The sequence below is a fragment of the Peromyscus eremicus genome, chromosome 1 (assembly GCF_949786415.1).
Source record: "Peromyscus eremicus chromosome 1, PerEre_H2_v1, whole genome shotgun sequence".
Taxonomy (NCBI): Eukaryota; Metazoa; Chordata; class Mammalia; order Rodentia; family Cricetidae; genus Peromyscus; species Peromyscus eremicus.
In genome coordinates this window covers 147,776,956-147,849,044 of record NC_081416.1, presented here as the reverse complement: position 1 = coordinate 147,849,044, position 72,089 = coordinate 147,776,956, and the positions used below count along the sequence as shown (strand labels likewise).

Sequence of the window (72,089 nt, the reverse complement as noted above, 5' to 3'; positions counted from 1 at the left end):
AGGGGCATAGTGGCCAGGTGGCAGTCCCTGGCAAACAGCCATAGAGTCTGCTTGTCTTGAATACAGTTCAGTGGATTTTGACACAAGAGAACAACATTCACTTGTCTTTATAATCTCTTACAAAATAGTGTTGATGCTCTGAAGAGCTTATATTCTCTCATTTTCTGTCATTGCTCCTGGTAATCACTACCTTATGTCACTGTTGAGTTATGTCTTCCAGTACTTTGTTTTATTGCTTTGATAAGACTCTATTAGACTAACTTCATTCTGTTTTACTTAGACTTCTTCTGTGTCTTCTCATAGTCAGCCATTTATTATTAATGATGATTTAATGTATCACTTTATATGGATGGTCCACCCTTTCCTCATTCACTTACTGTAAAGAACATTTTGTACACCTTTAGATGTGGCAAAGAGAGTCAGTATTGCAAACTTTTGTTTATATTACTTCTGAGGTGCTAGTGATTGATCCTGGAGCCTTCCACATGCTGAGTAAGTGCTCTGTCACAAGTTTCAGCTCAGATGATCTTTAAAGTTGTATGTTGGGTGGATTTTTTGTTAATTTGATGAATTCTAAATTATTTGGCTCTGGTATTTTATGATAAGCCTCTTTTTTGTAATTTTAGAAAATTTTACCTGGCTTCATATGTTCCTGAGTACTTTTTTATTTCACCCACTGCATATGAGCATTCCTGCTCCTCTTTGTCAGCAGATGTTAGTGACATTGCTGTCTTTTATATTCTAGTGGATCAGTGTTTTTATATTCTATACTATATTCTAATATATATCCTATAGTCTGGCATCTCTTTGTGTTCCTTTCTAATTTTCCCTTTTACTGGATATCATAAATACTTTCCTATACATATTTTACATCTGTATATCTTTGTTTTAAAAAGATTAATTAAAATTTGGGGGGTTGTGTAAGTGAGTGAATGTACCTGCAGAGGAGAGAAGAGGCATTAGATTAGATTACCCTCAAGCTGGAGTTTACAGGTTGTTGTGAATTGCTTTACACACTTGGAAATGATCCAAGGTCCTATGCAAGAGCAGTATACACTTTCAACACTGAACCATCTCTCCAACTGGACATCTGAGACCATATCCTCAATACACTTAGGACCATCCTCTAAGCTTTACCTGTTATAACTCAAACAAAATTTTCCACGGCCACCACCCTGAGGAGGAAGCATCAGTCACATGAACCCTGGGGGAAGAGAGAGTTCATCCACATCCAAATCATGGCATTCTACCTATAATCCCCTAATGCCTTTGTCAATAATTGAAAGAATTCACATTTTAAAAAAATTGTAAGTAGCATAAAATAATAGTAACTTTAAGAACAAAGAGGAAAATAATAGAAAATGTGACTGAATATGTGATGTCAAAATTTATAATATAAGAACATAAAAAGCAGATTTCATGAAAGAAAGTGAGGAACAAGAATGTGTTTCATGTGTGGAATTCTGCCTTTCCTCAGGAAAGTCTTAAGTTCCATTTCATATGAACAAGTTAACAAAATATTGAGTTTGTATTTACAGATATTAATCATAAAATAATTAGATAGTGAGGTTAGGGGTGGTGGTATCTAGAGATGCAATTCAGAGAGTCTAATTCTGTGGTGGTATTGTGTTCCCCAAAATATTGTGTATCCTAATAAACTTATCTGTGGTCAAAGAACAAAAAAGCCACTAGATACAGAGGATAGGCAGTGGTAGCACACGCCTTTAATCTTAGCATTCCGGAGCAGAAATCCATGTGTTCAAGGATATAGCCAAGCATGGTTACTCACGCCTTTAATCCCAGAAAGTGAGCCTTTAATCCCAGAGAGTGATGGTAGAAAGCAGAAAGATATATAAGGCATGAGGACCAGGAACTAGAAGCATTTGGCCTGGTGAAGCATTTTGGCTGGTTAAGCTTTTAGGTTTTGAGCAGCACAGTTCAGCTGAGAGCCATTTGGATATGAGGACACAGAGGCTTCCAGTCTGAGGAAACAAGATCAGCTGAGAAGTTGGCCAAGTGAGGTTAGCTGTGGCTTGTTCTGCTTCTCTGACCTTCCAGTGTTCACCCCAATACTTGGCTCCAGGTTTGTTTTATTAATAAAGACTCTTTAAGATTCATGCTACATATTTCTTTTATTGTTAATGTTTAAATGAAAAGTATGTATTGCAGAAACTATTTCACTCGCTTCAGCTTAAAAAAATTAAATGGAAAATATTTATTCAACACAGACATAAATTAATGCCACCTCAAAATTATAGGTGGTACTATAAGTAGTTAATGTTACCGTGATAGTTGAAGTAATTACTTAGGAGAGTTGAAAATGTTCATATATAGCTTTATATACTATCATATATATACAGTCATGGCTGAGAAGGGGAAGATTGTTATCAACAGGAAGGCTGTCACCTTCTTCCAGAAGCAAGATCCTGCCAATATCAAAAGGGATGATGTTGGTGCCAAGTATGTTGTGAAGTCTACTGGTGTCTTCACCAGTACAGTAGCCTGGAGCCCATTTGAAAGATGGTGTCCAAAGGATCATCATCTCTGCCTTTTCTACTGATACCCTCATGGTTGTGGTGGGTGTGGACCATGAGAAGTATGAAAATTCACTCAAGATTATCAGAAACTCTTCCTATACCACCAACTGCTTAACCCCTTTGGCCAAGGTCATCCATGACAACTTTGGCATTGTGGAAGAACTCATGACAATAGTCAATGCCATGACTGTCATCCAGAAAATTGTGGATGGCCCTTCTAGGTATCTGTGGTGTGATGGCTAGAACATCATCCCTGCATCCACTGGTGCTGCCAAGGCTGTGTCAAGGTCATGCCAGAGCTGAACAAGATGGCATGGCCTTCCATGTTCCTATCTAAAAGATATTTGACATGGATCTGACATGTCACCTGGAGAAAGTTTCCAAGTATGATATGATGACATCAAGAAGATGGTGAAGCAGGCAACCAAGGGCCCACTAAAGGACATCCCAGGCTACACTGAGGATCAGGTTATCATATGCAAATTTAACAGAGATACTGACTCTTCCATCTTAAATACTGAGGCTGGCAGTGCTCTCAATGTCAACTTTGTAAAGATCATTTCTTGGTATGATAATGAATACAACTACAGCAGCAGGGCAGTGGACATCATGGCCTACACGGCCTCTAAGGCATAAGCACTGGACCACCCGCCCCAGCAAGAATCAAAGAGCAAGAGATGTCCTGACCTGTGAAGGAGTCCCTGACCCAACTCAGTCCCCAACACTGAACATCTCCCTCACATTTTCCATCCCATAACCCCAGAAGAAAGAGAGGGGCTTAGGCATTCCTTCTCCCTTTAATAAAATCAATAAAGCTCACTACACCTACACCAAATGTAGTTCTTGCTACTATAATGTAAATAATTATGAAAAGTTGAATATGCCTAATTATTCAGGAATAAGAAAATAGATACATAAGTTTGAGGATATTCATTCAATAACACACATAAAGCAATTAAAGCAATACTATATAAACTTGTTACTTCTTTCTTAATTTTTTTATTTAAAACAATTCTTAAATTTAGATACAGTTGATCATTCTTTCCCTCCCCTGAAGTCCTTGCAGATCCTCTCCTGATCCCTATTCACCCTTAAGTTCTTTATCAAATAACAAACAAAAACACAAAACAACAAAGCCCTCTGAAATCAAGAAAACAAAAGATTAACTTCAGTGTGGCCATGAAGGTTGTTGAATTGACCAATGATAAATTTATTGTTTAGTCAGAAAGCCTTAGGACACAAGTTCATAATGCTTGGTGTTCCTACCTATGATGAGAGTGCAATCAGAGAGAAGCACTTACTTGGAGGGATAATGACCATTTTCCTCTACTGAGCAATGATCTCAGATGAACATCCCATTGTCGTGCTGTGCACCTAAGTGCTTCCTGCTGCTCAGTGAAGCTGTCTTCAGTCTTTACTTCAATGTCTTGCCAACAAACATCCGTTATTGTTAGTTGAATATACTCAAGGCTGTCCAACAAACACATTTAGGAATATTGAGAATTTCTCAATATCACTTGGTCTGTGCCTTTCCTAGTGTTTCCTGTTGCATTTGCATTTTTATTTTCTATATCACCCAAATCATCTAACACTATAAGTCTTCATACATACATTCAATCCTAAAAAACAGAATATCAAGACCTAACACAAACTAAACATGAGGTTGCAAAATTGTTCCTATCTTGAATTTCTGATACTCTTTAAGATGTTTCTATATTTTTAAAATACTTAATTTTATTATATTAAAAAAGAAAAACTGTGCATGGTTCTTTTTCTTTCTCTTCATTTATTACTTTTACTAAGATTTCATGAACAATGATGAATAAAAGAGTTATGAGGGTATGTGCTTGTATTATTCAAAATTTTAAGAGCTGATGACATTCAGAAAGCTGCTGGCTGTATATATCACCTTTACCATCTTAGGGTATTATGTTCCTATTCCAAGTTTCTTCAGAGTTTTTATCCTAAGGAGACATTCAATTTGCCAATGTCATTTTTTGCATCTTTTTAAATCATGAATTTGGTTTCTTTCTTCATTTTGTTTACATGTTTTGTTATAGTAACTATTTTTTATGTTGAAGGATCATTGCATTCTTGAAAAAACAGCTTACTTATTGTGTATACTATTATCTGTTTTTAAATTCTTGTCATAGCTGTTGTTACTTTATTTTTAGTTGCATATACATAAACAATTCTTTGTGATCACATTCACCCTCTATTATTCTCTGTCATCCCCCCCTGCTTCTGCTGATCTCTTTCTTCACTCAGTCTCTTTCCTAATTTGGTGTCCTATTTTTATAATTAATTGATCATACAATATTTATGTCTTTGCATGTTTTCTGTTGTTTCTTTTGTTTTTCATTTCTAAATGTATTTGATGTTATAAGACAGGAAGCATTTCAATTTGTTGGCCTTTATGTAGACTGTCTTCTGAGCTAAAATATTTTAGAGGAAACTTTGTGTATTGTTGAGAAGGATATGTACTCCAGAGTTGTTGGATGAAGTGCTAGACACTTGTATATAAAGTCTCTTTTAGCTAAAGTGGTTTTTCTCTGAAGGTTTCTTGTCAATTTATGTTCCAAATGATGCAATAATAAGAGTTGGAATCAGGTGTTATAGCACTTGCCTGTAATCCCAGCAGTCTAGAAGCAAAACAGGTAGATCTTCCTGAGCTCCAGGCCAGCATGGCCTACAAACTGCACGTCAAGCCAACCAGGGCTGCACAGTGAGACCTTATTTCAATTAAACAGAACAAAACAAAGAAAGAAGCAAAAAGAAGTTCTATGTTAAGCCACTGTTGTATACTTGAGTTTACTGGCATTTGTATACACACACACACACACACACACACACACACACACAAACACACATACAAATATATATAAAGATATTACTTCTTGATGAATTATCCTTTTAGTAGTATACATCATTATTATTTCTATTTTTGGAAGTTTATTGTGTCAAATAGAAGTACAGAAACCCTCATTCTTTCATATTCCATTCATTTTGTCCTGCAGGAGGGAGACCTGCAGAGGCAGAGCTACCCACGATTACTCTGTGTCTTTGAATATTGGAAGTCTATAGCTTGTTACTTTATTGTTGTTCTTGGTTGGTTTTGATTTTATAAGAGCTCATAGTTGAGACCTGACCTGCATCTCCCTAGGGATTCTGCACTTAGTTCTGCACTTTGTTTTTATTCTGTACATGTTTTTGTCAGTAGAAATGTGTTGCTTGCAGACTGTGAACTGCTGGAGGATGCTTTGTCATCCAACCAAGCAGAGTTAAAACAATTTACATTGATGGTTACTATTGAGAGATATGTGCTAATCCTATAATTTGGAGGGCTTCCTAGTAGATTTGAATACCAACTCTGAGCCCCCCAATTAAATGTTTTCTTTATAAGAATTTGCCAAGATTATGGCAAACCCTAAGTCAGACAGAGATTGGTACCAGGGACTTGGGTACTGCTATGATAGATGTGAAGATGTTTTTGTTTAAAGGATTTGGCTTTGAGTTAGAAAAAGAGTGGAATGCATTAAACAATGCTTAATGGGCCATATTAGTAGGAGCATGCAACACAGTGGTGCTAAGAGTTATTTGAACTACTGGGACTCAATCAAGAGGTTTCAGAGGAGAAGAATTTTTAGTATGTTGCCTAGAGATCATTCTTGTGATGTTCTGTAAAGAAAGTGGCTGTCTTTTGGCCTTGTTCAAAGAGGCTGCCTGAGGCTAAAGTAGAGAGGTGTGGATTAATTTCATTGTCAGGGGAAATCTCAAAACAGCGTAGCATAGACTCTGTAGTGTGGTTATTAGTGCTAACTCTAGTAAATATTTATAATGAAAAAGAGCATGCCTAGCAGGATAAATTACAAAATGTAAAATGTAAGGGGGAAAGGAACACCAAAAAGTGAAATGGAACTAAGTTCTGTGTTCAAGGATATAAACAGATTAGAATTGGAACAAAGGGAGTGGTAACCTTAAGGCAAGATCCACCCAGCTAAATTTCCGATTTGTGAATTAAAGAAAAATTTAGAGCCAGGTATGTTGGCACATGCCTTTAATGACATCACTGGAAAGCAGAGGCTGGCAGATCTCTGAATTCAAGGCAGAGCAAGTTTCAGGACAGCCAAGCTCAGGCAGTGAAGGGAAGAAAGCTGGTGAAGATGCAATTGAACAAGGGGGGCATGTTCCAGCCCCAGCTCGTGGTAGAACATGTCAGCTTTGGATACATGGTTCTAGCTTTAGAGTTAAGGTTAAAAGAAACAGGTTATGGAGTTTGCCTCCATTCCTAAGGAAAGCCACTGAAGCTAGGCATGTGTTGGAGGTGTTCCTGAATGGAGGCCTAATAAGGAGGCCATTTTGTGAAGCTGTGAAGTTGAATCCTGAATAGCCATGAGAATCCCAAGATTTTAGAGATGCCAGAGTTGTGGAATGCCTGCCAAGGAGAACTGAAAACAGAGAGTACAACCAGCCCAAGAATAGAAGTGTGTTGCACACAACAAAGATGGATGCAGTTGGAGATCTGAAGAGTGTTTTGGTATCAGACATGGAGGTGCAGAGTTTGCCTTGCTGGTGTTCAGTCTTGCTTTTGTCCAGTTATTTCCTCACTATGCTGTCTTCTACACATTTTGAAATGATAATGTACATCTTGTCCCAGTATATGTTGGAATTAGGTGATCTGCATTTTAATTTTGATTTTTAAAGGTGGTTACAATTAAGACATTACATGAATCTCAGAAGAGACTTTGAACTTTGGACTTTAAAACATTGTTGACACTGTGATAGACTATGGGGACTTTTGAAGTTGGACTAAATGAATTTTTCATTATGATATTGTTATAAGCTTATGGGGTCAGGGAGTGGAAAGTCGTAGTTTGACAGTAACTGGCCCCCATAATCTCATAGGAAATGGCACTATTAGGAGGTGTGACTTTGTTTGTATGGGTATGGCCCTGTTGGAGGAAGTGTGTCACTGTGGGGCAGACTTTGAGGTTTCCTATGCTCAAGATACTATCCAGTTTCTCAATCATTTCCTGTTGCCTACAAGATGTATGATTCAGAGCTCCAGCACTATGTATGCCTGCATTCTGCCATTCTCATCTCCATGATGATAATGGACTGAACTTCCAAAACTGTAAGTGAGCAACCCTAATTAAATGTATTCTTTATAGGAGTTGCTGTGGTCATGGTGTCTTTTCACAGCAATAGAAACCCTAACTAAGACACTGACTTTGACCCCAAAAGATCATGCACATTTTATAATGTAAAATTCATGCACCCCATCTTTAAGAGTCCCCAATTCTTAATGGTTGCAACATTGATCAAAAGTCCACGTTCAAAATCTTCTCTGAGATCAATGTCTGTGATCCTCCATAAATAATAAAATACAACAGACTTCATCTGAGCTACTGTGAATAGAATGCACTACCATTCTTTAAGGGGAGAACAAGAAAATATCACACCAAAGCAAAACTAAACCACAGGAAAAAACATTAAATTCTGTAGATCTCTGTCTGGCACGCATATCATATGATATCGTGACATTAACTCCAATAAGCTCAGACATTGCTGCCTCTAGTAGGCAATATCTTGGCTCCTGTAGCCACATGGCTTCTCTCTGTGACTGATTCCATTAATGCCCTGCATCTCTCCTCTTCAGACATTCCACTCTCCTGTCCTCATCAACATCCTTGGGTCTCCACTTCAGCTTTAAATATTACCTGTTGGGGATTCCTGCAGGAATTCAACCATGTTGCTCATTGCCAAGAATCCCAGGTCTCCTTTAAAAATCTATGACTCCACCTCTTGTCAACTTAACATCCAAACAAATCATTTCTAGTACAAACCCTTCCAACTCTCAAATCCACAGGCTAATGATGATCTGGAAACACAAGAAGCATTCAGTACTTCATTCTCAAACCAGGAATTAACAGGCACAACACAACTCACAGTCTAACATTTCCTAATTATGAACTCCAAAACTGATAAGATCAAAGAACAAACAAAACCCAGCAGGATAAACACTGTGTCCTTCAGTTCAAAGTGCAGCTTCTGAAGTTCATAATCACCCAGGCCCCAAAAGGCTTGGGGAGCCTCATTCCTCCAAACCTGCTGCTGGGAATACATGTAGCTTCCTCAACTAGCTCCATTATGTGCCCAAAGCCCTTCTTGACTGATATCCAATGGTCCTGGCAACTCTACTATCCTAGAATTTCAATGAATACTTACATGTCACCTTTACAACGTCACACAGTGACTTCCCTGGTAGTCCTCTCAGTGTCCAACCCGACCCACAGTGTCTGACCTCAGTTGCCTTTTATGTCCCCCTGTATATTTTGTCATTCATAACTTCAAAACTAGTACAGGGAAGTTCTATTGCTAGTTTGAGATCAAGCCTCAATTTCTAGGCCCACAGCTGTTAACAGCATCTGTGTACAGACAACGAAGAAACACTTACTTGTTTTCCCAATGATGAACCCCAAGTTTCTGCTTAATGATCCTACTCTCTGACAGTTACAGCTTCTACATTGGCTACATGCTCCTTTCCAATGATTTAAGCTTGTTTAACACATTCTTCTTCATCACACAAATTAGTCCATTATCTTTAAATTCAACTTGATTAAAGCTCAAAGGACCAGGAAGTAATGATGCAGAATCTTAAAGGAAATACTGCAGGAAGGGTCCTTAGCCCAGTACTAGACAGAGTCTTTGCTCCCTTCAGAAACCCCATCAGCTGGGGTCCACTGTTTGCAGCTTCCTCAGAATTTTATTCCTAGATGTTCAAGATTCTTTTATGTTCTTGTGACAAACATTCTGACCAAAGGCAACTTCAGGAAAGAAAGGATTTACTTAGTTTATGCTTCTAGGTGAGACTCCATCTTCAAAAGGAGTGAGGACAGAAATTTAAGCAAGATTTAGAAGACAGATATCATGTTCTAAGGCAACAAACAAAAGAAAAGACTGAGGGCTCTAGGATAAACTGAAATCTTAAAATCCAGTCATATAACCTTCTGGATAAGGGGAACTGAAGCTTGGAAGGGGACTGATGTCAACTGCACCTCCATACTACAGGCTGAGGTGTAAGGGGATACTTTTCTGAGAGATGCTCATCCATCAAGCTGTTGTGATGGAGTGTGGCAGTTTCAATGTGAAGTGTCCCACAGGTTCTGCATTTGAACACTTGGTCCCAGTAAGAATGGCAGATGGGCGTAGCACCTTCAGAAGGTGGAGCCTTGCTGGCAGAAGTGGGTCACTGCAAAAGAAGGTGCCTCTCCTCTTGTTCACACTCTGCTTCTAAACTACCAATTCAATGTGACAAGCCATCCTCAAACTCCTGCTGCCATGCCTCCTCACCATGGTGGGATAGACCTTCAAACTCTAAGTCAGAATAAACCACCTTGATTTCTCCGTGCTCTGTAACTCAATATGTGGTATCTTCATCAACAGGGTCTTAGCATCAAGTTCTAGAGAGCTATCAAGGGCATTGGCAATAACCTGTAGTGTTTGAGGTTTGGGAGCCTATAGAACCCCACTGACCAATAACCTAAAAAAGAGTAACCTGTAACTAGTACTGGGCATCACTTTTCACAGCTTATATTGTCTCCTCCATTGTAGAGTAACTCTATTTACAAATATGTATATATATATATATATATATATATATATATACATATACATATATGGATGTGACTATGGTAGTGGGTTTCCATGTGCCTTTTTCAAAGGTGTTTGATGTTAGGTACACGTCTCAGTTCCCCATCTCTTCCCTGCCTTCCCATCCCCTATTTCATCCAACCTTTCTTTCCCATTATTCCCCTTCCCCTTCATAACACCTGCTCTTGAATTCTCCTACCCTACTGCCTGCACAGCCCCTTACCAGTTTCCTGACTTATATGGATACTCCAATTTAAACATAAATATCTGAAGAATCAAACATGATATCTACATACTCAACGGAAAATGTGACATTTGACATTCTGTGTTGGGGTTATCTCCTTCAGAAGTATCATTTGAAACTCCATCCATTTACCTAAATTTTTCATATTTCTTTATAGATGAATAATATATTTATATGAACAACATTTTCATCATTCATTCTTTTTTTTCATCATTCATTCTTAAATTGATTGATATCTAGGCTTTTTCTATTTACTGCTATTGTGAATAAACCAACAGTATACATCAATCAATGAGCAACTCTCTGAAGTAGGATGCAGAGTCTTGGGGTATGCCTAGGACTGGTATATCTAGATTTCTGTACCTGTATTTATGTATATAGCAAAATTTAAAACATGGATGAGCTTCCATATTCACATGAGTTAAAAATCTTATTCTTCAGATAAAAATGAACTACAAAATTTTTAGATGTGTGGTGTAGAGGATGGATTAAGCTGTTATAAGACAGCTCAGATTTTAATTCTGTGTGTCACTTGCACCTGGTTATTATTTAGCGTTAACACATCGTTGTGCTAGTTTATAGTGCATGTTTTCACATTCTAGCTGAGTTTCTTACCAGGGGAGAATTCAGCTGTACATAATCTCAATGTTCATAAGGAATTTTTCTTTTAGCATCTTGTTGTGTGTGGAAGAGAATAATTCCTACCAAATTTAGAAATTCTGAAGTGGGCCATGGAAGTAGAAATGCAAGTGAGACCCAATAACTCTTTCTAAATTTTATCTTTTTCAAAGAACTAGTAGAAGAAAATATGACAAATTTTTAAATTTTGCTTAATTGTAGTAGAGTATATGAATGTTTATATTTTCTTTTTGGTAATAGGTCTAGTAAACCACCTCCTCTACCACTCAAGTAACTTTACTCATAATGATGGTGACATGCATGTAGGTATTCAATGCCACACAGTACCTTTTCAGTTGTTCTGTAACATTTTAATTTAAATTAATTACAGAGTAAAACAAAATTGGAAAGTAACAAATAATGTATTGGTATACCCTCTACCTACCCTGTAGTCGTGTGAACACCCCCCCAACCCCACCCACCCCCACCCACCCCCCGCACTGATATAATACATTAACAGAAAGGGTACTTGATGTTGGTGAAACAAAATTACACTATACTTTAGACCCCACTGAGACTGCATCATTTTTTTAAAATTTTATTTTATTTTATTTTACAATATAACTTAATTCTACATATCAACCATGGATTCCCTTGTTCTCCCCCCTCCTTCCCCCCTCCCCTTCCCTCCAGCCCACCCCCCAATTTCCATCTCCTCCAGGGCAAAGACTCCCCCGAGGATTGAGATCAACCTGGTAGACTCAGTGCAGGCAAGTCCAGTCCCTTCCTCCCAGGCTGAGCCAAGCGTCCCTGCATAAGCCCCAGGTTTCAAACAGCCAATTAATGCACTGAGTACAGGACCAGTCCCACTGCCTGGATGCCTCCCAAACAGATCAAGGAAATCAACTGTCTCACTTATTCAGAGGGCCTGATCCAGTTGGGGGCCCCTCAGCCATTGGTTCATAGTTCATGTGTTTCCATTCATTTGGCTATTTGTCCCTGTGCTTTATCCAACCTTAGTCTTAACAATTCTCACTCATATAAACCCTCCTCATTCTCGCTAATTGGACTCCCAGAGATCCACCCGGGGCCTAGCCATGGATCTCTGCATCCAGTTCCCTCAGTCATTGGATGGGGTTTCTAGCATGACAATTAGGGTGTTTGGCCATCCTATCACTAGAGTAGGTCAGTTCGGCTTTGAACATCACATGTGCTGCAGGGTTCTGGGCATGGCCAAGGCTAGATGTTGGAAGATACAGGAAGCAATGAGACCCAAGTAAGGCCAGGAATGTTCTTTTTATGACAACTCTCAAACAACACTATAGATCACATGTGAAACCAGGTTCAAGTTCCCTAAGGACCAGCCATTAGGATTCACCCCTTAAAAGCCCCACACATCCTCCCAAAGCCATCACACTTGCTGAACAAGTATACACTACTTGCTGGACACAGTTAAGCCACATTCAAAACACAGCATTTTCCCAAAAGTCTACAATGTACTTGTCCCTCTTGTCTTCCAAATGAAATACATTTTTAATAACTGGAAAGGAACCCAAGGTGCCTATGATTTCAAGGATTTAATGTTAAATCATATAAAAATACTTAAAATTAAGAGCATTTACACTCTAAGAATACAAAGATTAACAAATTTTATGGAATAGGTTATACAAACTGGTACACACACTGAAATTTGCATTTAATGAGGTTGGTGGGCCAATACACTTCTTTATATTGATGAAGTAAAATAAAAATAACAGTTCTGTTCAGAGGTGCTAGTATTAATCCCAAAGATGGGAGGAAAAAGACCACTGACCCAAATCAACATGGCCAAATTAATTAAAGCAAGTAATAAATTGAAGCAAGCATTTTACTTCATGTACATGGGTTGCTGCCCCCTAAGATGGGGCTCGAAAATCAGCATTGGATGTAAGGAAGACAAGGCTTTTATAGATTTCAGGTGTGGAGGGTTTCCAATTGGGGGAAACAGGCTGAGTTGCAGAATCAGAATATAACATGTTGTCAAAACAAGATAATCACAATAGGTAGTCATAACATAAAAATAGGTGGTCATTTGACCTTTTGAAGCAAAGGTAGTTTTGCATGGTAGTTATAAACAACTTTTTGAAACAAAGACATGATTACCATTCCTGGAACAGTCAGTACAGAACAATTTCTACTTAAGGTCACAGATGAGACATAACCTAATCTTTGAAAAGCAGAGGTTTAATCATTAAAAGGACTGAACCTAATTTGTATTTACTCTCATGGTCTTGAAGACTAAGACAGAGGCAGGCTGATTCTTCATTAAGAATAAAAGTGTGAAGATGGGTGAGAGATGGAACTTAGGAGACCTGGAGAGGATTCAGAAGCACTGTCAGCTTGAATGTCATTTGGAAGAAAACCACACTGAGTGCAGCACTGCTGTGGAAGAAGTATCATGCACGATCACCATGCAGAACCCTGCAAGGCTGAATGGTCTGCTTATGCTTCAATTATACAGTCACAAACTCGAAGCTGGCAATCTTTAATGTTGCTAAATGTGGTGGGGATTGTCACTTAATGGAGAGAACAAAAGTATTTACAGGTAGGTAGACCACTTAGGATGGGAGGGTAGAAGATGTTATGTGAGGCATGATATGATTATGATACTGTTATGCACTCACACAACTCAAGATGATACTTGATGTTGCAACCTATGATGGGAGTAGGCCCATAAAAGAGAGAAGAGTAATTATTTGGACAGAGGTAGACCTGAAAGGATGGGATGGGAGAGGCTGATAAGAGAGAGGAAATGGGCAGATGCCAAGAAACATCTTAGTGGGCATCTGGACTCAGAAGTTTCCAGTGTGTGACTTGTTCCCCATATACATACTGGAAGTCACATGGTCTGCTTTATAAGCCTCACCTGGGTCAGAAACATTTATTCAGCTCCCAAATGCAAATACCAATTCCAGAACAAGGAAGCAGAGTTTAGAACCAATCTGTGAGAGGGCCTTCTTCAGCCTTGGTCAGCTCTCCACCTCTAGACCCGAAAATTGAAGAAAGGTAAGGACATATTCCAAGAATGTTCAGAGAGTTACTATCTTGGAGTTTTCTCTATATCCGTATCACTGTGTGGCTACCACAAAAATGAAACATTTGGGGCCAGGGCTTCTTCCTGGGAAGGAAATTAGACAGAAGCTTCCTTTTGAAGTAGAGAGATGGACTGGCTTAAACAGACTTTTCTTATTTTCTCCAAAATCATTCATATTTATGTCTGTTATTTCTTTAAGGAGAAATGTAATGTGACTATTTTGTTTCCCAGGGCAAAACCCTGTACAACAGGCTCATTATTTGTTGCTTCTCAAAGCTGATCTGTAAAGTTTGTATATTGCATTCAAGAAGAAACAGATGGCTAGAATTTGAATAACCAAAGAATACCACAGGAAGTATTTATTTACAAAGGCCACAGCTCTTAGGGACAGAGGAGATAATTGAAGAATAATGATAAAGCAAGCTGGTGAAGGAAGATGTCCACTCCTTCACTCCAATAATCAGCAGAAGGAATTGGTACTGGAGTACAAGAGAGATGAGGGAGGGGGAAGAGAGTTCATAGTTATAGGTCAGTAGTAAGAGGGGATAACTAAATGCATGGAGAAGCACTGCTGTTATCAACACACTGCTGACCAGGAGATGGGTAGAAGATACAATTCTCAAGAATCTTGCATTTTGCTCTCTTGTGCCCTTAAAATGTCACCAACTGCCTCAAATAAAAAGAAACTTAGAGAAAAGGACAGATCTTATGGGTGAGATAAGGCACTTCTGTGAGATGTCAGAGAGCAGAGAGAAAGATGGAAGGAAAAACTTTCTCATTTGCAAATCTTCCACCGTGAGGTTTCTAGATTTAACTGTCGTAGATCATTGCTCTCATGACCTCCAAAGAGTTGTTTTTGTCTTGCTTGCATTTTACTCTTCTAGTGCTGCTTTTGTGGGGGAATAACCCATTTTGATCAAAAATAACAAGATTAGACTGAAATTTATGCAGGGAAATATACTTCTTATTTGTGATAGCATGAGAGTGGCTACTCAAATACAGAATTGTAGAAAATACCTTTCCAAGAAAGTTGTTATGCATGAGTTTGCAGCCGCACCTGGCCAGACAAAGAAGTACAGCATTGCTATTCTTCAGACCTAAAGGGGCAGTGGCATGCTGTGGTCAAGGACTCTCAGCCACATCAACATGTCAGTTCAGGGAAGAGACACAGAGGGGAGCGGGGGGTTGTTCCTATAAAATCCTGACACAGCCTTGAATCTCCAGTTTCTAGTAACGTTTTGTCATCTGATCAAGATTGAATGCAAACTCATCTCTGAATCTCCAGTTTCTAGTAACGTTTTGTCATCTGATCAAGACTGAATGCAAATTGAGATCCCCTTTAATTAAAAACTCAGATAATTCATTAAGAGAGAAATAAATGGACTTGGCCTCTTTGTCAGTCAATAAAGGTCTTGAAGATCCTTCAAGCATGAGATCATAGGGAGATTTTTGGTATCTGCTCAAAAATACAGGAAAGTGGAGCAGAAACAGAGAGAAAGCACCACAAGAGATGCAGAGAGAGAAACACAATGATATAATATTAATTTTATTTCAGGAATCCTTTTTGTATATTTAAACATGTTTCTCCCAAGGGACAACATCACAACAAATGTTGTTTAAGGAATGAATGTCCAGGGGTTACAGGTGAACACTACCATTGTCACTTTTGTGCTGACTGTAGCTGATGTCCACCACCTCCATTATCAGCCTCATTTGACTTGTCTCCTGCTGTTTCACAAGTTTTTTAGCTAGGGATTTTAATCATCCATAATTATGGCTTCTATCTTGCTTATATTGTGGAGAATTCTCCTGTGCCTGTCCATTATTCACTTCTAATAGGCACAGAGTGTTGTGGTGTACACAAGTTTGTCAAGGGGGTAATCCTTTCCTGGGTAGTGTGATTATTTTATAAAGCAACTGTGGTATAAGCATGATAACATGAATTCCAGTCTCCAGAATAATCCAGGTCTGGCAGGGCAAGCCATAACTCCAGTGTGAGGGAAGCAAGACTAGAAAATCCATGGAGCTTACTGGTCTGCTGTTGAATGTGTGAGCTCCATGTTCAGTGAGAAAACCTATCTCAAAAAGTAAGGTAGGGATCTACTGAAGAAAAACTTGACATCTGTCTGTAACTTCTACAAACACCTGTGTACATGCATGCGAACACACACACACACACACACACACACACACACACACACACACACACTGTACTGTTAGTGAGGCAGTTTTTCTGGATTGGAATTCACATTGACAGAGACAGGTATAATCACCCATCCTTCTATACTACAATTCCATCCCGAGAAAACTGGTTAAAACAGGCATTCTTACATCACATTCTCTAGGTGTCATTCAAGGTGACAATATAAGAAAGCTTTTAAAGAATGAATTCATTTAGTCCACATATGAGCTCATCCTGTTCCTCTTCTAACTAGAGTCTAGTTGCAACTGCCTATCCATCACTATTTGTATTTCAATTGCTGCATCTTCTCAGCTTCTCTTCAGTCTGCACAGAAAGCTTCTGTCATCAGAGAAAACTCTCCATCTTCTACAATCTTCCAGCACAGACTATGGAGAAGACACATGTTGTGTTAGGTTATTCTTTCTCATTTACTGCACTCCACTTAGCAATCCTCTATTAGACATGCCCATGTTTCAGGTCCCTCTCTGCAGCACCACTCAGACCTCACCTCTCCTTCCTTCTTCCTCCTTCCTCTGCTGAGTGTCATGTCAGAACCACATCCTTCTCCAGGCTCTGCACCTAAGTGTGTCCTGCTGCTCTACTAACCTGTGTTGGGTCTTTACCTCAATATACTGCCCATGATCAGTATCAATGATTTGTCCATGCTTGAATAATTGTATATATACTCAGGGCTGTTGACAAAAAGAGTTAGAAATGTTGAGAACTTCTTTATCACTTTGCCAGTGCTGGTCAATGACTTTTGTTGCATTTACCTTTTTAATTAACACATGATTCATCATCTAATGCTGTAAATATTTGCATGTGTGCATTTATTCTTGAGTAAACAATATTAAAGTCTTACACAATCTGAGGATGAGGATATAAATATTGCCCATCTTCACTTTCTGATACACTGAAACATTTCTAGGCTATATGCTTTTTAAATAAAGGATAAAGTCAATTTTTACCCTTTAAAATTTAAGTTGGATGCCTTTTTCTTTTGACTTATTACTTTTATGAAGAGTTCAAGCTCAGTGTTGAATATATCAAGTCAAGAGGTCATACTTGTTTCATATTTATTAAACAATTTTCTGTTTGCCCAATTCAGAGACCTGTTGGCTATCTCTTTATGCTATATTGCTTTTACCATATTAGGCTATACTATTTTTTTCCAAGTTTCTTCACAGATTGTCAGCCTGGGTGGCATTCAATTTTGTCACTTCATTTGCCCCATATTTTGAAATGATTAATTTTGCTTCATATTTATGCTCTTTATTACATTAATTTATTTATTTAACCATGTTTTACCACCCTTACATCTTGGAATAACATTGACTAAATCACTGTGAATACCATTTATCTATGTTATTGTCATTTTTTTCAGTTTTATACATGTAACAATTCGTTGTGATCATATTCACCCAGTTATCTTCTTTCAGCCCTCATCAATCCTGTTGATCTTCTTCTTCCTGCCAACCAGTCTCTTTTCTACTTTCATGTCATTTTTTTAAACTTATTTACTTATTATGTGTACAGTGTTCTGCCTGCACATATGCCTGCATTTCATTAGAGGGCACCAGATCTCATTATAGATGGTTGCCAGCCACTATGTGGTTGCTGGGAATTGAACTGAGGACCTCTGGAAGAGCAGACAATGCTCTAAACTGCTGAGCCATCTTTCCAGTCCTCTTGTCATTTTTTTGCTGATCCACTGACCATTCTTTATGTCATTGTATGTTATTTTATTGTTTCTTTTTGTGACCACGTCTATTTTTGTTTAACATAATTTCTTTATTATATCTTAGGAGATTTCACATCAGGCACCCTAATTCACTCACATCCCAAGCCCTCCATATGCTACCTTTACCCCTGCATTGCCCCCCAGAAGAAAATCAATCAAACCAAACCAAGTAAACAAACAAAAAGAAAAAGAAAAACAAACAAAAAACCTCTTAGTTCCTCCATCTTTTCAGCTTCTCCAACACCTCTTCATTCATCTTAGTAGCAATGGGTGCTTCAATGTGTCACACAGTATATCCTTTTGTTCAAGCAGCTTTACTTGAAATGTTCATTGCAAAGAGTCATTGGTCTGGTTCAAGACCTCTGGTTTCTGTTATACAATCATCAATGGATCCTCACTGAAAAACATCTTGGATATCCTAAGGCCACCTGGAGCCACTGAGATCTTGTGGGTACCGTTTCACAGTACCAGTCCCTTCACCAGCTCCAGAAGGTCCTAGGTTGAGTAGATTTTAGGGTGGGACAACCCCAAGCCTGGTTGTTGGCCTGGGTAGGTAGTTGAGCTGATCAGTCCAGACCACTGAGGCCATCCCTCAGGTGAGGGTCAGAGCCAGCTCCCCCACATCCACACCATCAGGGTCAATTATCCCTCACCCATAATGAGAGGTTGGACAATCTCTCCAAAGTGTGGGGCCCAGCTCTGCCATATGATAAATAAAATCATATAATCAGGTTGAGCTTTCTTATAGCAGTATCCAGTGAGGGGCAGATCTAGTTATATCACCATCAGTGAATGGTGGGGCTGGCACAACATAGCTCTCTGATTTCATCAGGAATGTATCCCATGGCCCCCTGAGACGACACACGCCACAGACATCAACACAGACTCCAGGTAAAGTGGGACCATGGACCTAGACATGGTCCTTAGCAGCAGCATGGGCCTGGGTGACATCCTGGCTCCGGGTGTTAGCACAGGACACCCAGATCAGGATGGCTCTGGTGGTGGCATGGGTCCTGGACACCAACAAGGTCACAGGTTGCAGCCCCTATCTCAGGCTTCTGTGTAACCTTTGGTGGCTACATGGAAACTGGTTGTGGTAGGACCATAGACCATGACATGGTGTTCAGCAGCAGCCAGGTCTGGATGTCACCATGAATCCAGATGGTGGTATAGGTCACCCAGATGAGCATAACCCCAGTGGCAGCATGACCCTCAGATACCAAAATGGCCCCAGGTGTTAGCTCAGACTCAAGGAATCTGCATGCCCTCATGGTGAAAGGATCCATGAACAAATATAGAGACCCTGGATGCAGTAGGGGCAGAGAACCATACATGGCTCCCAGCAGCAGCCCTGGCCCAGACATCACCATGGCAACAGAAAGCAGAATATGCCACTTTGGTCTGTATGGCCCCAGATGTGGTATGGACCTTGGACAACAACATAGTCCCAGGTGGTTGGCCAGATGCCAGCAACTACACAGACCTCGGTTACAACAGAAGCCACAGACATTGACCCAGACCATAACTGTTGTAGGGCCGAGGACCCAGATATGGCCCTCTCAGCATCTCAGGCCTAGATAACACTATGGCCCTGGATGGTAGCACAGGCCCCACAGGTCAGCGTGACTCTGGTGGTGGCACAGCTCCTGGACACTCACATGGCCACTGATGGCAGCCCAGACATTGGACAACTCCATGGATCCTTTTAGCAATGGGGCCATGGATGACTACACAGCCCCTGGCTGTGGTAGAACCATGGACCCAGACATGGCCCCTGGCAACAATCTGACCCAGATGCCACCATGCCCCTAATTGGCAAGAAGGTCTCCCACATGAGCCTACTCCTCACCATATTAACCTGTTCAATTCTACCTCATTCCATAGCACATGAACCATTTCTCTCCTTCTCTCCCATTTCTCGACCACATACTTGCTTATCATAATGGGACCCACCAGGCTGGCCTATGGGTGGCTTGCATACACCTGAGGTAGACAGCATCAGATGGGCCATGGAAGTCTTCCTGCCAATCCAGGTTCTGAGGACCCAGTCTGGCCTATGGGTGGCTTGCACAAACCTGAGCTATACATAATCGTTTGGGCTATGGATTGTTGACTGTGGTGATATTGTGTTCCCCAAAATATTATGTACCCTAATAAAATTATCTGGGGTCAGAGAACAGAACAGCCAGAAAATGGTGGCGAACATGCCTTTAATCCTAGCATTCCAGAGGCAGAGATCCCTCTGGATATCTGTAAGTTCAAAGCCACACTGGAAACAGTTAGGCGTGATAACAAGAGCCTTTAATCCCAGGAAGTGAGCCTTTAATCCCAGGAAGTGATGGAAAAAAGCAGAAAGGTAAATAAGACATGAAAACCAGGAACTAGAGCTGGTTAAGCTTTTAGGCTTTTGAGCAGCATTTCAGCTGAGATCCATTCTGGATGAGGAAACAGAGGCTTCCAGTCTGAGGAAACAGGATCAGCTGAGGAACTGGCAAGGAGAGATAGCTGTGGCTAGTTCTGCTTCTCTGACCTTCCAGCATTAACCCCAATATCTGGCCTCAGGTTTGTTTTTATTAATAAGACCTGTTAAGATACTTGCTACAGTTGACCACTTGTAATGCTATTCTATTGTGAACTAGTATTGTACAAAACATTTCAGTTCCCTTTATGCTCATTAAGACTCCTTTATAACCTAAAATATGATATATTATAGAAAAAATCTGTAGGTTGCTGACAAGGATATGTATTCTATAGTTCTTGGGTGAATGGCTATGAACTATGTTTTAGTTAAGGTTTTATGACTGTGAAAAGACCCCATGATCATGTAATTCTTCTAAAGGAAAACATTTAATTGGGGCTGGCTTACAGGTTCAAAGGTTTAGTCCTTTATCCTCATGATAGGAAGCACGGTGACAGGCAGACAGACATCGTGCAAGAGAAGGAACCGGGAGTTCTATATCTGGATCTGCAGGAAGCAGAAAGAAACTGAGACACATTGTCTCCAACAACACTATACCTACTTCAGCAAGGCCACATCTCCTAAGTGCCACTCCCTGTGAACCTGTGGGGTCATTTTCATTCAAACCACCACATTCCACTTATTGGGCCCTATAGACTTATATCTTTATTATATTGCAAAAAAATGCATTTATTCAAACTTCAAAAATCCCTGTAGTCTGTAACAATCTCAAATATGTTTAAAGTCCAAAATCTCTTCCAATACTCATGTCAGTCTCTTAACTGAAACTTCTATAAAATCAAAATGAAAAAGGAGATCACATACTGCCAACATATAATGGCACATTATATACATTACCATTCCAAAATGGAGGAAAGGGATCATGGTGAGGCAAAACTGGACCAAAGCAAATCGCAAAACAAGCTGGGCAAACTCTAAACACTTCTTCTCCATGTCCAATGTCAAAACACTCTTTAGGTCTCCAGCTCTGTTCATCTTTGTGACTGCAACACACTTCTTTCTCTTGGGCTGATTCAACTCCCTGTTAGCAGCTTTCCTCAACAGGTATCCCACAGCTATGGCATTTCCAAAATCTTGAGATCTCCATGGCAATCCAGGATTTACATTCACAACTTCACATAATTGCCTCACTAGGCCTTCGTATAGAGACACTCCTGAGACATGCCTGGCCTTAGATGCTTTCTGTTGTTGCAGAGGGAGATTCCATAACCTTCTATCCTTGACTCTAAAGCTGGAACCACATGGCCAAAGCTGCCAAGTTCCACTGCTTGCTGGGGTGGTAACTTGGCACTCTGATTCAATTATACCTTACCACCTTTCTGTTTTTGATACTATCCTTTACTGCCTAAGCTTGGGTGTCCTGAATCTCAATATGTAGACCAGGCTGGCCTTGAACTCAGAGAACCCCCTGCCTCTGTCTCCTGAGTGCTGAGATTAAAGGAACATACCATCGTGCCTGGATCTAAGCTGTTCTTTCAGTCCTTTTCACAAATTGGAAGCTTAGCTGACCAGGGTCTTTTCCTGAGGTTAGCAAACCCTTGATTCCTTTTAATAGCAGGCTTTTCCTTAATCTGCTTATATCCTTGAACACAGGACTTACCTCCATTCCACTTCTTGGTGCCGCTTTTCTCCTCAAATTTACATTTTATAACTTTTTTTTATCAGCTTCCTCCTTTTCATTTTATCTGCATAAGAGTGAACTCTAACAACCACAGGACAGAGTTGATACTAGTCTGTTTTGAGATTTCCTTGGCCAATGAAATTAATGCAAAACTCTTCAGTTTAGGCTCAGACACATTTTTTGGACAAGGGCAGAAAGCACCCATATTCTTCACCAAAATATCCCAAGAATAGTGTCTGGGCAACATACTAACATTGTTCTCCTCTGAACCCTCTTGAGCCAGGCCTCCATAGTTCAAGTCACCCTCAGCACCACTGTCTTCCACTGACTGGAAAAACACTGACTAGCAAAACCAGTCACAATGGGAGATGAAGATGAGTGGATCCTATTTTGGCTTCCTGTTTCCATTTCATGAAGCTTGAAATGCCCATTTGTGAACAATTGTACCAAACATTACCATCATCACTAAGCTCAATTTTTTTAACTCGACTGCTTACCTCCTACCAGTCTGACTGTTTTAAGCTGTTGGTGCCCGGGATGGTTGCCTGGATTAAAACCTTGTGCGCCTATGGGGAGATCAAGACTCCAAGAATGAATGGTATGATCTTGGTGAACACAACTGAGTTTGTGGGTGATTTTCTTCCAAACTCTTATGTGACATTAGTTTGTAAGGTCTTCTGGATGCTTTCCCTGAGGCTGGAGCTCTGCTTGATATTATTAGATGATTTCTCCTTTATGAAGGCCTCTGTCTAGAAGTTATCCAGAAGGATCCTGTGATGCAAAACTTTCTATATGGGTACTGTTCAGGCTAAGCTACTGATAGCACCATTGGCCAGTGTGGGAAAGAAAAGCTTTCTTTTCTTCAAATGTCTCTGTGGCTTCAGGGGTGAGAAAAAGAAGCCCATTAAGAATGTCTGTATGGGGAAGTGGAGTGTAAAGAAAGCTTTAAATGATGCTACCTCCCAGCTATGCTGCTCTCGTTTCCAGACTGTTTGCATTCATGTATAGATCTCAAAGCTCTTCTCAGGTTTTGGAACACTATTTCCAATTGGAGGTGCTCTCTAGCTTCCTCTGCAGCACAGCTCATGCTTTTCATGTCAGAGACCTGTTCCTTTGCATGTAGGTACAACTCACAACCAAACAACATTTGCTCCAATTTTTCAACTACCCTTGAACTTAAGGTTCATTTGCTCATTTGTTATAGTTCTTCACTCTCCCCTGTAACCCCACAGAGAATAGGACACTGGTGACATAATAACAAACATAAACATGCTTGATGTCCTCCAAGGCTTCCTTGCCTTCTAGTTTTCAAATTTTAAAATGAAGACTCAGGCTTCTGGCACAGGAAATGTGACTGTTTGCACAGAGTTCTTCATAAGAAGCCCCATTCCCCTCCTGACTCTCATTCATGATTCCATTTCCCCCATTTGGTAAACCACTTACACTGACTGAGGGCAGCTATGGCTTGTGCCAGGATCTCCCATATTCCTACACCTGAGAAGGAACCTCAGCCCTGGAACAGAATGAAAGTTAGTTTCAGAACTCTGTCTCTTCCTGACACAGCATTAGATGATTAGCAACTATACTAGGACCATCGACTACCCCAGCATCACTAGAAGCAGTGGTCTGCAGATAGACTGTTAGTACAAACTGAATTTAAAAGAAGTTTCTAGCACTGAGGGGGGTTGATAAATTACATAATCTCTGCAAGCCTGTTTCCCCCTCCTTATGAACCTGTGCAAGACATTCTCACATAGCCAGGTGGTCTTAACAGAAAATTTCATGTGTTCATATCTCAATTTACTTTGCAGGAACACCAGTGGAATATTCTCAAGCGTGGGTCCATCCATCCCAGCCTAGAACACTTTGACAGCACAACAATGGATGGAAGTTACTACACTGAAAGCTTACACTGTGTCACCATGTACAAAATCATCAATATTCTTGCTGTCATAATTTGCATGGTTGGGCTGGCAGGAAATGCCATAGTGCTGTGGCTTCTAGGCTTCCACGTGCACAGGAATGCCTTCTCAGTCTATGTCCTCAACCTAGCTGGGGCTGACTTTCTCTTCCTCTGCTTTCAAACTGTGTTATTCCTGAACCAAATCCTTATCCTGTTCAAAGGCAACAATGTCATTGTTCCATTATATCTTGCCATTATGTCACTCGCTCCTTACCTTTCAGGTTTATGTATGATTGCAGCCATCAGTGTTGAGCGATGCCTGTCTGTTTTGTGGCCCATCTGGTATCACTGCCAGAGACCAAGACACACGTCATCTGTCGTGTGTGCCCTGCTTTGGATCTTCTCTCTACTGTTAACCCTCCTGTTAGGGTTGGGTTGCATTTTACTGTTTAGGGGTCATGAATATTCTTTCTGTGAGAATGCTGCTTTTGCCAGTGTTGTATTTGTAACAGCACTATCCGTGGTTCCTTGTGGATTTAACCTGGCTCTGTTGGTCAGTATCTTCTGTGGCTCACAGAGGATTCCTGTGACCAGGTTGTATGTGACCATTGCACTCACAGTGCTAGTCTTCTTACTCTTTGGTCTGCCCTTTAGTGTCTCTTGTATGTTTTTCATTTCAACGGAGAAGATGCCTACCATTTTCTCTTGCAATGTTATTTATATTACAATTTTCCTGTCCTGTGTTAACAGCTGTGCCAACCCCATCATTTACTTCTTTGTTGGCTCCATTAGGCATTGCAAGTTCCAGAGGCAGTCTCTGAAGATGCTTCTGCAGAGAGCCATGCAGGACACTCCTGAGGAAGAAGATGGAGAGAGGGGTTCTTCAAGAAATCCTGGAGAGCAAGAAACAGTCTTGTGTAGTAGCTGAGTGAGCCCGTGATCAGACACAGTTGTTTTTTAGAATCAACTTGGCCTGTATCTGTGTGGGCCATTTTCACAACCTTGTTCAACTGGTTGAGAAAAAGTCATTTTGTTGAAATTGGGTGAAATGGGGCTTGTTAAATAGAAACTGACTGCAGCTCCCTAAAGCTGCCTTATGTGGGCCTCACTACATCTCCTTATGACATAAAGTTTTTAATCAAATCATTTGAGGACAGGACAGCTCCCACTATAAACAAATCCTTCCCTACAAAGAAGGCCCAAGGCAGTGCAGGGAAGGTCAGGATTTTTGGTCACTGAACATGATAAAGATTAAATGAATACTGTATTTTATAGAAACATCCCTATTTTTTACAAATTGTTTTCTAAATCTTAAGAGAAATTAATTGAAATTCTTACAGTTCCTGTTTCCTTCAATATCCTCACATTTTAGTATATATGTATAATTAAAAATCTTCTTTACATAAATTGCTTAGTAAACAAATATGCATGTCTTTAAGACTGCCTGTTCTAAATCTCTATTCACCCATATGAGTCTTGAACTTTAAATATCTGCCATCTTCAGAATTGAAAGAATAAGGTCAGGTTTTATACATCTACAACTAAAAACACTTGAAGGTACAGAAAGACTGTCTCCAGTTTCCCCCTTTCCCAATGCCTTGGTTAGCACTCCACAGTCATGCCTTCCCTCTTCTTCCCTTGTCTTTGCCCTGACTCTCTCCCTGTGACTGTCTAACCCCTCATGAAAACATTTCCAATGAGTTTCATTGAACTTATTTTCTCTTGAATTGAACCTCTTTCAGATTTACATTATTATCAGGAGTACATAGCATCTGTAACTTGAATTATGACTGTTTACATTTTCTTTTTAAAATGATCAATGAGTATTGAAGCTTGTAGGACTGTTTAATTGTTTCCTTCCCTTGGCAGTTTGTATAGTATTTTCTGGAACCATGGAAGCCATCTGGAGGAAAGAGGTCAGCTCAAGCTCAAATCATCTGAGTCTTTTGTCCTAAATGTGAAGTGTCTTTTGCAATAGTGGCCTATCCTCAGGCACTAAGAAATGACCAATGGTTACATCTACAATCTATATTGTTTTGGGGTCAAAGGGAGTACCCTGACCAATCATTCAAAAGGAGGTGTCTCCTGCCTGGAACTGGTTCTGTGGTGATTATTGTCAGCCCAAGTGGCTTAAATTCCTTTAATATGTGTGTATGAATACATATGTTTATATATAAATATATATGTAGTATGTTTGTATATATGCATATGTATTTACATGTATATGTGTACATGAATATACATACACATATGCATATATATTCATGTATGTGTACTATTTCAAGGAAAAATAAATAATACAATTCCTTAAAGCATTAACACACAACATTCCTATTCTTTGTTCCTTATCCCTCCTCTTCCTTCTTTATTGACCTTCCACCCTCTACACCAGTCAGATCCCCTCCTCATTATTCCAATTCTCACTTCATATCATATCTATCCTACTATTCCCTCCCAAGCTTCCCAACATGTGGACTCTTTATAAGTTTCTGGTTTGTGGTTATTCCGTGTTGTATATGCACATCTGAGAATTTGGAGCCAGGAACTACAGATAGGAAAGACTGTGTGGTATTTGTCTTTATGGACAGGACTCAATTTGCTAATGAAATGAGACAAACAATTGATAAGTGAGTCTTCATAAATCTAAAAAACTTCTGCACAACTAAAGAAGCAATCAGTCAGGTAAAGAAGAAATCAACAGGATGGGAGCGAATCTTTCCCAGTTATAGACTTGATGGAGGATTAATACTCAGAATATACAAAGAATTTCAAAAATGTAGAGTGCAAAAACCAAATTACCATTTGAAAAATGGACTGAGACCTAAACAGAGAGTTCTCAAGAGAATAAATAAAAATTGCTGACGAAATCTTGAAATGTCTTTATCAACCTAAGCAGTGAGAAGAATGCAAACTAAAACAACTTTGATACTTCACATCACCCCAGGCAGCACGTTTAAAATCAACAGCAACCACAACAAAAAAAGGACAACAAATGCTGTCCAGGTTGTGGAAAAAGCAGACCACTTCCTCATTCATTCTTGTAGACATGTGAACTGGTGTAGCCACTCTGGAAAACAGGATGGAGAATCTTCAAAGACTAAAAATATATCTACCATATGACCCAGCTATACTACTTGCATATGACCAAAGAACTGAACATCCTAGTCCACAGATACTTGTTCATCAGTGTTCATTGACACCTTTTTCACAGAAGCCAGGAAATGGAAACAACCCAAATGACTTCAACTGGATGAATGGATAACGAAAATGTGCTACATATACACAATGGAATACTGTGCAGCCTTTTATGTAGATAAAAGGCTAAACCTGGAAAATGTTACCTTGAGTAATGAAATAATATTTCATTCTTAAATGCTACTACATTTGATAACTTAAAGTGTAATTAAGAAAAATTAATATGCACAGAATAAAGAAATGCATAGTTCAATAAATTTGCTTGGATAAATATAACTACTTGACTCAAAATCCAAGCAAGACACAAAATACTTCCTTGCTTCTGTGAGTTCTCTCTGTTCCTCCAGTCATAACTCTACCTTAGAGGTCAGTATTGTTCATTTTTGCAATTAAATGTAAAATTGAGAGAGCAAACTAAAAGACTATATTGTCATGTTGTGTGATGTGTGATAAAATTGTTGTTAAAATTGAATGCACTAACATACAGAAATATTTACACACACATTTAAGTATATGTATATGTATGTATGTATGTATGTATATATATATGTATATGTATGTATTTAAAATTAAAGTTTCCTTTTTCTTCATATAGCAAAAGTGGCTTTAGGAAAAACTCATGAATGTAATGCGCTATTACCACATAGAGATCTTATGTTGTAAATTATTTTTATTTCATCTTGTATATTTGTTACTTCACATTTTTTACATGTTGATCCATTTTCTATTACCATAAAGGTTTAGTAACCACCATAATATCATACAGTCTGCCTTACATATTGACACTTTAAAATACATTCCATATGTAAATGAGGTTATACAATAGCTTTCTCCCTATGTTGATCTTTCTTCCAGTTGAGTTAAATCATAATTCTATTTAAATTAAAACTCCATTGTAGCAGGAATCTTAACAGGTCTTATTAATAAAATCAAACCTGAAGCCAGTTATTGAGGTGAATGCTGGAAGATCAGAGAACCAGAAAAAGCCACAGCTACCTCCCTTACCGGATCCTCAGCTGGTCTTGTTTCCTCAGACTGGAGGCCTCTGAGTCTTCAATCCAGAATGGGTCTCAGCTGAACTGCTACTAGAAGCTTGAAAGCTTAACCAGTCAAATGCTTAAATGGTCCAAATGCTTCTGGTCCTCACGTCTTACATATCTTTCTCCTTTCTGCCTCACTCCCTGGGATTAAAGGCTCGCTTTCTGGGATTAAAGGCGTGAGTCACCATGCTTGGCTGTATCCTTGAACACATGGATTTCTGCCATTGGAATGCTAGGATTAAAGGTGTGTGCTACCACTGCCTAAGTATCTAGTGGCTTTTCTGTTCTCTGACCCCAGATAAGTTTATTAGGGTACACAATATTTTGGGGAACACAATACTACCACACTCCACTAATATCTATTTGAGGAAGTAGTGGGTTGCCACATAGCTTTTCATAAGGTCTACAGTGTTATACTTAACCTTCCTCAAATTCTATCTCTATCCTGCCCTCCTATTGAACTTGGGCTTCTGAAATAGTGTTGGAAATGTAAATATTTTGTGACTCTTGAAGATGAACTACATGAGTTTTACCTTGTAAAATTTTAATGACACTTTGGGATAGAGGGCAGAATGTTAAGGTCTGAATATCAAAAATCTTCATAGGCTTATGCTTTAAATGTTTATTGTCCTGCTAATTGTTCTATTTTGAGAGATTATACAAAAATTAGTTCCTAACTATTGGGCTTAACTCCACCCATACTGTAGCCAAGGATAAGAACTCCTCACTTTTGACAGTTGAGGAATGACATGTTGTATGACTGTCACAGTTTCATAATCCATTTATCTGTTGTTACATGCCTAGGTCTCCCATGTACTGAATTCTGTAACTAATGCCCCAATAAACATATGACACTTTGTTTTTATTAGTGGTAGAGAGGACTTTGTCAATTATTTTATTTTAATCTGATACATCTATATTTCATAGCATCTAGAAACAATATGAATTTAGGGTGTTTTGTTATTTTCTGAAATTCAGTGCTAAAGTCACCCTGTGTAAATTAGCATGTGATATGAAGAGAAGACAGATTGTTGTGGCTCATGGTTTGAGTGCCTGATACATGATTTAATAGATCTACACATCTATATAGAATGTAATGGAGTGAGGATGGAAGATGGGGAAAGCTCACAAGATGAAAGACAGAAAACAAAACGTGACAGGAAAAGGCTATATATATATATATATATATCACAATTTTTCAGAGTCTATCACTTCGAGAATTCATAGCAGGAACTCAAGCAAGAAATAAAATACTATGGGGGGACACTGCTTGCTGGCTTCCCCACTTGGCCTCTCAGAGGCAATTGTTTAGATAACTTTCTTATAGAGCTCCAGACCACTAGCTGAGGGATGGCAATGCCCTAAGTAGGTTGAGTCACCCTACATCAATTAAGAATTAAGACAATACCTCAGAGATATCTCCATAAGATAAACTGATGAAGTCTTCACTTGGGACTTCTCAGTCCCAATTTGATAACTAGGACATTCCACCATTTGTCAACTTGCCACATAAACATTTCACTTAAAGCCATAATTTTTCCATTCCTTGTCCCTGAGCTCTCTTTTTAACATCATCACATAAAATGCAGTCAAAATTTCAAAGATCCATGCTCTTGATATTTTTAAGCAATTAAATATGCAATGACTCTTTAAAAGTCAAAAGTCTCTTAACTCTGCCTTGCAAAATAACCTAAAAACAATATATGTCTTGTTCCAATATGAAGGAAGTGAAGAATGGCAACATAAATGAAAAATCTAGCAGTGTAAATGCAAATCATGTAGTTCATGTTCAGCACCTGGGACTCACTCATTATGTAGTGGTATAGCTCCAAAAAGCTTGTGCAGGACCATCTGACAGCTCTGCTATATACTGTAGCTGGAGCTTTCTCTCCGGGTCCCGCCAAGCCCCAGCAGTCTGACAGCCCACTTATAAAATAAACATACAGACGCTTATATTATTTAAACTGTTTGGCCTAATGGCTCAGGCTTCTAGCTATCTAGTTCTTACCTTAAATTAATCCATTTCTATAAATCTATACCTTGCCACGTGGCTCATGGCTTACTGGCATCTTCACATGCTGCTTGTCATGGAGGGAGCTGGCAGTGTCTCCCTCCTCCTTCCTGTTCTCTCAATTCTCTTCTCTATTAGTCCTGCCTATACTTCCTGCCTGACCACTGGCCAATCAGTGTTTTATTTATTGCCCAATCAGAGCAACACATTTGACATATAGACCATCCCACAGCACTTCCCCCCCTTTTTTTTTTTTTTAAAAAAAAAAGGTTTTAACTTTTACACATCTCCAAATCCAGCTTGATATATTTGGGAATTTGGGCGTAGCTTCTCTTACTACTTCCTGCTGGAGGGGAGTATCTTATGGGGACATAAAGAAAATTTTAGGAGTATGGAGTAGTCCGTGAGGGTGTATCATCTGAGCTAGTTGCCTTGAAACAGTTCTGGATGTTGGATCATCTGGGCCTTGGTGTCATTGGAGAACTTTCAGGGGGTCTTGGCTAGCCAAACCTGGTGTATCTTAATCTTGAACAAATCCATAGCCTCTGGCTTTCTGTGGAAACAAAAGCAAAGCCTCCTTTCCAAAGCAACATATCCTTATATCCAAATTTTGAAGTCAATGTACCTTTAAAGTATACATTTTGGCATAACTCAACAGCTTTTACAATCAAATGTTTTTCTTCAGTTACAAATATCAAAGAAAACATAATCCAGATTCTCTGTGTGATAGCCATCTTTATGTGGCTTATTATCTTTACTGTTTCTTTAAAGACTTTATTTTTAAAAACTATCTATTTGTTTATATAACTGTATATATTCATTTTTCTCTCTCTTTCAAGTCTACGTACATTTTTACATACATTGTAAACTATTCCATCTGAATCAGTCTTATGGTGAACCTATTGCTTTAAACTGCAGCATTCTAAGACTGAAGCTCTGCTGTGGCTGCTGGCTCCGCCCACCTCAGCTTCCCAACATGGCAGTGGTATGTTTCCCGCCAGGTCTGGGAGCCATCAACTCTCAGAAATAATGGGTCTATGCTTCTATCAAAGCAGCATGTAGCCCAGAAACCTCTTTTGGTTTTGTACTAGCAAAGGCTAAATCCACCACGCAGCTTAAAGTGCCACTTGCAGAGGCCTCATTCCCACCATAGTGCAGGTCAAGCGCACACACCAGGAACCGGCCATAGTAGATAGTAGCTCAAACACGCAGGCTGCCGCTAACTTGAAAGAGACAACTAGGAACTGTTTTTAGCTCCGTTTTAGAATCTTTTTACTCAGGTTTTAGGTGGAAACTCTTACCAACACATTGGCCACCATTTGTAGCTAGAGTTTTCTCTCCAGGTTCCGCCAAGCCCCGGCAGTCTGACAGCCCACTTATAAAATAAACACACAGACGCTTATATTATTTAAATTGTTTGGCCTAATGGCTCAGGCTTCTAGCTATCTAGTTCTTACACCTTAAATTAATCCATTTCTATAAATCTATACCTTGCCACGTGGCTCATGGCTTACCGGCATCTTCACATGCTGCTTGTCATGGAGGCAGCTGACAGTGTCTCCCTCCTCCTTCCTGTTCTCTCAATTCTCCTCTTTGTTAGTCCTGCCTATACTTCCTGCCTGGCCACTGGCCAATCAGTGTTTTATCTATTGACCAATCAAAGCAAGACATTTGACATACAGACCATCCCACAGCAATATACAGCAAACACATTTTGTCTCACAGGCTCTACCATTTACAACAAACACAATGTGTCGCATACAATCAGGCTGTCTCCACTTAACACCTGCCTTTGTCCTAGAAAACCACCCCATGGCACTGTTATTTCTGATGTTCAAGAGAACATAATGGAAGAAGGGTGTCTTAGGTAGGGTTTTTATTGTTGTAAAGATATGCCATGACTACAGCAACTCTTATAAAGGAAAACATTCAATTGCAGCTGTATTACAGTTTAGAGGTTTAGTCTGTTATCATCATGTAATGTGAAATGCAGGGAGACAAGGTGATGAGGAAGGAGCTGAGAGCTCTACCTCTTGACCTGCAGGCAACAGGAAGTGAACTGTGTGCCATCTCTGGGCATAGCTTGAGCATGTAAGACCTCAAAGGCCACCTCCACAATGACACACTTCCTTCACCAAGGTCACACCTACTCCAATGAGGTCACACCTCCTAATATTGCCACTCTCTATAGGCCAAGCATTCAAACACATGAGTCTACAAGAGCCATACCTATTCAAACAATGAAAAGTGGGGGCAGAAAAAAGCATAATATTAGGAAGTCTTCTGTAAACTGTCTTTCCTAGAAATGGTTGAATAAACAAGACCAAAACAATGGCAACATCAGTGGATATGCTAATGCAGAGGGAAAAATATCAGAGTTCCACCTGCAGACAAAGAACTACAGGCAACTAATGACTTCTGGGAGGAGGAGAGTTAGCTTATCCCAGGGTTAAACCCAGAGTGATCAGCTCTTGTATTAGTTGAAGTTTCTATTGCTGTGAAGAGGCAGCATGACCACAGCAACTCTTAAAAAAGAAAAACATTTAATTGGGAACAGCTTAGAGTTCAAATGTTTAGTCCACTGTCATCATGGCAGGAAGCATAGACATATTCAGACAGACATGGTACTAGACTAGGAGCTGAAATTTCTACATCTGTGTTGTCAGGCAGCAGGAAGAGAGAATACCACTGGGCCTGGCTTGAGCTTCTGAAATCTCAAATTCTGACCCCAGTAATACACTTCTTTCAATAAGACCACATCTACTCACAACAAGGCCACACCTCCTAATAGTGCCACTCTCTATGAGTCTATAGGGACTATTTTCATTCAAACCACCATATTATACTTCCTGGCCCCCATAGACTTGTAGCCGTATCATAATGCAGAAATGCATTCAGTCTAACTTCAAAAGTTGCACAGTCTATCAGTTTGAACTGTAGCTGAAGTCTTCTCCAGTCCTGCCTGGCCTATGGTCAGGACAAATCTCTCTCACTGCCAGTCCCGCAGCTGCTCAGACCCAATCGAATAAACACAGAGACTTATATTGCTTATAAACAGTATGGTCATGGCAGGATTCTTGCTATCTAGTTCTTCTATCTTAAATTAACCCATTTCTATTAATCTATATGTTATCACATGGCTTGTGGCTTACCGGTATCTTTACATGTTGCTTGTCATGGCGGCAGCTGGCAGTATCTTCCTGCATTAGCCTTTTCTTGCCATGTTGGGCATCAAATGTAGATGTAATGATCTTATTAAAATAGAAACACAGAGCCAAATGCAGAGTTGAAAGCCCAAGAGGTAAAAGCAATAGCTAAGAGCTAAAAACCCTTTCTTACCCTTCACTGCCGCTGCTATCCTTCCCCTCAAAAAGAGGCCTACTTCCTGTGTGTCTGTCTTTTCATTGACTTTCGGTTCTGCCTTCTCATTGGTTGTAAACCCAGCCACATGACCACCTCATCACTGCCTGCCTGTACAGACCTCTAGGTCTTCCATGGTTGGTATTGAGATTAAAGGCGTGTGTCTCCATACTGGCTGTATCCTTGAACAAACAGAGATCCACATAGCTCTGCCTCACAGTGTTGAGATTAAAGGCGTGCGCCACCACTGCCTGGCTTCTGCTATGGCTTACTATTAGCTCTGACCCCCAGGCAACTTTATTTATTAACATACAAATAAAATCACATTTCAGTACAAATAAAATATCACCATACTGAACCATGTTTAAAAGTCCAAAGTTCAAATCTCTTCTGAAACTCATTCAGTCTCTTAACTGTAATCCCTTGTAAATCAAAGTCAAAAAGATCATATACTTTCAACATATAGTGGCATATAATATACATTACTGTTCCAAAATGGAGGAAAGAGATAATAGTAAGGAAATCCTGTACCAAACCAAGACCAAAACCCAGCTAAACAAACTGCAAACACTGCATCTCCATGTCTGATGTCAAAGAGCTCTTTAGATCTCCACCTCCTTTCAGCTTTTTTTACTACAACACACATTTTCCCCTTGGGCTGGTCCACCCCCTGTTAGCAGCATTCCTTGGGAGGTATCTCACAGCTCTGGCCTCTCTAACATCTTGGTGTCTCCAAGGCAATCCAGAATTCACCTTCATAAATTCACACAGTGGCTTCTATAAGTTTCCATTCAGGTATTTCCCTGACACATGCCTGGCCTCAGCTTCTTCCCTCAGCCATGGAAGGAGACTCCATACCCTTTGGTTGTATCCTTGACTGTAAAGCCTAAAGCAAATGGTCAAAGATGCCAAGTTCTGCTGCTTGCTGGGGCTAGAATATGGTCACCTTGTTCAAGTTATATCTTCAGCTTTCTATTTTCAGTGGGTTCCTTTGCTGCCAGAACTTCACTGTTCTGAAATTCACTGTGCTGACCAGGCTGACCTTGAACTCAGAGATCTAGCAGCCTCTTTGTTATGAGTTCTGGGATAAAAGCATGCACCACTGCACATGGCTCTAAACATTTCTTTAATTCCTTTTCATTTTTTATTCCTTTTCACTCTTTTTTGCTGTGGGATGTTCTAATGGCAAATGTGTTGCTAATTAGTCAATAAATAAAACACTGATTGGCCATTGGCTAGGCAGGAAGTGTAGGCGGGACAAGGAGGAGAACAAAGCTGGGAAGTGGAAAGCTGAGTCAGAGACACTGCCAGCCGCCACGATGAGAAACAGCATGTGAAGATGCCGGTAAGCCACGAGCCATGTGGCAAGGTATAGATTAATGGAAATGGATTAATTTAAGTTGTAAGAACAGTTAGCAAGAAGCCTGCCACGGCCATACAGTTTGTAAGCAATATAAGTCTCTGTGTGCTTACTTGGTCGGGTCTGAGCGGCTGTGGGACTGGCAGGTGAGAGAGATTTGTCCTGACTGTGGGCCAGGCAGGAAAACTCTAGCTACACTTTTTTAATTCCTTTTCAGAAGATGGGAGCTTAGCTGGATGGGGTCTTTCTCTGAGATCACCACTCCCATTATTCCACTTAGCATGAGGCTTTTCTTTAATCAGTTTACACTTCCTGACACTTCTTTCCTCCTCCAATCCTACATTTTTTACTTTTCTTTGTTTAGCTTGGATCTTTTCATTATAGATCTGCATAAGACTGGCCACTAATACCCACACAACATAGTCAGTTCTAGGTTGATTTGAAATGTCCTCTGCTAAAGCTGTTAGTCCATAATTCTTCAATTTAGCCTCAGGCAGAATGTTTGGACAAGGGCAGAAAGCAGCCATGTTCTTTACCAAAATATCACAAGAACAGTTTCTAGGCTACATATTAATGTTCTCCTCTGAAACCTCTTGAACCAGGCCCTCACAGTTCAAATCACTCTCAGCACCACTGTCTTACATGCTTCTACTATTATGGTCCATTAAATTCTGCTTAAAGCATTCAGCTTCTTTTCTAATACAAAGTGCCAAACTCCACATTCCTCTGAACAAAAATATGATCAAGGCTATCACATCAATATCCCTGCCCCTGTCACCAAATTCTGTCTTATGGTTTCTACTGTTACAAACAGAAACATTGACCACAGCTCTTCTTATAAAGAAAAGCATTGAATTGGGGCTTGGTTACAGTGCAGAGGTTTAGTTCATTGTCATAATGGCAGGAAGCATGATGGCCTGTAGGCATATGTGGTACTAGAGAATAAGCTGAGAGTTCTACATCTGGATCTGCAGGCAGCAGGAACAGAATAACATCAGGTTTAGCTTAGTCTTCTGAAATCTCAAAGCCCAACTGATGCCTAAATCTAGTTAATCCTATCAACTAAAACCAGGAGTCAGATATTTGGGTAAAAACTCAAAAAAAATCAGAAAAGCATGGATGCAATCACCAGTGACTTCCTACCTCTTTCATTCTTCCAACCAAAAGGGCCAAGATCCTGCCTTCATTCCACCTTATCACTTTCTGTCTCCTTTCTGTATAGACCTCCGGAATTTATGAGTGGCTAGCTCTGCTGTGTGACTCTAAGAAAGCTTTAGTTTTGAGAACACAAACAAAATATCACATAATATTTTCCTTTTTCTTTCTAAGTTGAAAGCTAATATTTTAACTAACATAGAAAAACCATATATAATAAATACAATGACTATATTCAATATATATGGGCAGTAATTATATTAACAATGTCTGTTCCATAGCATTTGACAAAGGCAGAGAAAATATTTCATTATTGATTCTATATTGGTGAGTCCAAAATGTTGTACCTAATTTACCTTCTATGCTAACTTTCATTATTAACCCAAACTATCTTTTCATGTTTATCAACCTTATGCAATTTATACCTCTTTTGTGAGTTTTTTTTCTGAATTTGTTAACAAGGAAAACTATAACTATCTAGTCTTCAACTCCATCATAAATCTGAGAAGGATATAACATTACTTGAGTAACAGAAAGTGCAGAGCACATCTTTCAAAACTAAAAAATTAGAAATATCTGGCTGCCTAGACAGTCGCCCAAGGTTCCACTGTAATGTTGAGTCATCCCTCTTCAGCCTGAAGGCCTAGGATTTCTGACAGACTTTTCTGTAAAGCAGAATTTTTGGAGGACTGTCCCACCTTGTCTTGACAAGGTTCGGCAGTCATTTTTTTGTGCCCTGCTTGTCAAATTTGGACAGCATACTGTCAGCAGTTAAGACAAGGGCACTTTCTTGCCCTGTGGTTAACTTCTGCAACAAAATAGTTAACTCCATATGGAATTTCTTTGATGTCCATCATCTTCTCTGAAATAGATTGGTTCTGCCAGGAGCAGACATTCTCATTATCACAAAGAAGAATCTTATGTAATCAAAACATTTTAAATACTACAATTTTTAGAACTCTGAAGTATTTGAAGACCACCTGTCTATCTAAACTGTATCTTTGTTTGACCTTAAACAAATACATAACATGACTACAAGTTTGAATGCAACAGGTGAGTCACTAGTAACCTACATTTCTTTATTACCCTAAATACTTTTTAATAATAACTTTCAAGGACTAGAAATTTACATTACATTTCTAAATGGGATATAGAGATACAATACCTAGAACAAGAGTAGAAAATATGTACAGTATGTGATGACTACAATAACTTTAAATTTGTATCAATACACAAAAAATACCTTAAACAAAAGTAGAAACATATATACATGCTGGAAATAGAAAATCTGAGAAAATGATTGGGAACTTCAGATGCGAGTATAATCATCAGAATGCAAGAGATGGAAGAGAGGATCTCTAGCATTGAAGATACAGTAGAAGAAATAGATTCATCAGTCAAAGAAAACACTAAAGCCAAAAAAGTCATGAACCAAAATGTCCAAGAAATTTGGGACACCATGAAAAGACCAAACCTAAGAATAATAGGGGTAGAAGAAGGAGAAGAATACCAACTCAAGGGCACAGAAAATATATTCAACAAGATCATAGAAGAAAACTTTCCCAACTTAAAGAAGGAAATGCCTATGAAGATACATGGAAGCCTATAGAACACCAAACAGACTAGACCCCCCAAAAAAGTCCCCTCACCACATAATAATTAAACAATTAAATGTACAGAATAAAGAAAGAATATTAAGAGCAGCAAAGGAAAAAGGCCAAGTGACATAAAAAGGCAAACCTATCAGAATAACACCCGATTTCTCAATGGAGACTTTGAAAGCCAGAAGGACCTGGACAGATGTAATGCAGACACTAAGAGACCATGGATGTCAGCCTACACTAATATATCCAGCAAAACTTTCAATCATCATAGATGGAGTGAACAAGACATTCCATGACAAAGCCAGATTTAAACAATATTTATCCACAAACCCAGCCCTACAGAAAGCACTGGAAGGAAAATTCCAACCTAAGGAAGTCAGATACACCCTCGAAAACACAGGTAATAGATAAAGCCACAGCAGTAAACCCCAACAAAGAGAAGTACACACACATCACCACCAAAAAATAAAAGGAATGAACAATCACTGGTCATTAATATCCCTCAATATCAATGGACTTAATTCACCTATAAAAAGACATAGGCTTACAGAGTGGATATGAAAGCAGGACCCATCTTTCTGCTGCATACAAGAAACACATCTCAAATTCAAAGATAGTCACTACCTAAAAAATAAAAGGCTGGGAAAAGACTTTCCAATCAAACAGTCTTAAGAAACAAGCGGGTGTAGCCATCCTGATATCCAGCAAGATAGACTTCAAACTAAAATCAATCAAAAGAGATCAAGAAGGGCATTACATACTCATCACAGGAAAGATCCACCAAGATGAAGTCTCAATTCTGAATATTTATGCCCTAAACACAAGGGCAACCACATATGTAAAAGAAACATTATTAAAGCTTAAATCACATATAAAACCCCACACATTAATAGTGGGAGACCTCAACACCCCACTTTCACCACTGGACAGATCTCCCAAATGGAAATTTAACAGAGAAATAAAGGACTTAATTGATGTCATGACTCAAATGGACTTAATCGATATCTACAGAACATTCCATCCTAACAAAAAAGAATATACCTTCTTCTCAGCACCCCATGGAACCTTCTCTAAAATCGACCACATACTTGGCCACAAAACAAATCTAAACAGATACAAAACAATTAGAATAACCTCCTGTGTTCTATCAGACCACCATGATCTAAAGTTGGATTTCAACAACAACAAACACTACAGAAAACCTACAATCTCATGGAAACTGAATAATACCCAACTGAATCACCAATGGGTTAAGGAAAAAATAAAGAAAGAAATTAAAGACTTCCTAGAGATCAACGAAAATGAAGACACCACATATCCAAACCTATGGGACACTATGAAAGCAGTACTAAGAGGGAAATTCATAGCACTAAATGCCCACATAAATAAGCTGGAGAAATCTCAAACTAGTGACTTAACAGCACACCTGAAAGCTCTAGAACAAGAAGAAGCTAAGTCTCCCAGGAAAAATAGACGCCAGGAAATTATCAAAGTGAGAGCTGAAATCAATAAAATAGAAACAAAGAGAACAATACAAAAAATTAATGAAACAATGAGTTGGTTCTTTGAGAAAATCAACAAGATAGACAAGCCCTTATCCAAACTAACCAAAAGACAGAGAGAGAGCATCCAAATCAACAAAATCAGAAATGAAAAGGGAGACATAACAACAGACTTTGAGGAAATCCAGAGAATCATCAGGTCATACTTCAAAAACCTCTATTCCACAAAACTGGAAAAACTAAAAGAAATGGATAATTTTCTGGATAGGTACCACATACCTAAATTAAATCAAGACCAGATAAACTATTTAAATAGTCCAATAGCCCCTAATGAAATAGAAACAGTCATTAAAAGTCTCCCAACCAAAAAAAGCCAGGACCAGATTGTTTCAGTGCAGAATTCTACCAGGTCTTCAAAGAAGAGTTAATACCAATACTCTCTAAATTGTTCCACACAATAGAAACAGAAGGAACATTACCAAACTCCTTCTATGAGGCTACAATTACCCTGATTCCTAAACCAAACAAGAATACAACAAAGAAAGAGAACTACAGACCAATCTCCCTCATGAACATTGATGCAAAAATACTCAATAAAATACTGGCAAACAGACTCCAAGAATACATCAAAACAATTATCCACCATGATCAAGTAAGATTCATTCCAGGGATGCAAGGATTGTTCAACATACGAAAGTCTGTCAATGTGATAACCATATAAACAAACTCAAAGAAAAAAAACCACATGATCATCTCACTAGATGCTGAAAAGGCATTTGACAAAATCCAACACCCCTTCATGATAAAGGTCTTGGAGCGATCAGGAATACAGGGAACATACCTAAACATAATAAAGGCAATTTACACCAAGCCAACAGCCAACATCAAATTAAATGGAGAGAAACTCAAAGCAATTCCACTAAAATCAGGAACAAGGCAAGGCTGTCCGCTCTCCTCATACTTATTCAATATAGTACTTGAAGTTCTAGCCAGAGCAATAAGACAACATAAGGAGATTAAGGGGATACAAATTGGAAAGGAAGAAGTCAAGCTTTCCCTATTTGCAGATGACATGATAGTATACTTGAGCAACCCCAAAGATTCCACCAAGGAACTGATACAACTTATAAACACCTTCAGCAACATAGCAGGATACAAGATCAACTCAAAAAATCAGTAGCCCTCCTATATACAATGGACAAAGAAGCAGAGAAGGAAATCAGAGATATATCACCCTTTACTATAGCCACAAATGACATAAAATACCTTGGGGTAACACTAACCAAGCAAGTGAAGGACCTATATGACAAGAACTTTAAGTCCCTGAAAAAAGAAATTGAAGAAGATGTCAGAAAATGGAAAGATCTCCCATGCTCATGGATAGGCAGGACTAACATAGTAAAAATGGCAATCTTACCAAAAGCAATCTATGGATTCAATGCAATCCCCATCAAAATACCAACACAATTCTTCACAGACCTGGAAAGAATAATACTCAACTTCATATGGAAAAACAAAAAACCCAGGATAGCCAAAAGAATCCTGTACAATAACACAACCTCTGGAGGCATCACGATCCCTGACTTCAAGCTGTACTATAGAGCTACAGTAATAAAAACAGCTTGGTACTGGCATAAAAACCTACATGTGGACCAATGGAATCGAATTGAAGACCATGATATCAATCTGAACACCTATGAACATATAATTTTTGACAAAGAAGCCAAAAGTGCATAATGGAAAGAAGAAAGCATCTTCAACAAATGGTGCTGGCAAAACTGGATATCAACATGTAGAAGGCTGCAAATAGATCCATATCTATCACCGTGCACAAAACTTAAGTCCAAGTGGATCAAGGACCTCAACATAAATCCAGCTACTCTGAACCTGCTAGAAGAGAAAGTAGGAAGTAGTCTTGAATGCATTGGCATAGGAGACCACTTCCTAAATTGAACACCAGTAGCACAGACACTGAGAGAAACAATCAATCAATGGGACCTCTTGAAACTAAGAAGATTTGTAGAGCAAAGGATATGGTCAACAAGGCAAAGCAACAGCCTACAGAATGGGAAAAGATCTTCACCAACCCCACATCTGACAGAGGACTGATATCCAGAATATATAAGGAACTCAAGAAATTAGACATCAAAATGCCCAACAGTCCAATTAAGAAATGGGCTATAGAACTAAACAGAGAATTCTCAACAGAGGAAACTCAAATGGCTGAAAGACATTTAAGGAATTGCTCAACATCTCTAATCACCAGGGAAATGCAAATCAAAACAACTCTGAGATACCACCTTACACCTGTCAGAATGGCTAAGATCAAAAACACTGAAGACACCTTATGCTGGAGAGGATGTGGAGCTAGGGGAACTCTCCTCCACTGCTGGTGGGAATGCAAGCTTGTACAACCACTTTGGAAATCAATATGACGCTTTCTTAGAAAATTGGGAATCCATCTCCCCCAAGATCCAGCTATACCACTGTTGGGCATATAGCCAAGGAATGCTCAAGCACACCACAAGAGCACTTGTTCAGCTATGTTCATATCAGCATTGTTTGTAATAGCCAGAACATGGAAACAACCTAGATGCCCTTCAACTGAAGAATGGATAAACAAAATGTGGTACATATACACAATGGAATACTACTCAGCAGAGAAAAACAATGACATTATGAGGTTTGCAGAATGGATGAATCTAGAAAAAATCATCCTGAGTGAGGTAACCCAGACTCAGAAAGGCAAACATGGTATGTACTCACTCATAGCAGGATGCTAGATGTGGAACAAGGATGACTGGACTGCTACTCACATCACCAGGGAGGCTACCTGGAAAACAGGACCCCAAGAAAGACACGGGGATCGCCCAATGACAGAGAAATGGAATGAGATCTACATGAACAGCCTGGACATGAGTGGGGGTAGTGAAAGGCGAGGGTTGAGGGAAAGAGAGCTTGGGGGAGCGGGAGATCCAAGCTGGATCAACAACAGAGAGGGAGAACAAGGAATAGGAGACCATGGTAAATGAAGACCACATGAGAATAGGAAGAAACAAAGTGCTAGAGAGGCCCACAGAAATCCACAAAGATACTCCCACAACAGACTGCTGGCAATGGTCGAGATACAGCCCGAACTGACCTACTCTGGTGATGGGATGGCCAAACACCCTAATTGTCGTGCTAGAAACCTCATCCAACTACTGAGGGATCTGGATGCAGAGATCCATGACTAGGCCCTGGGTGGATCTCTGGGAGTCCAATTAGCGAGAATGAGGAGGGTTTATATGAGTGAGAATTGTTGAGACCAAGGTTGGATAAAGCACAGGGACAAATAGCCAAAGAAATGGAAACTCATGAACTATGAACCAATGGCTGAGGGGTCACCAACTGGATCAGGCCCTCTGAGTGGGTGAGACAAGTTGATTGGCCTGATCTGTTTGGGAGGCATCCAGACAGTGGGACTGGGTCCTGTGCTCATTGCATGAGTTGGCTGTTTGAAACCTGGGGCTTATGCAGGGTCGCTTGGCTCAGCCTGGGAGGAGGGGACTAGACCTACCTGGACTGAGTCTACCAGGTTGATCTCAGTCTGCGGGGAAGGTTTTGCCCTGGAGGAGATGAGATTGGGGGGCGGGCTGGGGGGGCCGGTGAGGGGGTAGGAGGGGGAAGAACAAGGGAATCCGTGGCTGATATGTAGAACTGAATTGTATTGCAAAATAAAAATTAAAAAGAAAAATTAACCTGCTATTATGACATTAAAGGTAAAAAAAAATTTAAAAAAAAGTAATCTTAAATTTGTGTCAATATACAAAAATCCTTACCAATATAAAGTATTTAATACTAATAATTTCTTTTTAGTTTAAAAATATAAATCTATCCATTTATCCTGTCTAAATTCCCCCTTTTGCATTTTAGAATGAGATCCCTGAATCTAATCTCCTTTGTTTAGCTTTTTTCCTGACCACTATCAATAACAATTTGAAACCAACCCCCATAAACAATGACAAGTATCCATAACCCACTGAACGACCAAAAACTGTCCACCCCACCTTTTGGGAATATGGATATCATGTTCTCTAAACTACTTCATGCTGTCTGGGGATGATAGCATCTTTAGATGATCCTGAAAAAAAAATGAGGTAATTGTCAAGTCCTGGGAACGGAAGCTGTATCATTTGTTGTTCATTCTCTGTAATGGGAATGTGTAGAGATTATCTCACTTCCTGTCTAGACTAGTCTGTGATGCTGGAACATCTCAGCTAGCTACCTTGAAATTGTCCTGAGCAATTTGTAGTCCAAAGCTTATCTTTGGATGGTGTTTGTCAGCTTAGTGGTGTTACAAAAATCCAGGTAGAATCATCGTTCTGGAGCTCCATCCTCCTCTTGGATACTTCAAAGGTCACTGTTAGGCATGGGTCACTGTAGACAACTTAAAATTTCAAAAGTCATATGCAGCAGATCTCAAAGAGGGTAAAGGACCATAATTTGTTATGTACATCTAGAGTACAAAAACTTAGTTCCTAGTTACCTGATAGAGACTCAAACCTAAAATCTTAAACAGGAAACTATATGAAGACTTCTTCTAGAATTAGTATACTATGTGACTATTAATATCATAACAAAAAGTTTAAAATATATGCATATTAATTTTATAAATATTTAGATAATATTTATACCTTAAGAAAAGTTTTAAAGAGTCAAAATAAAAGCAAAGGATCATGAGATTAGTAGCAATAGGATGGTTTTCTTTCTGTCACATATCAGGTAGCTCTTCTGACAGGAGACATAGATTTTGGATTTTTCTTTTAACAAGCATGCTTGGCTATAGAGAAGGAGAGAGCCATGCTCCAACTCCAAAGCCAGTTTTAATTTTTAATTGAACTGGGACTATAAAAGACCATTTGATTCATGTGTTTGTAGAGAACAGCAGAAACAAATATTTGGGAAGATTTATGAAATTTTATCCTATTGGAAATGGGATATACCAATAGGCCAATTTAATCTTATTCTTGGGGTATTTTCTCTGGATAATTCAACATTTTGCTTCAGATGTCTCATTTGTCCAGTGGTCTTCAGATTCCTTAGATGGATGCCTTTATTATCCTGGAAAGGCAAAAACAAAACCAGGTCCTGTAGACGAATTTCTAAATAGTTTTATTAAATAAGAAACAGAGAACAGGGGTATTAGCCAAAGAGATCAGAGAAATAGCGAATAGCCATGACTAGCCTTAGCTTACCACCATGCAGTAGCTTCCATGGAGAGAGACTCTTCCTGTATAACCTTTATTGCCTTCCTGTTATGCCATCTCATTGGCTCTAAGTCCAGCCACATTACATCCTCATCACTGCCTGTCTATACAGACCTCCAGGTCTCTATGGTTGGTACTGGAAATAAAGGCATGTGTCACCAGGCTTGGCTGTGTCCTTGACCACCCAGAGACTCTGCCTGCCATGTGATCAGATTAAGGGCTTGTGCTACCACCACCTGATTTCTATTTATGGCTGACTATTTGATCTCTGATCTCCAGGCAAACTTTACTTATTAACATACAAATAAATTGCATTTCAGTACAAATAAAATATCACCACATTTCCCCTTTTTATTCTAATAAAAAGAAAAAAGTTATAACTAATATAAGAAAAACTATATACAAAAAGTACAATAACTATATACAATATATACTAGCAATAAATACCTCAACAATGTCTAATCCATTTGCATTTGACAAACTCAGAGAAAACATTCCATGTCTATCCTATTTTGGTAGGTAATGTACCTGAATAAATTTCTATCTTAACTTATATTGCTAACAGAAAACTATCTTATAATGTCTTTCAAATTTATACACTTACACCTCTTTAGTGAGTTTCTTTTCTGAATTTCTTAACAAGGAAAACTATAACTATAACTATCTAATCTTCAACTCCATCAGAAACCCAGGAAGGAAATAATATTGCCTAATAAAACAGGAAGTACAAACAAGCGACTTCCAAAAAAAAATGTGAGTTTTCAAAACAGCCAGCTGCATGGATAGTCACCCAAGGTTTCTCCATAACTTTGGGGCATCATCTTTAGCCTATAGACTTAGTGTATCTGACAGACTCATTTGTGAAGTAGGGTGTACACAAGGCCTACAGTTCAACCTCACATTAGGTGCCTGTAGTCCATGTACCAGATAAACCTGAATTCCACCAATGTCCTGTCATGATTCAGGATTTTAAATTCTGGAAATTGTTGTTTTTTTTTTTAATTCAGCTGTCCACTTTTCTTGGCTTGTGGGTGGCTTCATCTCTTTTATTACTATTGAGATTTTAGACTCCATCCTCCTAGTTACTCTTTCAAGAATAACTGTTTCAGCTGCTGTTCCACTGCACATCAGAAGCCATCAGTCCACTACCTATTAAGCTGCCTTCAAAGAAAGGGACACTGTACCTTTTCCAGATTGCATAGGCCACTTCAGAGATGGTGTCATATTATCCTGGCCTCAGAGGATTCCTATTGCTAAAACCACAACCACACTTGTCTTGGCAAGAATCAGGAGTCCTCTGTTTCATGTCCTGTCTGTCCATTTTGTCCTGTTTGTCAACAGTCAATGGTAGGGCAATTTGTTGCCAGTGGCTAATTTTTGCCATAATGAAAGTTCACACCACATGCAATTTCTTCAATACCCATATCTTCTCTGAAGTAGATGCCAGAAGCAGACATGTCTCAAAGTCATAAAAAAAATTCCAAGTTATTAAAACATTCTAAGTGGCATATTCTGTGTATCTGAAGGATTTGAAGATGATCTATCAAATATATCTCTGCTTGACCTTGAAAACATACCTGATATGACTACAAGTTCGATTGTAATACGTAATTACTAACTTTCATTTCTTTATATCCAAATAGTTGGTAATAATAACATTCAAGGATTAGCAAATTGCATTACATTGTTAAATGAACTGTGTAAGCACAATATCTTGAACAAAATTAGAAATATACGTACATCATTTTCTTTTTTTCTTTTTTCTTTATTAAGAAATTTTCTACTCACTCCTCATGCTATCCACAGATGCCCCCTCCTCCCTTCTTCCACCCTCCAGCCCTCTTTCCCAAGCCACTCCGCATCCCGACATCCCCCAAATCGAGGTCTCCCATGGGGAGTCAGCAGAGCCCAGCACATTGAGTCTAGGGAAGTCCAAGCCCCACTGCACAAGGCTATGCAAGGTGTCACACCACAGGCACCAGATTCCCAGAAGCCTGCCCATGCACCAGGGACAGATCCCGATGTCCCTGTCTGGTTGCCCCCCAAACAGTTCAAGCCAAACAACTGTCTTCCGTGTCCAGAGGGCCTAGTCCAGTCCCATGGGGGCTCCACAGCCATTAGTCCACAGTTCATGGGTTTCCACTGGTATGGCCAGTCATCTCTGCACATCCTACCATCATGATCTCAAAGTCCCTCGCCTGCAGTATCTCTCCTCTCTCTCTCATCAATTGGATTCCCGGAACTCAGCCTGGTACCTGACCATGGGTCTCTGTATCTGCCTCCATCTGTCACTGGACAAAGGCTCTATGATGACAGCTAGGTTATTTGCTAGGCTGGTCACCAGAGTAGACCTGTCCAGGCACCCTCTGGACTACTGCCAGCAGACCCAGGTGGGGTCAACCCTGTGGATTCCTGAGAATCCTCCCCAGCACCCTGCGTCTTCCTATTCCCATGATGTTCTCCTCTATCATGGTATCTTCCTCCCTGCCCTCCCAATCTGTCCCTGTTCCAGCTTGGCCCTCCCATTTCCCTATGTTCTCATCCCCCACTCCTCACCCTCTGCCACCCCCCACACCCAGTCCACTCATGTAGATCTCATCTAGTTCTCCTTCACAGGGTCATCCATGTGTCCCTCCTAGGGGCTTTTCCTGTTAGCTAGCCTCTCTGGAGTTGTGGATTGCAGTCTGGCCATCCCTTCCCTCCCATTTAGTATCCACTTATGAGTGAGTACATACTATGTTTGTCCTTCTTAGTCTAGGTTACCTCACTCAAGATGATATTTTCTAGTTGCACCCATTTGCCTGCAAATTTCATGATATCATTATTTTTTACTGCTGAGTAGTACTCCATTGTGTATATGTGCCATATTTTCTTTATCCATTCTTCAGTTGAGGGGCATCTAGGTTGTTTCCAGGTTCTGGGTATTATGAATAATGCTGATATGAACATAGTTGAGCATGTGTCCTTGTGGTAAGATTGAACATTCTTTGGGTATATGTCCAAGAATGATATAACTGGGTCTTGAGGAAGACTTATTCCCAATTTTCTGAGAAACCACCATACTGATTTCCAGAGTGATTGTACATGTTTGCATTCCTACCAACAGTGAAGGAGTATTCCGCTGCTCCACATCCTCTCCAACATAAGTTGTCTTCAGTGTTTTTGATCTTAGCCATTCTGACAGGTGTAACATGGTATCTCAGAGTTGTTTTGATTTGCATTTCCCTGATGACTAAGGATCTTGAGCAATTCCTTAAATGTCTTTCAGCCATTTGAGATTCTTCTGTTGAGAATTCTCTGTAGCCCATTTTTTTAAATTGGGTGATAATTCTCTTGGACTTGTCCTTGTCACCTTCTAAGGTTGTAAACAAATTACTCAGTTCATAATTTTTACCACAGCAATAGTTCATAGATAGGAAATGTCTTCAAATAATCTATGAAAGTCATTAAGACTCCATAATCAATCTCTTCTAATTTGCACCTTTGGGGTCTAATTTTTTGTAGACCTATTTTATATCCTAAATAATTATTAGAATCTCCTCATTGTATCTTTTCAGGAGCAATTTGTAATCCCCAGCAAGGCAAAATTTTCTTTTCTTCTTGAAACATTCTTTCTAAAGTATCTGCATTTGAGTCAGCTAGTAAAATATCATCCATATACTCATACATTATAGATTTAGGAAATTTTTTACTTATCACTTCCAATGGCTGTTGTGCAAAATATTCTTGCCACGTAGGCACCAAATGTAGATGAATTTCTAAATAGTCTTATTAAATAAGAAACACAGAGCCAAATACAGGGGTAATAGCTAAAGAGATCAGAGAAATAGCTAATAGCCATGAGTAGCCTTAGCTTACCACCATGCAGTAGCTTCCACAGAGAGAGACTAGAGTTTGTAGCTAGAGTTTTCCTGCCTGGCCCACAGTCAGGACAAATCTCTATCACCCACCAGTCCCACAGCCACTCAGACCCGATCAAGTAAACACAGAGACTTATATTGCTTACAAACTGTATGGCCGTGGCAGGCTTCTTGCTAACTGTTCTTACAGCTTAAATTAATCCATTTTCATTAATCCATACCTTGCCACATGGCTCATGGCTTACCGGCATCTTCACATGCTGTTTGTCATCATGGCGGCTGGCAGTGTCTCTCTGACTCAGCCTTCCACTTCCCAGCTTTATTCTCCTCCTTGTCCCGCCTATACTTCCTGCCTAGCCAATGGTCAATCAGTGTTTTATTTATTGACTAATCAGCAACACATTTGCCATACAGAACATCCCACAGCACTCTTCCTGTACAACCTGTGCTTTTATAGCCTTCCTGTTCTTCCTTCTCACTTTCTCCAAGCCCAGGCACATCACTTCCACATCACTGCCTACCTACACAGACCTCCAGGTTTCTATGGTTGGTACTGGAAATAAAGGCATGTTTCATCACGAGTTGCTGTGTCCTTGACCACCTTGAGACTCTGCCTGGCATGTGATTGGATTAAGGACATGCATGTGCTACCACTGCCTGACTTCTGTTTATGGCTGATTATTTGATCTCTGATCTCCAGGCAAACTCTATTTATTGATATACAAATAAAATCACATTTCAGCACAAATAAAATATCACCACACTGCCCCAAACTAACAATGGGGAGTTTCCATTTTGGCAAGTTATAACTGATCAAATGAAAAGGATTTGGTAGTCTTACAAGTTAGTTTCGATTGAATGATCACACTATTTGAGGAACTATCATTTCTTCTAATCAAGAGGTCTCTCATGTTCAAATATAGTCTTTATCAATTTTGATGGTATCTATAGCTTTACTTCTCCTGTACAATGTCATATTTTTAACTTTGGTCATTGATCATTTATAGAAGTTTGCCAAAATATTTACGTTATAATTTCTCTTGAATTTTTTGTTTTATCTTCTAAAGTTGTTCTATCACCCAGAGCAGCATGATTTTCTACAATAGGCATTAGGCCCTTTAATTGCTGTGGGGAAGAATTTCCCCCATGGTAACAGGCAATGACTGAACCAAATTTGATATGGGGGCCTACAAGAGACTCTCCGAAGTTGTTTCCTGATGGTAAAGAGTTACCTTGACTCTCCCTTGTTTATCTGCAATGCAATAACAGCTTTTGCAGCACATTCTGCATAGTCCAGAAGACAAGGGCCTTCTTTTTATTTTTTTATTTTTTATTTTATTTTTATTTTATTTTTATTTTTGGTTTTTCGAGACAGGGTTTCTCTGTGTAGCTTTGCGCCTCTCCTGAAACTCACTTGGTAGCCCAGGCTGGCCTCGAACTCACAGAGATCTGCCTGGCTCTGCCTCCCAAGTGCTGGGATTAAAGGCATGCGCCACTACCGCCGGCGGGCCTTCTTTTTAGATTAGAATATTGTTTCTAGGAAAGCCTTGTCTACACTCCCTTTTTATTGACCTTGTTTGGCACAATTAAAATAGCTTTCATCTTTATTTTTCTCAAACCTTCAGAAATCATCTGTCCTATTCAACCATCACCATGGTTGAAAGAGTCAATATTGACTGTAATTTGGATCCATTCTTCTATGGGTGCTGATCTTGCCTTTGAAAGCCTAATTAACCTTGTGCACTGGGAAGTAGCATTGTCAAAAGCCAAAGATACACGTACTATTTGTCTAGCTTCTTAATTTTGTATCATTATATTTACAACTGAAGTTAGTCTTTGTAAAAGATCAGTCAAGCTTTCTTTTGGGTCCTTTAGTAAATGACACATTTCTCTTTCTAACTTCTTCAATTCTTTCCCTAGCATTCAGTGCTGCTGCAGGGCAAAAAGTCAGGGTGTGGTCATCATATTGAGACTGTCTTTGTACATTAGTATAGTCTTCCTCTGCAAGAAGCTATCCTTGGGAGATTTCCATACCTCTAACTTCATTGTTCAATGGTCCTAGCTTCATCTTTCCACCAGGTCCTTCACTGTAATAGAGGACCACAATCCAATACAGCTGTAATCAAGTCTCTTCAGTGTTGTGGGACAATTCCATTACTAGCTGACCATAAATTTAACAGCTGCTTTACAAGAGGTGAGTGCATACTATATGAGACTATCACTTCCTTAAATCTCCTCTAATCTAACATTTCCACAGGAATCCAGTCAGCTCTTATATAGCTTGGGAATACCTGTCATTTGGGAGTTGTTCCACTAAGATGGTGGAATAAATTAAGGTTGGTAGTTTAATAACCTTAGACTGTTCCTCTCTAATTTTATAATGTAATGGTGAGGTTGGTTCTCCTTTAAATCTCTGTCTTTGTCTGAATATCTCTATTATCTGTGTTAGTAACTTTTTCTAAGACTTGCAACTTATCAGTCAAAATGCCAATAGTTTCTCTAGTAACTTTTTCTAAGGGCTGTATCTTGGCACTCATGTCAACCAAATTTTTAGGGATAAAACAAGAATTATCAAAATGATAGTTGATATTATATCAATCCCAGCTAAGGTGATTATCCCTTCATTTAATTGTTGAATTTTTAAACCACCCATTGTATAATCATACACATAAAGAAGAACATCATTTACCTGTCATTAGAATTTCCTGCAGGATAGTTTTGATGCTCTAAAATAATTTTGTATTCTCTCATTTCCAGCAATTGCTCCTGGCAATTACTATTTTCTTTCACTGTAGATTTATGTCTTCCAATACTTTGTTTTATTGCTTTGATCTAGCATGGGGCTCTATTAGATTGACTTCATTCAGATTTCATTTAGGCCCCTTCCATGTCTTCTCATAGCGGGCCGTTTATTGTTAATGATGATTAATGATTCACTTTGTATGGATTTTCCACTCTTCCCTCATTCACTTACCTACAAGGAACATTTTGTACACTTCTAGATATGGAAAAGAAACTCAGTATTGCAAGCTTTTGTTTATATTGCTTGAGAGGTGCTAATGATTGATTCTGGGGCCTTAAATGTGCTATGTAAGTGCTCTGTCATGACCTTCAGCTAAGATGCTTTTTAAAAGATATATATGAGGTGTGAGTTTACATTAATTTTATGAATTCTAAATAACTTAGCTATTGTGTTTTATGATAAGCCTCTTTTTGTACTTTTAGGAAATTTTGCCTGGCTTTATAAGTTCCTGAGTAGTTTATTTTTTATATCATCCATAGCATATGGGCATTCTTGCTTCTCCTGCTTTGCACAAGTTGGTGCCATCAGTGTTTTTATATTCTAATGGACAGTTGTTTTTATATTTTATGTTATAGTCTAATATATATTCTATATTATAGCATTTCATTGTGTTCCTTTTAATTTTGACTTTTAATGGATATCATGAATACTTTCCCATACATATTTTACATCTGTATATCTTCTTTTTAAAAAGATTAATGAAAATTGTGGGGGCTTGTGTAAGTGAGTGAATGCACCTGCAATGCAGAGAAGAGGGCATTAGATTACCCTCAATATTGAGTTACAGGTTGTTGTACATTGCTTTACACACTTAGAAATGAACCAAGGTCCTTTTCAAGAGCAGTACACACTGCTCTTCAACACTGAGCCATTTCTCCAACCCGACATTTGAGACCATATCCCCAATATACTGAGGACCATCTTCAAAGATTTACTTGTTAAAACTTAAACAGAATTTTCTAAAGCGCACCACCCAGAAGAGAAAACATCTATCATATGAGCCCTGAAGAAGGAGAGAGTTCATTGACATTCAAATCATGGTATTCTACCTACAACCCCCTAAAGATGATGCCCTTGTTCTTTTTTAACTGAAATCACATTTTAAAAAATTATAAGAAGTATAAAATAATTGTAGCTTTAAGAACAAATACAGAAATCATAGAAAATGAGGCTGAATACATGATGTGAGAATTTACAACATAAGAACATAAAGAGCAGAGTTTATAAAAGAGAGTGAGGAACAAGAATGTGTTCCATGTGTGGAATTCTGCCTTTCCTCAGGAAAATCTTAAGATCCATTCATATTGACAGGTTAACAAAAAATTAGTTTGTATTCTAAGATTTTAATGATAAAAGTAATTAGATGGTGAGGTTATGATGTGGTGGTATCTGGAGAATATAATTCTAAGATTCTATTTCTGTTATTGTTAAGGTTTAAATGAAAAGAATGTATTACAGATACTATTTCACTCTCATCGGTTTAACAAAAATTAAATGGAAAGTATTTTTCAAAACAGACATAAGAAGATAATGTGATCTCAAAATACACATGTAACAAGAATTGTAAAAAGTCTTATAATAAAAAACCTGGAGCCAGATATTGGGATGAAAGCTGAGAGTTCAAAGGAATAGAATAAGCCACAGCCACAAGTTCTTACTGCTAGGAAATCTTCAGCCCAAGAGAGAGTTACTTCCTGTATACTCATGCCTACATACCTTTCTGTGTCCTGCCAACTTACTTCTTCTCTTCACCCAGCAACATCACTAGCTCTTTCTGATCAGCTCTGTCACTTCCTGTCTGTACAGACCCTGCAGATCTCTATGGTTAATTAGTACTGGGATTAAAGGCATGTGCCACCAAGCCAGGCTCTGGTCCCAGTTTGGCTTTGAACTCACAGAGATCCTGATGACTCTCTGCCTCCCAAATGCTAGGACTAAAGCATGTGCTACCACTGCCTAATTTCTATGTTAAATATGGTGGCTGACTTTTTCCTCTGATCCCTAGGGCAAGCTTTATTTGTTAGAGCACAAATAAAATATCACCACATATACAGGTGGTACTATAAGTACCTAGTGTTATTGTAATAGTTGTAGTAATTACTTTTGTAGCTATTCAGTTTGATGATACTTAGGTGAGTTCAAAATATTCATATATAGCTTTAGAAACTCTCATATATATACACAGTCAAGACTGAGAACTGGAAGCTTGTTATCAATGGGAAGGCTCTCCCCATCTTCCAGGAGCAAAAGCCTGCCCACATTAGATGGGATGATGCTGATAGACACTATGTTGTGAAGTTTACTGGTGTCTTCACCAGTAGAGAGGCCTGGAGTCCACTTGGAAGGTGGGGCCCAAAGGGTCATCATCTCTGCCCCTTCTGCTGATGCTTTCATGTTTGTGATGGATGTGGATTATGGGAAGTATGACAATTCACTCAAGATTGTCAACAATGGTTCCTGCAGCACCAACTACTTTGTCCCTCTGACCACATCATCCATGACAATTTTGGCACTGGGGAAGGACTCATGATGACAGTCCATGACATTACTGCCACCCAGGAAACTGTGATTGGTCCTTCTGGGAAGCTGTGGTGTCATGGCATAGAACATCATCCCTGCATCCACTGGTGCTGACAAGGGTGTGGGAAAGGTCATCCCAGAACTCAACCAGAAGCTCACTTGCATGCCATTTTGTGTTTCTATCCACAATGTGTCTGACATGGCTCTGACATGTCACCTGAAGAAAACTGCCAAGTATATGATGATATCAAGAAGATGGTGATGCAGGCATCCAAGGGCTCATTAAGGACCTTGTAGGCTACACTGAGAACCAGGTTGTCTTCTGCAACTTTAACAGTGATACCTACACTTTGATCTATGATACTCGGGCTGGCAGTGCTCTCAATGTAAACTTTGTAAAGGTCATTTCTTGGTATGATAATCAATACAGCTACAGTAACAGGTCAGTGGAACTCATGGCCTACATGGTCTCTGAGGCAGAAGAAGAAGACCTGCACCACCTACCCCAGTAAGAACACAAGAGCTAGAGAGGTCCTGGACTAGGTCCCTGTACCAACTCAACCCTCAACACTGATCATCTTTCTCACAGTTTCTATCCCAGAACCCCAGAAAAAGGAGGGGCTTAGGGATCCCTACTCTCTTGAACACCATCAATGAAGTTTACTACACACAAAAAAGTTTAATGTTTGTTATTATATTGTACATAATTATGGAAATGTGAATGAGCCTAATTTTCCAGGAATAAAAAATATATAAATTTAATATTCATTCAATAAAACACAGATAGTAATTAAAACAATGAATTATACCTACATATACTATTAGGAATAAAAATATAAATAAATTGTTGAACATCAAAGAATATTACAGGACATAACAGATAATGCAATATAAACTTCTCACTTCCTTCTTAATATTTTTTATTTAAAAACAAATTTTAATTTAAAAATATTTGATTATTCCCAGACTTCCCTTCTGAAGCACAGGTGAGTGCCCTAGCTTGTACCAGACCCCATCCCTGGGCACCAGCCACTCCAGGGAAGACCTGCCCAACTTGGCCCCAGGTTCTGCTCACCGGGCAGGTTCCCTTCTAGCCCCACCGGGAAGGATCCCCTTCTCCAAGACCCCTGGCAGACCCTGCATTCTCCACGCCCTGCCCCCACCCCCAACCGCCTGAGCCCCAAGCCTCTTCCTGAGACTTAGAGGCCGGCCCCCAGGTCCCAGCTCCCATCTTGCCCCGGACTTCCCTTCTGAAGCACAGAGAGCTCCCATCTGGACAAGAGAGAGAGACTTCCTGAATCTGTCAGCTCTGTCTGAACCAAGTGTGCGGATAAGGCCAAAAACGAACCACAAGGAGATGGGCAGACGTCAAGGCAGAAACACATACAACAAAATGAATAGCAATACACCATCACCAGGCCCTAGCCCTCCTCCAACACCTAGACCTGAACATCAAAAATTGGAAGAAGCAGAAGAAAATAGCCTTATGAATGTCATCATGAAGAAGCTAGAGGCTCATGTAGAGGAAAAGACAAAAAAATGTGAAGAACGCTGTAAACAACTAGAGGAAAGGGCAAACAAATTAGAAGAAATCAAAAAAGTCCTGGAAGAGAACAATAAAATACTGAAAGAAAATCAAGAAAAATCAATGAAACAAATGAAGGAAACAGTCCAAGACCTGAAAAGGGAAATAGAAAAAATGAAGAAGACACAAACAGAGGGAATGCTGGAAATAGAAAATCTGAGAAAACGATTGGGAACTTCAGATGCAAGTATGATCAACAGAATGCAAGAGATGGAAGAGAGAATCTCTAGCGTTGAAGATACAATAGAAGAAATAGATTCATCAGTCAAAGAAAACACTAAAGTCAACAAAGTCATGAACCAAAATGTCCAAGAAATTTGGGACACCATGAAAAGACCAAACCTACGAATAATAGGGGTAGAAGAAGGAGAAGAATACCAACTCAAGGGCACAGAAAATATATTCAACAAGATCATAGAAGAAAACTTTCCCAACTTAAAGAAGGAAATGCCTATGAAGATACAGGAAGCCTATAGAACACCAAACAGACTAGACCCCCCAAAAAAGTCCCCTCGCCACATAATAATTAAACAATTAAACGTACAGAATAAAGAAAGAATATTAAGAGCAGCAAAGGAAAAAGGCCAAGTGACATATAAAGGCAAACCTATCAGAATAACACCCGATTTCTCAATGGAGACTTTGAAAGCCAGAAGGTCCTGGACAGATGTAATGCAGACACTAAGAGACCATGGATGTCAGCCTAGACTAATATACCCAGCAAAACTTTCAATCATCATAGATGGAGTGAACAACACATTCCATGACAAAGCCAGATTTAGATTTAAACAATATTTATCCACAAACCCAGCCCTACAGAAAGCACTAGAAGGAAAATTCCAACCTAAGGAAGTCAGATACACCCTCGAAAATGCAGGCAATAGATAAAGCCACAGCAGTAAACCCCAACGAAGAAAAGTACACACACATCACCACCAAAAAATAACAGGAATGAACAATCACTGGACATTAATATCCCTCAATATCAATGGACTTAATTCACCTATAAAAAGACATAGGCTTACAGAATGGATATGAAAGCAGGACCCATCTTTCTGCTGCATACAAGAAACACATCTCAAATTCAAAGATAGACACTACCTAAAAATAAAAGGCTGGGAAAAGACTTTCCAATCAAACGGTCTTAAGAAACAAGCGGGTGTAGCCATCCTGATATCCAACAAGATAGACTTCAAACTAAAATCAATCAAAAGAGATCAAGAAGGGCACTACATACTCATCACAGGAAAGATCCACCAAGATGAAGTCTCAATTCTGAACATTTATGCCCCAAACACAAGGGCACCCACATATGTAAAAGAAACATTATTAAAGCTTAAATCACATATAAAACCCCACACATTAATAGTGGGAGACCTCAACACCCCACTTTCACCACTGGACAGATCCCCCAAATCGAAACTTAACAGAGAAATAAAGGACTTAACTGATGTCATGACTCAAATGGACTTAATCGATATCTACAGAACATTCCATCCAAACAAAAAAGAATATACCTTCTTCTCAGCACCCCATGGAACCTTCTCTAAAATCGACCACATACTTGGTCACAAAACAAATCTAAACAGATACAAAACAATTGGAATAACCTCCTGTGTTCTATCAGACCACCATGCTCTAAAGTTGGATTTCAACAACAACAAAAACTACAGAAAACCTACAATCTCATGGAAACTGAACAATACCCACCTGAATCACTAATGGGTTAAGGAAGAAATAAAGAAAGAAATTAAAGACTTCCTAGAGATCAATGAAAAAGAAGACACCACATATCCAAACCTATGGGACACTATGAAAGCAGTACTAAGAGGGAAATTCATAGCACTAAACGCCCACATAAATAAGCTGGAGAAATCTCACACTAGTGACTTAACAGCACACCTGAAAGTTCTAGAACAGGAAGAAGCAAAGTCTCCCAGGAAAAATAGATGCCAGGAAATTATCAAAGTGAGAGCTGAAATCAATAAAATAGAAACAAAGAGAACAATACAAAAAATTAATGAAACAAAGAGTTGGTTCTTTGAGAAAATCAACAAGATAGACAAGCCCTTATCCAAACTAACCAAAAGACAGAGAGAGAGCATCCAAATCAACAAAATCAGAAATGAAAAGGGGGACATAACAACAGACATTGAGGAAATCCAGAGAATCATCAGGTCATACTTCAAAAACCTCTATTCCACAAAACTGGAAAACCTAAAAGAAATGGATAATTTTCTGGATAGTTACCACATACCTAAATTAAATCAAGACCAGATAAACTATTTAAATAGTCCAATAACCCCTAACGAAATAGAAACAGTCATTAAAAGTCTCCCAACCAAAAAAAGCCCAGGACCAGATGGTTTCAGTGCAGAATTCTACCAGATCTTCAAAGAAGAGTTAATACCAGTACTCTCTAAATTGTTCCATACAATAGAAACAGAAGGAACATTACCAAACTCCTTCTATGAGGCTACAATTACCCTGATTCCCAAACTAAACAAAAATACAACAAAGAAAGAGAACTACAGACCAATCTCCCTCATGAACATTGATGCAAAAATACTCATAAAATACTGGCAAACAGACTCCAAGAACACATCAAAACAATTATCCACCATGATCAAGTAGGATTCATTCCAGGGATGCAAGGATGGTTCAACATACGAAAGTCTGTCAATGTGATACACCATATAAACAAACTCAATGAAAAAAACCACATGATCATCTCACTAGATGCTGAAAAGGCATTTGACAAAATCCAACACCCCTTCATGATAAAGGTCTTGGAGCGATCAGGAATACAGGGAACATATCTAAACATAATAAAGGCAATTACACCAAGCCAACAGCCAACATCAAATTAAATGGAGAGAAACTCAAAGCAATTCCACTAAAATCAGGAACGAGGCAAGGCTGTCTGCTCTCCCCATACTTATTCAATATAGTACTTGAAGTTCTAGCCAGAGCAATAAGACAACATAAGGAGATTAAGGGGATACAAATTGGAAAGGAAGAAGTCAAGCTTTCCCTATTTGCAGATGACATGATAGTATACTTGAGCAACCCCAAAGATTCCACCAAGGAACTGATACAACTTATAAACACCTTCAGCAACATAGCAGGATACAAGATCAACTAAAAAAAAAAATCAGTAGCCCTCCTATATACAATGAACAAAAAAACGGAGAAGGAAATCAGAGATACATCACCCTTTACTATAGCCATAAATGACATAAAATACCTTGGGGTAACACTAACCAAGCAAGTGAAGGACCTATATGACAAGAACTTTAAGTCCCTGAAAAAAGAAATTGAAGAAGATGTCAGAAAATGGAAAGATCTCCCATGCTCATGGATAGGCAGAACTAACATAGTAAAAATGGCAATCTTACCAAAAGCAATCTACAGATTCAATGCAATCCCCATCAAAATACCAACACAATTCTTCACAGACCTGGGAAGAATAATACTCAACTTCATATGGAAAAACAAAAAACCCAGGATAGCCAAAAGAATCCTGTACAATAAAACAACCTCTGGAGGCATCACGATCCCTGACTTCAAGCTGTACTATAGAGCTACAGTAATAAAAACAGCTTGGTACTGGCATAAAAACCGACATGTGGACCAATGGAATCGAATTGAAGACCCTGACATTAATCCACACACCTATGAACAAATAATTTTTGACAAAGAAGCCAAAAGTGCACAATGGAAAAAAGAAAGCATCTTCAACAAATGGTGCTGGCAAAACTGGATATCAACATGGAGAAGGCTGCAAATAGATCCATCTCTATCACCGTGCACAAAACTTAAGTCCAAGTGGATCAAGGACCTCAACATAAACCCAGCTACTCTGAACCTGCTAGAAGAGAAAGTAGGAAGTAGTCTTGAACGCATTGGCATAGGAGACCACTTTCTAAATAGAACACCAGTAGCACAGACACTGAGAGAAACAATCAATCAATGGGACCTCTTGAAACTGAGAAGCTTTTGTAGGGCAAAGGATACGGTCAACAAAGCAAAGCGACAGCCTACAGAATGGGAAAAGATATTCACCAATCCCACATCTGACAGAGGACTGATATCCAGAATATATAAGGAACTCAAGAAATTAGATATCAAAATGCCCAAAACTCCAATTAAGAAATGGGCTATAGAACTAAACAGAGAATTCTCAACAGAGGAAACTCAAATGGCTGAAAGACATTTAAGGAATTGCTCAACATCCCTAATCATCAGGGAAATGCAAATCAAAACAACTCTGAGATACCACCTTATGCCTGTCAGAATGGCTAAGATCAAAAACACTGAAGACACCTTATGCTGGAGAGGATGTGGAGCTAGGGGAACTCTCCTCCACTGCTGGTGGGAATGCAAGCTTGTACAACCACTTTGGAAATCAATATGGCGCTTTCTTAGAAAATTGGGAATCCATCTCCCCCAAGATCCAGCTATACCACTCTTGGGCATATACCCAAGGAATGCTCAACCACACCACAAGAGCACTTGTTCAGCTATGTTCATATCAGCATTGTTTGTAATAGCCAGAACATGGAAACAACCTAGATGCCCTTCAACTGAAGAATGGATAAACAAAATGTGGTACATATGCACAATGGAATACTACTCAGCAGAGAAAAACAATGACATCATGAGGTTTGCAGACAAATGGATGGACCTAGAAAAAATCATCCTGAGTGAGGTATCCCAGACTCAGAAAGACAAACATGGTATGTACTCACTCATAACAGGATACTAGATGTGGAACAAGGATGACTGGACTGCTACTCACATCACCAGGCAGGCTACCTGGAAAACAGGACCCCAAGAAAGACACAGGGATCGCCCAATGACAGAGAAATGGAATGAGATCTACATGAACAGCCTGGACATGAGTGGGGGTAGTAAAGGGCGAGGGTCGAGGGAAAGAGAGCTTGGGTGAGTGGGAGATCCCAGCTGGATCAACAACAGAGAGGGAGAACAAGGAATAGGAGACCATGGTAAATGAAGATCACATGAGAATAGGAAGAAACAAAGTGCTAGAGAGGCCCACAGAAATCCACAAAGATACCCCCACAACAGACTGCTGGCAATGGTCGAGATACAGTCCGAATTGACCTACTCTGGTGATGGGATGGCCAAACACCCTAATTGTCGTGCTAGAAACCTCATCCAACTACTGAGGGATCTGGATGCAGAGATCCATGACTAGGCCCCAGGTGGATCTCTGGAAGTCCAATTAGCAAGAATGAGGAGGGTTTATATGAGAGAGAATTGTTGAGACCAAGGTCGGATAAAGCACAGAGACAAATAGCCAAACAAACGGAAACACATGAAATATGAACCAATGGCTGAGGGGTCACCAACTGGATCAGGCCCTCTGAGTGGGTGAGACAGTTGATTGGCCTGATCTGTTTGGGAGGCATCCAGGCAGTGGCACTGGGTCCTGTGCTCATTGCATGAGTTGGCTGTTTGAAACCTGGGGCCTATGCAGGGTCGCTTGGCTCGGCCTGGGAGGAGGGGACTGGACCTACCTGGACTGAGTCCACCAGGTTGATCTCAGTCTGTGGGGAAGGCTTTGCCCTGGAGGAGATTGGAATGGGGGGCGGAATGGGGGGAAGGTGAGGGGGGCGGGAGCGGGGAGAACAAGGGAATCTGTGCCTGTATGTAGAACTTAATTGTATTGCAAAATAAAAATTTTTAAAAAAAAATAAAAAAAAATTTGATTATTTATAATTATTAAATTAAATATATTTGATATCTCCCCAAGTCCTTCCAGATCCTCTTCTGCTCCCTATCCACTCTCAAATTCTTTCTTCAAAAACAAAAAAAAAAACTGCAACAAAACCCTCTGAAAACAAGAAAACAAAAGTTTAACTTCAGTGTGGCCATGAAGGGTGTTAACTAGACTAATGATCAATTTGTTGTTTAGTAATAAAGCCTTAGAAAGCCAGTTCATAATGTTTGAAACTCCTATGTATGATGGGAGTGCAATCAGAGAAAAACACTTACTTAGAGGGTTGATGACCTCCTTCCACTGCTGAACAATCATCTCAGATGAACCTTATATTTTCCTGCTGTGTACCTAAGTGCTTCCTGCTGCTCAACAAAGCTATCTTCAGTCTTTATTTCAATGTCCTGCCAACAAACATCAGTTATTGTACATGAACAAATCATTCTGAATATACTCACGGTTGTCCACCAAAGAGATTTAGGAATATCAAGAATTTCTCCATCATTTGGTCTATGCCTGTTCTAATGTCTTCTGTTGCATTTGCATTTTTATTTTCTACATCACCCAAATCATCCAACACTATAAATCTGCATGTATACCTTCTTTCCTACAAATAGAATACCAGGCCTAACACAAACTAAACATGAAGTTGTAACATTGTTTCCATCTTGAATTTCTAGTACTCTGTGAGATGTTCCTGTTTTTTTCTTAAGGACATAGTTCTATTATATTAAAAAGAGAAGCTGTTAATGATTCTTTTTCTTTCTGTTGACTTATTACTTTTACAGTGAGTGGTTCTTTTTCTTTCTGTTGATTTATTACTTTTACTAAATTTCAAGCACAATGATGAAGAAAAGAAGGATGGAGGATGTGCTTGTCTTAGTCATAAATTTAAGAGGTAATGTTATTCAGTAAACTGCTGACTGTATAATATATCACCTTTACCATCTTACACTATCATGTTCATGTTCCAAATTTCTTCAGAGTTTTTATCCTGAGGAGACATTCAATTTTGCCAATGTCATTTTTTGCATCTTTAAAATTATCAAATGGGTTTCTTCCTTCATTTTATTTACATGTCATGTTAGACTCATTAACTTTTTTGTATGTTAAAGTATCACTGAATTCTTGGAAAAAACAACTTATTCATTGTATACTGTTATCTGTTTTTAAATCCTTATCATTGCTGTTGTTACTTTATTTTCAGTTTCATGTATGTAAACAATTCATTGTGATCACATTCACCGAGTATTACTCCCTGTCATCCCCCACTCCTGCTGATCTCTTTCTTCAACCAGTCTCTTTCCTAATTTGGTGTCTTATTTTTATAATTCATGGATCATGCAATCTTTAATCTTTGCGTGTTTTCTGTTGTTTCTTTTGTTGTTCATTTCTAATTATATTTGATATTAATATACAGGAAGCATTTTAGTTTATTGGCCTTCATGAAGACTGTCTTCTGAGCAAAATATTTTAGAGGAAGCTTTGTATTTTACTGAAAAGGATATGTGCTCCAGAGTTGTTGGATGAAGTACTAGGCATTTGTATAGTAAGTCTCTTTTAGCTTAAGTGGTTTATCTCTGAAGCTTTCTTGTCAATTTGTGATTTGAATGATACATTAATCAGTGTTGGAATCAGGTGTAATGCACTTGACTCTAATCCCAGAAGTCTAGAAGCAAAGAATGGTAGATGTCCATGAGCTCAAGGCCAGCATTGCCTACATACTGCATATCATGCCAACAAGGGCCACACAATGAGACCATGTTTCAATAAAACAAAACAAAACAAAGAAAGAAGCAAAAAGTTTCATGTTAAGCCAACATTGTGTAGTTGATTTTACTGGCAAATGTACACACACACACACACACACACACACACACACACACACACACACACACACACAGATATTACTTTTGAGATGGCCAGGCAAATGTCATGACAGGCTCCTAATAATTCAATTAAGAATTGGGCCTCTGTTCCTGGATGTATTAGGCCTGGGCCACAGTCCTCCTTCCCACAAATAATACCAAAGAAGGGGAAAGCCTAAAACTTTTCCAGACTTGCCCAAGAATGGAAAAGCTATAGCTTTAGCCCATTGCTGCTAGCCCTAACCAAATAGAAACGAACCAAGATGATTGTGACTTGTGTAAGCCAATCAATCCTATATAGAACTATCTCACTGCATTTGGAACTCCTTCAGCTTTGTATAAAAGGAGCCTGGAAGCTTCCCTCAGGGTCACCATTTTTCCTTTTTGTCAGAAGTACATCCCCAAGATGCTCGTACCTATACTCTTGAGATAATAAGTGCTCTTGTTGATTGCGTACATGGATGGTAGCATTTGGGGGGACTTCTCACAGACCCTAACTTATGGCTCATTGATCAGGAAGTCTCCCTAAAACCCCTAATATGTGAGCATTTTGAAAATTCAAAAACTAGGCTAATGAGTGAGTGTTCTTTGTCTTGGTCTGTCATTTTGTTCTATCTGTTACTGTTATGTTTCATGTTCTGTGTTTCTTTTCCCTGGAAGCTCATGCTGATTGAATCTGGAGGCCATGTTTTCTTACTCGATGTACTAGAGGTGTCCTTGCTACATGGGCCAGGAGATGTTTCCAACTCATTGGAAAACACTGGGTCTTTTTGGTTGAACTGAGACAGGAGGTCCCTTTGATTGAATGGGAACACTCACTGGTTGTCTGGTATCTCTTTAACTCCATACTGGTACATTGTGGTCTCTGTCACCCTCTTGTGCCTTTGTCTGCTCATTACACTTGTTTCCATCCCCCTGAACATTTTATTGGACTTTCAGACCCAAGTCCATGACTTGGGGCTCATTGCCCTGGAGGCAAAACTCTCCAGAAAGGAGTCACTGCACCACCTGGATGTACAGGGATGTGGCTTGTGTTCCCTTGCTTTCTGGACCACAGCACAGGTCACAGGGTAGATGGGGCTGGCCTTTCCTTGATTTGCTGGAGAGCTCCACAGCAGCAGAGGCACTCAAAGGGGTGGGGGTATTCTCAGTTCAATCATGGGCAGAGACCAGACTGCAGGGCAGCAAGCTCATACTCATGTCGGTGGGGGGGTAGAGGGAGGAAAGTCACTTTCTCTGCACAGCTCTCTCAGGGCTGGATATGCATTCAATGCAGGCATGGCAAAATCAGGGATGAGGTGGGGTAATGGGGTGGTACACTAGTAAGGGTGATGACACCTCTGCCCACCAGGGTCCTTGCCACCACCAGCTGCATTAACCCCTTCCTGTCCTGACACTGCCTAAAGAATTGAACTGCTGAATTGAACCAGCCTTTGTTTCCATGTATATATGATTTGCTGTCATTCAGATCCAATGGTTTATATATATGTCATCATTTAGAGTTGTCAGTTGCAAATTATTATTGGTTGTGGTAAGAGAACTACTGCTAGTATCAGATGCTTCATGCTGGTACAGGTTTTTATGTGTAGAGGCAAATTTAGAGTTATTTTTGTTATGGTATGTGTATGTTTCTGTTCTTGTTTAAAATATCAGCATATTATAGACAACTGAAGGAAACCACAAGGACTTTGATAAAACTTTTCATGCTATTAGAAATGCAAGAGAAAAGGTAGAAGACTGAAATAATTAAGAAAATGGAAGGAAAAGAGGAATTTGTCTAAAGTAAATATGTGTGGCTGAATCAGAGGAATAGAGATAGAAAAGTAAAGCCTAACCTGAAGCTATATAAAAAGTTGTAGAAGGCAAGAGGGGATGTGACCTATTTTTGCTTTGGTTTCTCATACCTGCAAATACTGAATATGAAAAGAAAATGTTAAATAAGTTGGAAATTTTACATTAGATTAGTTCTGGTTAGTTTTCTTCATTTTAAAAATATCTGGTGATTCTTCACTGCAAAATGTTTATGTTAGAAATGGACTCATGTTCTTTAAAGGAGATTGGAGAGCTGAGGTCACATGTCAGACTTATTTAAAAATATATTGTATAATTTAAAATACAGGTTAATAATTAAGCACCATGTTATGATCCTACACATTATAGGGTACTGTATGATTGGTCTTCTATGAAATGGCAGGATTAAAGCTCATAGCTATTTAGCATTTCATAGAGAAGTCCAAACCTGTTTCTTAAAAACTGTAAATGTCATATCTGTGGTCTGTAAATGAAAATTGCATTATAACAGCTCCTGTAGTGTGTGAGGATATAAAGTATCTATGTATAGGCAAAAATGCTTATAAGATAAGAACAAGACCTGAGAGGTCCTATTTTTTTTCCAGACAAGGTTTCTCTATGTAGCTTTGTGTCTTTACTGCTTCTTGCTCAGTAGACTAGACTGGCCTTGAATTCACAAAGATCCGACTGCTTCTACCTCCCGAGTGCTGGGATTAAAGGTGCATGCCCCCACCACCCAGCTAGAGGTCCTCTTAACTAACACAATTTGTTAACTACACAGTAACAAAATGCCCTGGTTGCTGTTACCAAACGTAGATATATTTTCAAGATTAAGCCTAGGTTAGTTTAGCTAAGATAATTTAATAGATAATGGTCTTCAAATCACTAAAGATCTGATGGTATGGCATTTAAATTATTTAATAAAAAGCTTACTAAAACAGACAGAGACTCCCAGCTATAGCAATGACTCCAAAAGTATCCAAACAAGATATGGAACAACACAAAAACTCCATCCAGATTGTTGATAAAACAGACCACTGGTCAAGATTCCCCAAGGCAGCACCTGCTGCCAGGACTTGGCCTAGACTGTGGACAAGCAGGACAGAGAAAAGTAATTGTCCCTCTTTGCATAAAACAAGTAATGTGATCTTCTCCGTGTCCCTCCTCCACAGGAAAAACTCACCTTGTTCACCTGGCAGTCAAAGACTGATACTGTCCTGACACATCTGCCTCCAATGTTATGGAAACCATGGTATCCTGGGATGGCTATCTGGGTAGTGGAATAGTCTCTGTACTTTTAAATATATTCAGAAGCTGCTTGGTCTGCACTTCTGCTTACCCAGGTATGATTTATCCTTCTCAAGTCTCTGATAGTATTGATGGCTAGGCTAACTATAATTTTGTCAGCTTAGCAGCATCACACAACCAGATTCTTCCACAAGGCTATAGCCAGCTTGTTAGCTCATTTCATATGTGAAAATCTAGTCTTGCTTTTTCTAAAGCTACTGGGTCTTTTGATAAGAAAAGACAAACAGGTTTGCCTTACTCACAGGCTTCATATTAAAATATAAACATGTTTCAAATATGATTTGAAGTGACTGTTCTCAGAAATAACTGCTTATGTTTTGGTAAATGATTAGATGGAAAAAAGAAGTTAAAGCCTACGCAAGTTTTGAGGATCTAAGAAAATGTTCTAAGATAAAAAAGTTTAAGTAAGTAATGAAGGTTTTAATATGGTTTTGAGAAAGTAATTTAAGAAAGGTCTGAGGATGTGGGAGTCCATGTAACTTATAGGGGTCTGAGATACATAAAGGACTAAGGATATAAAACCTCAGAAAATGATTTAAGATCAAATATAAGTTACAAAGATATAAATAGATTATTTGAGATATGGAAAATGCTTCAGATTTCTTTCCCCTTCTATGATATTGTTATATTACGATTTCAGCAGTTCAGAGTTTAACATTAACAGAGTTCTTATAAGCTAATAAAGCAATAACTATGTACTGTATAGATCACAAGCTCAAGACTTTAAATTTTTCTTTGTTTGTCATCTAAATATAAACTTAAAAATGCTTCTCAACAGGCCAAAGACATCTCTGTCCAATCTATACCTGACTCTCTGGACAGAAAGGAAATGTACATACTTTTTAACCCAAATCTATAGATTTTGCTGTGACTCAAAGGTATGAGTCTACTCCTGCTGTTTTACAGATACCTGTTACCTGCTTTTTGTATGATATGGATTTCAGTACAGATTGGTAATATTCATGTATCTAAAACTTTTATGTCATTTTGTAAAATAAGAATTCATATAAGCTTCAGAGTGTCAAAAAGTCATAAAACTTGGGTCCACTTCACACAGGTCAAAAGGACTCCAGAAAAGTACAGCCTATGTTTCCCTCCCCTGTCTATTCCTCAGGATGGTATTTTTCTCTCTCCTGTTCTTGGAACTCCTCTTCTTCTTAATTACTAGGTCTATCAGTCTAAAAGTTACAAATAAGTTCATAAATTTTAACTTATGTTCCTAGTTTAAATTTGTCTCAATAGGTTTCCACTTGGCTAGCAGACAATTACAAGCATCAATTGCTGACTACAACCTGCTCCAAATGACTACAAGCTCTGGACATCCTGAAAGCTGATGAGTACCAGTCCAGCCAATGTGATTGCTGCTTGTAACTTCAACTGGGTCACATAATCACATACTTCTCATAAATGCCCCCATTGTCCAGCCTTTGACTAGCCTTTCAGCCTTCCTGGGCCCTGACAACTACATCCCAGTGTCAGCTGGAAGTAGTTACAGAAGAGAATATGTTATTACGTGGTGGTTATGTGTGTGTGGAATGGTTATGCAATTTGCGCATGTGTGGCATAGCTCCATAAGTCCACCTGTGCCTTAAAAAGCCTGACATAGACTCCTCCTCCTCTTCTCTGTTCTCTCCTTCCCCCCTCCTCTCTCTCTGTGCTCTCTGCACATACTTCTTCCCCAGGCCTGGTTGTTTTGTGCCCCCTTCCTCCTATTAGACTCTGATAATGGGTTTTCTCATGGTTCATTTCTCATGGTAACCAATGGAGCTTATTATTTTTAAAACAACAATGGTATCTTTTTAAAGCAATGGAAATACTAAATAAAACACTTTCTTTGACCTGAAAGGGTCATGCACATTTCATAATGTAAAATCCATATAGCCCATCTTCAAGATGGGTTTGAACCATATAGCCCATGGTTCAAACACTGTTCAAAAGCCCAAGTTCAAAGTCTCCTCTGAGATCAATGTCTATGAACCTCCATGAATAATAAAATACAACAGATTCAATTCTTCAGTGCTATGGTAGAGAAAGCATTACATTCTTCAAGGGGAGAATAAGAAAGTATCTGACCAAAGCAAAACTAATCCACAGAATAAAAACATTAAATTCTGTAAATCTCTGTCTGGCATCCATGTCACATGCTATCATGATTAAGGCCAATAATCTCGACTTTGATGCCTCTATTATGTGGCTTCTACAGCCACATGGCTTCTATCTGTGGCTAGTTCCATTAATTCCTTGCATCTTTCCTCTTCAGACATTCCACATTCTTGACCTCTTCAATAGCCTTGGGTCTTATCTTCAGCTTAGATTTTACTCTCACAGCTTTAAATATTACCTTTTCAGGGATTCTTGCAGGAATCTAAACTTGTTGCTCATTGCTGAGAATCCCAGGTCTCCTTTCAAAATCTGGGACTCCACCTCTTGTCAGCTTAACATCCAAACAAATCACTTCTAATACAAACCCTTCCACCTCTCAAATCCACAGGCTCATGATGATCTGGCAATACAAGAAGCATTTGGTACTCCTTTCTCAAACCAGGAATTAACAGGCACAACACAATTAACTATCTAATATCCAACACTGATAAGACCAAAACACAACCAAAATCCAGCAGGGTAAACACTGTGCTCTTCAGTTCAAAGTGCAGAATCTGAAGTTCATAATCACCCAGGTCCCAAAAGGCTTGGGGAGACTCACTGCTCCTAACCTGCTGCTGGGAACACACATAGCTTCTTCAACCAGCTCCATTGTGTGCCCAAAGTCCTTCTTGACTGATATCCAATTGTCCTGACAACTCTACTCTCCTGGAATTTCCATGGCAACTTAATGTCATCTTCACAATGTCACACAGTGGCCACCCTGGTAGTCCTGTCAGGGTCCAACCCAACCTCACAGTGTCTGATCTCAGCTGCCTTTTATATCCCCCTGCATATTTTGTCATTCATAACTTCAAAACCAGTACAGGGAAGTTCTGATGCCAGTTTGAGATGAAACTTCAACTTCCAGGTCAACAGCTTCTGTGTGTAAACACCCAAGAAACACTGTCCTATTTTTCCAGTGATGAACACCAGGCTTCTGCTTAATGATCCTAATCTCCCTGACATGTACAGCTTCTATGTTGTCTACATGCTCCTTTCCAATGATTTAAACAGGTTTAACACAATTTTCTTCATCACACATATTAGTCCATTAGCTTTAAATTCAGCTTCATTAAAGCTCAAAGGACAAGGACAGAATGATGACAAAATCTCAAAGGAAATACTACAAGTAGGGTCCCTAGCCCAATTCTTGACAGAGTCCTTGCTCTCCTCAGAAAACTCATAAGCTGGGGTCCACTATTTGCATCATCCTCAGAATTCTTTTCTTCCTAAATGTTCAAGATTCTTTTTTGTTCCTGTGACAAATCATTCTAACCAAAGGGAAAGAAAGGAATTACTTGGTTTATGCTTCTAGGTAAGAGTTCATCTTCAAAGAGAGTCAGGTGTGGTGATGGATATACTATGTCCCCCAATAAAATTTACCTGAGAATTAGATGGAAAAGCCACCTACTATAGTAAATACAGAAGTTAGGCAATGATAGCACATGCCTTTAATCCTATCATTTGGGAGACAGGTATCTGTCAGGATCTCTGTGAGTTCAAAGCCACACTGGGAACAGAGCCAAGCACGGTGACACACACCTTTAATCCCAGCACTAACTGCAGAGGTCTGGAGGTCTATACAGACAGACAGGAAGTGACAGAGTTGGACAGGAAGAGAACAATTAATATAGCAGAACAGAAAGACACACAGGCATGGCATGGTTATATGGGAAGTAGGTCTCTTTTGAGACTGAGGTGTCAGTGGGGTGAGGTTAACTTGTGGCTTTTCCTATTCCTCTGATCTCTCAGGTTTTCACCCCTTTATCTATCTCCAGGTTTTTATTTAATAAGACCATTTAGCAATTCATGTACAATTGCCGCTCCAACAATTGAGGCATGAATTCACTAAAAAGCCAGTTGTGGCCTACAGGCCCTCACCCCAACTCAGGCCAGAGCTACATGGCTCAGACCAGAGCTGCACAGAGCCACAGCTACACTCCCTCATGGGCCTCTTTGGCTTTTTCTCTCCTAGTGAATGGTGGGCTTTCTCTGGATTCCCATCTCAGACTGCTACCACACTAGGTACCTGCTTGGAAATTCCCTCAAAATTCTACTGTTCTACACAGTCAACAGACTTGGTAAGTCAATTAATATATCTTAGAGGGAAAAATTAGTTAAAACAGAATTTTTTCCCTCATTAAAAGATGGAAAACATTTGTACAATGGAAAGAACTTGGTCTCTGTTTGATAATACATCATGCAGTCTTAAAATTGAACAATTACATGAGAGGATAATTAATGTTGATGGGATGTACATAACATCAATTATGACTATTGTTTGTTTGATCATTTTTATTTTAGCATTAAAAAAGGCTGGTCAATTTGATTGCCAAGATAAAAGCATTAGAAAAACATGTTAAAATGAGTTATAGAGAAATTTAGATCCAGATAAAAAAATTTAAAGGTGAACTGTGGTGGTATTGTGTTTCCCAAAATATTGTGTACCTAATAAACTCATCTGGGGTCAGAGAACAGAAAAGTCACTAGATACTTAGGATAGGCAGTGGTAGCACACGCCTTTAATCCTAGCATTCCTGAGGCAGAAATCCATCTGTTCATGGATACAGCCAAGCATGGTGACTCATGCCTTTAATCCCAGAAAGTGAGCCTTTAATCCCAGGAAGTGATGGTAGAAAGCAGAAAGGTATATAAGCCATGAGGACCAGAAACTAGAGGCATTTGGCCCAGTTAAGCATTTGGCTGGCTAAGCTTTTAGGTTTTGAGCAGCACAGTTCAACTGAGAGCCATTTGGATGAGAGGACACAGAGGCTTCCAGTCTGAGGAAACAAGATCAGCTGAGAAGTTGGCCAGGTGAGGTTAGCTGTGGCTTGTTTTGTCTCTCTGACCTTCCAGCATTCACCCCAATAACTAGCCCCAGGTTCATTCTTATTAATAAGACTCTTTAAGATTCATGCTACAGTGAACCTATCTCAGGGTCAAATTACATGGTTACAGAGAAAAAGTCTCAGGTTACCAGACAGCAAACATTAAGGTTACCTGATAACCTTACAGGAACTGCCGAATGCTCAAGGGTGTGTATGAGCTAACTGGACTCCAGTGGAAGTGTTAGACTTGAGGAGATTTAAAGAAGCTATAGTATCATATGGCATGCATTCTCCATTTGTATAGCAGATGTTAAACTCATGGACAACTTGTAATAGAATTATCCCTATAACTGGAAAGAATTAGCTACAATGGGGCTAGAGGTCAGACCACAGTTACAGTGGAAAAATGTGGTAGAAAGAGGAGACTAAAACGATATAATAATGATGTAGGAATAGAGGTGTGGACATTTCCCAGGATCAGCTTCTTGGAGAAGGTGATTATGTTGATATACAAAGACAATGTTTATATGATAACCAAACCTTAATTCTATGCCACATGGCAGCCATGAGTGCATGGGACAGAATTGAGGAAGCAGGGAAAATAATTCAATCATTTACAAAAGTTATACAGGGCCCAAGAGAAATCTTCATGGATTTTTTACAAAGGCCTATTTACTGCCTTCAGCAGTAAATAGAATGATACCACATTCAGAATCTAGACAGATAATAGTTGAATCTTCTGCTTTTGAGAACATGAATTCAGCATGCAAAAGGGTAATCAGGCCATTAAAGGTACAATCAGAACCTTTGGAGGATTGGATCAGGGACACAATTCATATTGAGTCTCATGACCATGGTGATATGTGGCTAGGAGAAGTGATTTCAAGAGCTTTGAAGAAAAAATAATAATATCAGATGCCTTAATTGTGGTAAAAATGGTTACCTAAAAAGGAACTGTAAACAGGGCATTTCTAGAAACAATGTTTCTTTAAGAAACAATGGCAACAGAATGCTCCTCCCTTCTGGATTATGCAGAAGTTGTGGTAAAAGTAAACATTGGACTAATGAATGTAGATCAACAAGGGACAGACAAGTTAATCCTTTGCCTCTG

At 39.3% G+C, this 72,089-nt stretch overlaps 1 protein-coding gene and 2 pseudogenes across 1 annotated transcript; all 3 read left to right on the top strand.

The window, feature by feature from the left end:
• Nucleotides 1-2,320: 2,320 nt before the first annotated feature.
• Nucleotides 2,321-3,173, top strand: LOC131921069 (glyceraldehyde-3-phosphate dehydrogenase-like; annotated as a pseudogene).
• A 19,512-nt stretch (nucleotides 3,174-22,685) lies between these two features.
• Nucleotides 22,686-24,979, top strand: LOC131921001 (mas-related G-protein coupled receptor member B4-like). Its single transcript, XM_059275627.1, has 2 exons — nucleotides 22,686-22,757; nucleotides 23,960-24,979. Exons 1-2 carry the CDS (start codon nucleotides 22,686-22,688, stop codon nucleotides 24,977-24,979), a joined length of 1,092 nt encoding a protein of 363 aa, XP_059131610.1.
• Nucleotides 24,980-37,200: 12,221 nt separating this feature from the next.
• On the top strand, nucleotides 37,201-54,222 carry LOC131920952 (glyceraldehyde-3-phosphate dehydrogenase-like; annotated as a pseudogene).
• The last annotated feature ends 17,867 nt before the right edge of the window (nucleotides 54,223-72,089 follow it).

Excerpts from the sequence above, each read along its gene's own strand:
- LOC131921001 (XM_059275627.1), top strand. The coding sequence starts at position 22,686 with ATGGTTGCCTGGATTAAAACCTTGTGCGCCTATGGGGAGATCAAGACT. Across the intron at positions 22,758-23,959 it reads GAATGAATGGTATGATCTTG|GAACACCAGTGGAATATTCT; the intron begins GTGAACACAACT and ends TTTACTTTGCAG.